The sequence below is a fragment of the Pelophylax lessonae genome (genome assembly GCF_965119305.1).
Source record: "Pelophylax lessonae genome assembly, chromosome: 3".
Classification (NCBI taxonomy): domain Eukaryota; kingdom Metazoa; phylum Chordata; class Amphibia; order Anura; family Ranidae; genus Pelophylax; species Pelophylax lessonae.
In genome coordinates this window covers 456,580,336-456,652,424 of record NC_138770.1, presented here as the reverse complement: position 1 = coordinate 456,652,424, position 72,089 = coordinate 456,580,336, and the positions used below count along the sequence as shown (strand labels likewise).

The window sequence follows — 72,089 nt, the reverse complement described above, 5'->3', positions numbered from 1 at the left end:
CGATACCGGGGAGATGCCTCTAGCTGCAGGCATCACTCCGGTACATGCACTTTCCCCGAAATATCGGTAACCTCCGGGGCCGATTTTGATATATTGGGAAAAGTGCATATATTATATATTAACAATGCTTTCAGAAATAGAAGTTGGGAAAGAAATTGGCTGCACACTTCCGCTGGTCCAAGAGATTTATTGAAACCTGTATAAAACTGCCACCAGGACAAGGACATAGGCCATGGAAAAGTCAAAGCGTTTCTCACTGGCAAAGTGCTTCTTCAAAAATGAAATGGAAGTGTTAATAGTTTTTTAAATAATTAACAAATGAAAAGTAAATAGACGAGAAATCAAATCAATATTTGGTGTGGCCACCCTATGCCTTCAAAACTGCATCAATTCTTCTAGGTACACTTGCACACAGATTTTTTTTTAATGATTGTGTCAAGTAGGTTGTTCCAAACATTTTGAAGAACTAACCACAGATCTTCTGTGGATGTAGAATGCCTCAGATCCTTCTGTATCTTCATGTACTCCCAGACAGACTCGATGGCATGATGTATAAATATCTGCCTGTATTGAAGACACCGTTGATTCTAACCAAATCTCCAACTCTATTTGCAGAAATTCAGCCCCAAACTTGCATTAACCTCCACCATGCTTCCTTGTTTCCTGCAGATACTCGTTCTACAGTTCTCCAGACTGCCTTTTGCTACAGACAAATATTTCAAATTTTGACTCATTGGTTCAGAGCACCTGCTGCCATTTTTTTTATACACCCCAGTTCCCAATTTTTTCATGCATAGTTGAGTTGCCTAGCCTTTTTTTTTTTTTCCATGTCCTATGCATGAAAACAGAAAATGGGTGCAGAAAAATGGCAGCAGGTGCTCTGGACTTAATGAGTCAAATTTTGGTGGAGGTTCCTTCCAAATTGGAGGCTACATTTCTGCAAATGGAGTTGGAGATTTGGACAGAATTAATGGTGTGCTCAATGCAGAGAAATACAGGCATAAACGTATTCATCCATATGCTGTGCAAATAAACACACTTGTTTTTCCAAAGTCACTGCCTCACTAAATCACATTGGCCTCTTTTTTTTTTTCAGTTCTAATTGCACATCAGGATATAGGCTCCTCGCTCTCTCTGGTTCAAACGCACCTTTCTTGTTCTTAATATATTAGGGGTATGTCAAACTGACAGATCTTCTTTCTCCTGCACGCCTCAGGAAGTGCTCCCAAAAATGGACCACTTGAATTTCACTCCATAATCGCCATCAAATTACATTGACATACTTTAAGCTGGCAATACACTAGTAAAGTTTTGTTAAAAAATTTTAGTTTTAAGAATATTCATTTTTGAACACAATGATGTGAAAATTCAAAGAAGCGGAATGAAAACTTTTTCACCAATGAGCGCATTTCTAAAAGTAACTGGTTTTCATTTGAGAATGTCCATTCATTCCAAAATCAAATGTTAAAAGTGCAACTCGCTAAGAGAAATAACGCCTAAAGTGATGCAGACCCTGTCACTTTTCTCATTAGAGCCCTGCAAGTGCAGCAGCTGATTGATAAAATGATTCCCAATACAGATTCACTTAGCCCATGGACACAAACAAACAGCTATTACTTCAAAATAACAAAATATAAGAATCTTAGTTTGTTAAAACCCTTGCAATGTACATAGATTACCCAGAGGGGAATTTTTTTTTTTTCTCTATTGTCCATTGACAGCCCCCATCTTCATTAGCCATTGGGTTATGCTGCCCCCTGCAGGAGTAGTTCTAGGCAGGAAAAAATTAAATCTCCACGCCCACGGGGCTGTCCCCACAGGCATAACCCACACACACTCTGCTCCAGCAAACCAGTTTGTTTCTGCCTAGAGAAGGAGTTGGACCTAGGTTTCCTGCTGGGACTTCGATCTCATTTTTTTAAATTCTTTTCAGAATATTTTGTTTCTCTTTACTCACTTTGCTAGTTAGTGTTCAGGGGGATCCTCCTGGTGATCTGAAAGCAATGCTGGCTGGGGTTTCGCACTGAATAATCTAGATCTTAAAGGTCTCCCCAGTCTGGCCTACGAGCATGAGCAGGTTATATTCCCGCACTAGGCCTCACCACGACGGTGCTCCTTTCTGGATTGGGACGAGCCTGAGAGTGGATGTCTCGCCGGGATGCAATGACCTGGAATGCCCCGAGTCGCAGCATACGCCTTGGCTGGCAGCACCCCCACTTCGGGTGGGAGGCGGTCTGCCTGGAGCAGAGCCCACCCGGTCCATGGTGAATAAATGTGACCCCCCTTGTCCCTCTGTGGTCTTGGGGGGATGTGGGCCCTCTCCTGGGGAAACTAGGACCTGGACTTTCTAAAAGATCCCCCTGGCCTGTCGGGCAGCCGACCCTGTGCCCTGTCTCCCTCTCCCATCCCCACAGGGGGCTATGTAACTGGGGTTCCTGGTCCCAGTGCTGGCCTTGTTACGTCAGAGAGGCATTTCAATTTTGGGATATCTGGATGATCTCCTGTTGTGAGCAGACTCTCATTCGGATCTGTTGGGCAACATCTCAATTACAGTTCAGACCCTTCAGGAATTCGGGTGGGCAATCCATTTCAGGAAATCTGCTGTCACCATCTGTATGGGTCACTTATCTGGGGCTGACTCCCCACTCTGCACTGGCAGGGTTTTTCTCCCCTTGGAAAAGCTACAGAAGTTACAAAGGGTGATCAGGTTGCTGATGGAAACCAATCAGTCCTCCTTGTGGGCTTGCATGAGGGCACTGGGCCTGATGGTATCAACCTTCAAAGCGGTCCTGTTTGCTCAGTCTCACTTGAGGCCTCTGCAGAAAGAGATTCTGGCAAAATAGAACAGGGATCCTCGGTCACTGGACCAGAAGATTTGTTTGCACCATCTCACGAAGTCGGCTCTATCCTGGTGGATCCAGTCACCAGCTTTGTGTCGGGGCAAGTCCTTCCTGCCGCTGTTCTGGACGGTGGTCACCACGGACGCCAGCCTGTTAGGCTGGGGTGGAGTGCTGGGGAAGCTCTGTGCCCAGGGGACTTGGGCGACAGTCTTCCTTGCCAATCAATATTTTGCCTGTTTCACTGGACGAGTCAGCTACGTGGGTCCCCGGTCCGGATACAGGCGGACAATGCTGCGGCTTACATCAATCATCAAGGGGGCACCAAGGAGGTGGCCGAGATTCTTGTTTGGGTAAAAGACAATATTCCCGGTCCGGTCTTTCTACAGTCCACATTCCAGGTGTGGAAAATTGGCAAGCGGATTACCTGAGTCGTCAAGTGCTGGATTAAGGGGAATGGTCCCTTCATCCGGAGGGGCTTTATCTCCTGTGTGTCTGTTGGGGGACTCCGGAGGTGGATCTGTTTGCATCTTGCCTCAACAGGAATGTCCATCGTTGTGGCCAGGTCTCGGGATCCTCTGGCCAACGCCACAGACGCCCTGGTGGCTCCTTGGAGCCAGTATTGGCTGATTTTAAGCCTTCCCTCCCCTCGTATTCCTGCCGAGGTTTCTTCGCCGGGTGACGGTGGAAGGCATTCTGGTTCTGGTGGCACCAGACTGGCCCCGGCGGTCTTTTTACAAAGACCTGGTAAAAATGGTTGTAGATCCTCCATGGAGACGTCCTCTGCAGGAAGATCTTCCGTTTCAAGGACCAATCTTCCATCCTGCTTTACGGTCGCTGGCTTTAACGGCTTGGCTGTTGAAAGCAAGGTAATGAGGGATAGAGTCCTTTCTGACTCAGTGATTCCTACTCTTTTGAAGGCCATGAAATCAATGTCAAGGAAGATCTATCATTGTACGTGGAAATCAACATTTCATGGTGTGAATCGATGCAGCTGCACCCTCGCTTGTTTTCTATAGCTAGGGTTTTGGCCTTTTTACAAAAGGGGGTTGAGCAGCGCTTGGCTTTGGGCACTATCTAGGGCCAAGTGTCGGCCTTGGCTATTTACTTCCAATATCCATTGGCTACTAATAGCTTAATTCACACTTTTATTCAGGGGGTGCATCATGTGGCTCCTCCGAGGAGATCCCCGTTGCCTCCGTGTGATCTCAATCTGGTTTTGTCTGTTCTTCAAAATCCTCCTTTTGAGAATATTAGGGAGATTTCTCTGCTTTCTTTGTCACAGAAGGTTGCCTTCCTAGTGGCTATTACTTCTGCTTGCAGAGTATCTGAGTTGGCGGCGCTGTCCTGTCATTCACCTTATTTGGTGGTTCCGCAGAGATAAAATGGTTCTCCGTCCTTCCTCCCTAAGGTGGTGTCAGATTTTTATCTCAATGAAGACATTGTGTTGCCTTCCTTGTGTCCCAAGTCTAAGAATCCCAAGGAATTTGCCTTGCACTCTTTGGATGTGGTTCGGGCGATAAAGGTTTATCTGACGGTTACTGAGTCTTTTAGGAAAACAGACTCTCTGTCCTTACGGACGGACCTCGAAAAGGTTTGGCTGCATTCGCTGCTACTATTTCGAGATAGATCAGGCAGACGGTTGTTCAGACTTATTCACTTAAGGGGCAGGTTCCTCCTTTCCCAGTGAAGGCGCATTCTTCTAGAGCGCTCAGTGCCTCTTGGGCTTTTCGCCATCAGGCCTCTGTTGTACAAGTTTGTAAGGCAGCGACTTGGTCGTCTGTGCACACTTTTACAAAATTCTACAAGGTGGATTTGTTGGCATCTTCGGATGCCTCTTTTGACAGCAAGGTTTTGCAGGCTGCTGTTTCGTAAGAGAATCTTTTTGTTTCGTTTTTTTTCACCTGGGTGAGCTCCTGTTTTGGTTGAGCTTCATGTTACCCAGTTGGCTACGTTTTTAGCCTTTGGAGTTTACGTTACTATCTGGTTTGCGTTCTTCCCACCCCTCATACCTACACTGCTTTGGGCTGTCACAATGGCTAACGAAGATGTAGGTTGCATCTGTCAATGGATGATAGAGAAAACAAGATTTTTGTAAGATCTTACTGTAAAATCTGTTTCTCTGAAGTCCATTGACAGACACAGCACCCACCTCTCTGATATGGGGATGTTTTTTCCTCTCTTCAATGCTTACAACTAAACTGGTTTGCTGGAGCAGAGGGTGTGTGGGTTATGTGTGGGGACAGGCCGTGGGCGTGGAGATGTACATTTTTCCTATCTAGAACTACTCCTGCAGGGGGCAGCATAACCCAATGGCTAATGAAGATAGAGGCTGCGTCTGTCAATGGACTTCAGAGAAACAGATTTTATGGTAAGATCTTACAAAAATCTTTTTTTTTTTTTTTTTTTTTTTTCTCATCAAAAGTGCTTACTCTTTTTAAAAGCTTTTTTTTTTTTTGCTGCTGATAATTTTTATACAAATGTTTTGTACGAATGTATAGTATGTGGCCAACTTTACTTTTTAGATTCTCTGATGTTTCCAGGAGTTTGTCACCCTGGGCGGGATCTGCATTCAGCAGTCTGTGCACAGATCCCCCTGTCCCCATTTCCACTTTAGTCATAGAGCAGCAATCTGCAAGTAACCAAAGGAAACTCCAAAAAAATAAATACTCCAGTGATCGCTGTACAAGTTTTAGTTAGTGGTAGTTTCATAAATTATTTTGGCTTGCTACTATTTTATGTTTACTCTATATCATATTTTCTTCTTTCTACTGGTGTACTTTGAAGTTTGCTAGTTTTGCATTAGTATTGTCTACAAAAATTATGAGGAACATATGCAATAATTTAGGACAAGACAAGTTGGACTAACATAATTTACTATTACCAACTTTTAGTGAGTTTTTTTCATATAAAATAACTTTTGACCTTGCCTGCACAATCATATAAGCATGATTTCTTCTGCTGCTCCAGCGGGTAGTGCTGCACCCCCAAGCTGAATGACGGCCAGCATCTTTCATCCTATTTTCCTGTGAGCCTTGGCTGTCATTGACACACTCCCTGGGGGTGTGTCATCACGCCAGGCCCGGCTCACAGTATTACTCCACTTAATGCAGCTCACACGGCTTAATAAGGCTTACCTATAGGTACTGTAAATATCTCCAAAAAAAGCACCATTTGGGAGATATTTACATTGCTTGCAGCTGATGTCGTCATTGGCACATGCTCTCTGAAGAAACGGCCGCCCGTGCTGTTCCTTCAGAGCCCTGTGCCGTGACCGGTGGCATGCGCGGGAGTGACGTCACACAGCTCCAGCCAGTAATACAGCCGCAGCCTGCAGACCAAGAAGGAAGATGGGAAAAATGGATGCGGCCGCCAGTGGGGAAAATGCGGGCTTTGTTTGCAGCCAAGTGTCACATAATGTGCTAGTATAGCACATTATATAGTTACATAGGTGAGGTTGAATAAAGACAATAGTCCATCCAGTTCAACCTGTATAGGTGTGTGTCTGTAATCATCTCACATAGCCCTGAATGTTCTGATCCTTGAGATGTACGTCTAAGAGACTTTTGAAAGCCACCATACTTCCTGCAGAAACCACCTCTTGTGGTAGAGAATTCCACAATCTTGTAGCCCTAACAGTAAAGGACCCCCCACGTTGCCTGAGGTTAAAACGCTTCTCCTCTAATCGCATTGTATGCCCTCAAGTCCTCATGCAATCCCTTCGACTGAATAGCTGTTTTTCTATGCCGAGATCCCCATTGAGATATTTATAGATTGCTATCATGTCCCCCCTCAGGCGCCTCTTCTCCAGGGAGAATAAATCAAGCGATTGCAGACGCTCTTCATAATTAAGGTCCTCCAATCCCCTAATCAGTTTAGTTGCCCTTCTCTGGACTCTCTCCAGCTCCAACACATCCCTCCTGAGGACTGGCGACCAGAACTGGACAGAATACTCCAGATGCGGTCGGACCAGAGTTTTATAAAGTGGAAGGATTATAGTCTTATCTCTGGAATACATCCCTTTCTTTATGCATGCTAATATTCTGCTGGCTTTGGCAGCTGCCGCTTGACATTGCATGCTATTGCCTAATCTATCATCAACCAAGACTCCCAGATCTTTCTCCATTTTTGATTCCCCCAAGGGTTCCCCCCCTAACGTGTATTGTGCTTTTATGTTTTTAGTCTCCCAAGTGCAAAACCTTACACTTCTCCACATTAAACCTCATTTGCCATGTCGTTGCCCACTCCGTTATTTTGTCCAGGTCATTCTGTAGGATATCTGCTTCATGCTGTGCAGTTATTGCCCTGGCCAATTTTGTGTCATCTGCAAAAACTGATAACGAACTACTGATCCCGTCCTCAATGCTGTTTATGAATAAATTGAACAAGGTTGGTCCCAGGACTGAGCCTTGGGGGACCCCGCTTACCACCTCAGACCAGTCTGAGTATGCGCTGTTTATTACCACCCTTTGGACACGCCCTTTTAGCCAGTTCCGTATCCAAGAGCAAACCCTGCGGTCGATACCTGCAGACCTTATTTTGTAAATTAAGCGCTTGTGGGGAACTGTATCAAATGCCTTAGCGAAATCAAGGTACACCACATCCACTGGTCTGCCCCTATCTAGCTCCCAGCTCACCTCCTCGTAGAATGTTAAGAGATTGGTTTGACAAGAACGCCCATTTGTAAACCCGTGCTGATTACTGCTGATGATGTTTTTGTCTTTAGCAAACTCTACGATATAGTCCCTTATCATCACCTCCAGAAGTTTACATACTATCGATTGTCAAACTGACTGGCCTATAATTTCCCGGAATATGCCTCTACCCCTTTTTGAATATCGGAATCACGTTAGCTTTCCTCCAATCCCCTGGTACATCTCCTGTCCTAATACTGTCAGCAAAGATCAGGAACAGTGGTCTAGATATAACCTTACTGAATTCCTTGAGTACTCTCGGATGTATGCCATCCGGGCCTGGTGATTTGTTTGTGTTAAGTTTATCCAGCCTTTCCCTGATTTCACCCTCTGTTAGCCATAGTGGCAAGTCCTGTGTATTACTACTAACCATACAGTCATGGTCAGTGTACCCCTCCGTTTCCTGTGTAAAGACTGACGAGAAAAAAGCATTCAGCACGGTTGCTTTTTCAGTATCCTCTGTAACCATCCTCCCATCATTGTTAATTATGTGTGCAATATGCTCTGCCCTAGTTTTTTTGCTGTTGATATATTTAAAGAATTTCTTTGTTTTTTTTTTACTATCCTCTGCTATTTGTCTCTCAAAGTTGATTTTAGCCATCTTGATTTCGTGTTTACTTTTCTTATTTGCCTCCTTGTATTGCTCGAAAGCCGATACTGTGCCCTCTGATTTATATTACTTGAAGGCCATTTTTTTTTCCCCTAATATGTTTTTTAACGCTACGGTTTAGCCAGCCGAGTTTGGCTTTGTCTCTTCTAAATGTATTTCCCATAGGAATGCACTGCAAGATGCATTTGCCTAATATGTTCCTAAAGCATTCCCATTTTTCCTCCGTGGTCAGGGATCCCAGGGTTTGGTCCCAGTTTACCCTTTCCATCAAGGAGTATAATTTTGGAAAGTTTGCCCTTCTGAAGTTTAGGGTTCTTATGTTCCCCACTTGCCTTGTTGTATTGTTATTTATACTAAATGCAATCATCCTGTGATCGCTAGAGCCCAGGTTGTCCTGGACTCCTACCTCCGAGATTATGTCTGGGTCATTAGTGATCAATAGATCCAGGACTGCGTTTTCTCTATCAGGGGAATCCACCAACTGTGACATGTAATTATTCAGTGAATAGACGGGCCTTTTGTGAGTGTGCAGTCCCCTCTTCCCAGTCAATGTCGGGATAATTGAAGTCCCCCAATATGATGACTGATCCCAGTTTTGCCACTCTACCCAATAGTGCTAAAAATTCCAGCTCTACCTCCTCCCTTTCGTTGGGTGGCCTATATATAGCAAACCCCCACAATTACTTTATATGCATTTACTTTGCAGGGGGGGGGGACTTTAAAGTGGTTGTAAACCCTCTCTTGGAAGTTGTACCTATAGGTAAGCCTTATTATAGGCTTACCTATAGGTACTGTAAATATCTCCTAAACTTGCACCATTTAGGAGATATTTACTTCTAATGCACCCGATGATGTCATTGGCGCATGCGCTCTGAAGGAACGGTCACCCGTGCCATTCCTTCAGAGCCCTGTGTCGTGAATGGCGGCTCCCACGCGCGTGGGCAGGAATGATGTAATCGCGCCTCCGGCCAATCAGATGGCCGGAGGATGCGAACCAGGAAGCAGGACGGCTGAACATGTTGGCCGTCCTGTCGCTGAGCGAGCAGCACTGCGGGGCTTCGTTCTAAGGTAAGCATTTCATAATCATTTCAGCGATGCATACTAGCTCATTATGCCATTGCCTTACAGGGTTTTTTTGGGAGGGTTTACTTCCCTTTAACCAGTTGCCGACTGCCTCCTGTATATTTACTGTGGCAGGCTAGCTCGTACAGACAAAGCAACGTAGGGATACGTTGCTAGCCTGGGAGGAGCTAGGGGGTGAGTGTCCGCCCCCACTCGGCAGCGGGGGTGGAGCCTATGCGTGTGTCAGGCGGCTCCGATTGCTGCCTGACACTCTCGATTGTTCCCCGCTGAGAAAGAAGGACGGTCGGCTGTTGTAAACACAGCCGACTGTCCTCCTCCCTGAAATGATTCCAGAGCTCATGTGATCCTGCTATATAGGATTGCATGTCTCTCTGATCATTCCAACCCCCATACAGTTAGAATCACTCCCTTAGGGTCACATTTAACCCCTTGAGCATATTTATAGTACTGATTACTGTAGTAATGTCACTGGTACCCCCAAAAGTGTCAAAAATATCAGTGAGGGTTCCGATCTGTCTGCCGCAATGTCGCAGTCCTGCTAAAAATCACAGATTGCCGCCATTACTAGTAAAAAAAAATTTAAAAAAAAAACACATCTTTCCCGTAGTTAGTAAACGTGATAACTTTTGCGCAAATCAATCAAAATACGCTTATTGGGATTTTTTTTACCAAAAATATGTAGCAGAAAACAAATTGGCCTAAAATGTTAAAAAATTTTGATTTTAAAATGTTTTTTTTTTTTGAGAATGTCATAAAGCAGAATGTGAAAAATATATATATTTTTTTTTTCAAAATTGTCGCTCTTTTTTTGTTTATAGTGCAAAAAATAAAAATCGCACAGGTGATCAAATACCACCAAAAGAAAAAGCTCTAGTTGTGGGATCGCATGACTGCGCTATTGTCAGTTAAAGTAACGCAGTGCCGAATCGTAAAATAGGGCCTGGTCATTAAGGGGTAAAACCTTTCCGGTCTTAAAGTGGTTAACCACTTGCCGACCGCCGCCCGACTATATACGGCGGCGGTCAGCCCCTCACAGGCAAAGTGACGTACCGGTACATCATTAGCCTGTGAGCCAATAGGGGGCGAGCGTGCGCCGCCGGAGGCGTGCTTCCGCCCCCGCTCGTTCCCTAAGCAGCCCGCGTGTGTGACTGGCAAACCCGATGTCCGCCGGTCACTCGTGATCGTCGGGTGGAGAGGGAGAAAGGCAGGCGGCTAATGTAAACACAGCCGCTTGTCATTCTCCCCTGTGTAAAAGCACAGATCATACGGTCCTGCTATGTAGGACCGTTGATCTGTGCTGTAACACACACAGCCACATCCAATCACAGTTAGAAGCACGCCCCTAGGGACACACTTAACCCCTCCCTCTCCAATAAAGTTAACCCCTTCCCTGCCAGTGTCATTTTTACAGTAAGTGCATATGTATAGCACTGATTACTGTAGTAATGTCACTGGTAACCCCAAAAGTTTCAAAAATGTCAGTCAAGGGTCCGATCTGTCCGCTGCAATGTTGCAGTCCTGCAAAAAAATCGCAGATCGCCGCCATTACTCGTTAAAAAAAAAAAAACAATAAAAATGACAAAAATCTTTCCCTTAGTAAACGCAATAACTTTTGCGCAAATCAATCAAAATACCCTTTTTGCGATTTTTTTTTTTTTTTTTTTTTTTTTTTTTTTTTACACCAAACATATGTAGCAGAAAACAAATTGGCCTAAAATGTTAAAAAATTTTGATTTTTAATTATTTTTTTTTTTTTTTGGGGGGGGAATTTCATATAAAAAAAATGTGAAAAATATTATTTTTGCAAAATTGTCGCTATTTCTTTGTTTATAGCGCATGATCAAAAAACCGCACAGGTGATCAAATACCACCAAAAGAAAGCTCTGTTTGTGGGAAAAAAAGGACGTCAATTTCATTTGGGTACAACGTCGCACGACCACGCAATTGTCTGTTAAAGTCACGCGATGCATACTAGCTCATTATGAAATACTTACCTTAGAACAAAGCCCCGCAGCGCCGACCACTCACCTCTCTCACGGGTGACATATTTGGTCACCCTTCTGCCGGGTTTGCGGCATCTGGCTGTCTGATTGGCTGGAGCTGCGATGACGTTGCAGGAGCCGACTGTCACGGCACGGGGCTCTGAAAGCGCATGTGCCAGTGATGTCACTGGCTGCATGCAAAGTAAATATCTCCTAAACGGTACATGTTTAGGAGATATTTACAGTACCTATAGGTAAGTCTTATCATAGGCTTACCTATAGGTACAAGTTGCAGAGGAGGGTTTACTTCCTCTTTATTATCAGGTAAGGTATCAGCTGTTCTAATACTGGCAGTCAGAGGGGGGCGCTGTGCTTCAGAAAGCCGACGTGGATTATCTCCGCATATCGCTGGTCTTCTATGTCACTTCCCTCTCTACGCGAAGTGACGCTAGTTGAACAAACGTAATGACGTTTGAGGGGCGTATCTCGGTTACCCGGTGGATGACAGTGGGACGAACCGGAGCGAGGAAGGGGAACGACATAGCAACATCCGGGATCCTTGCAGGCATTTGGGAGGAATTAGCGGTCAGTGAGAATGCTGCGTGGAGTGGTGGGGGGCAGGCTGAGAAGTCGTACTCAGCACGGATTGGGGCAAACCATTGTCCTAAATAGGGGGGTTGGGAAAAGCTTTGGAGAACTGGGGACCGGGGTAAGCGTAGAAAGTAGATGCTTGCGTCTATATGTGGTTTACTTTAAAGCGGGAAGGGGGCGGAGTACCCCTTCCCCAATACACACACATCCCAGTCCTGTCACCCTTTGTACGGGGTAGTGAGGCGCCTGGCTCATTATAGGACGGCTGTGACACTTTTTCGGCACTCAGCGCGCACGTTCAGGACAAAGAGGCCGGAGCGGCCTGGAGACAGCGTTACGTGGACGTGATGACGACACAGAGGTTCTGTTTGTTTTCCTGCATAGGGAAGCTTTCCCAGGGCTGATGTGCTGCTGCTGGGTGCCGATCACTGCCTGCCTGCTGATATATGGCAGTCAAGTTCAGGAATATTGAACTGCTCTTTATTAACCACTTAAGCCCCGGAAGATTTTACCCCCTTCCTGACCAGGGGGTATTTTGCGATTCGGCACTGCGTGACTTTAACGGACAATTGCGCGGTCGTGCGACGCTGTACCTAAACAAATTTGACGTCCTTTTTTTCCCACAAACAGAGCTTTCTTTTGGTGGTATTTGATCACCTGTGCGATTTTTTGATTATGCGCTATAAACAAAAAAAGAGCGTCAATTTTGCAAAAATAACAATTTTTTTCACATTTTTTTATATGAAATTCCCCCCAAAAAAAAAGTAAAAATCAAAATTTTTTAAAATTTTCGGCCAATTTGTTTTATCCTACATATGTTTGGTAAAAAAAAATCGCAAAAAGCGTATTTTGATTGGTTTGCGCAAAAGTTATCGCGTTTACTAACAAAGGGAAAGATTTTTGTCATTTTTGTTGTTTTTTTTTTTAACGCGTAATGGCGGCGATCTGCGATTTTTTTTTTTTTTTTTTTTTGCGGTACTGCGACATTGGGGCGGACAGATCGGACCCTTGACTGACATTTGTGACACTTTTGGGGGTACCAGTGACATTTCTACAGTAATCAGTGCTATACATATGCACTGTTACTGTAAAAATACACTGGTTGTGAAGGGGTTAACTTTATTTGGAAGGGAGGGGCTGTGTGTATCCCTAGGGGCGTGCTTTCTACTGTGATTGGCTGTGGCTTGAGCTGTAAGGACACTGATCAACGGATCTACATACTAGATCCGTTTTATCAGTGTCTTTACAGCGAGGAGAATGACAGGCAGCTTGTTTACACAAGCTGCCTGACATTCTCCCTCTCCCCCGCCGATCGCCGAGTGACAGGCGGACATCGGGTCCGCTGGTCACACGCGCGGGGGGGTCCGTGACCGCGCGGGAGCGGGAGCGCGCCTCCGGGGGCGCGCGCTCGCTCCCTAGACCCTCACAAGCTAGTGACGTAGCCCTACGTCACTTTGCCTGTGAGGGGCTGACTGCCGACGTAGATCGGCGTTAGGCAGTCGGCAAGTGGTTAAGGACCTACCCTATTTCTGACACGTTGTTTACAAGTTAAAATATATATATATTTTTCTTTTGCTAGTCCATTACTTGGGAGTAAACATAATATCTATTTTTTTTTTAGTAAAGAAAAAAATGTCAGTCGTTGCAATATTTTATGTCACCCGGTATTTACGCAGTGGTCTTCAAAACGCAAAAAAAAAAACACTTCACTGAATAAAAAAAAACTAAACAGTAAAGTTAGCCCAGATTTTTTTGGATATTATGAAAGATGATGTCACGCCGAGTAAATAGATATCTAACCTGTTCCGGTTTAAAATTGCGCACACTCGTGGAATGGTGACAAACTACGATACCTAAAAATCTCCATAGGTGACGCTTTACATTTTTTTTAACAGTTACCTGTTTAGAGTTACGTGGTGGGCTTTTGCTAGAATTATTGCTCTGATGATCACAGCGATACCTCACGTGTGATTTGAACAACGTTTACATTTGTGGGTCACATGCGTTTTCTTTGCTGCACAAGCACACGGGATGCTTTTACATTTTTTTTTATTATTTTCACAGTTTCTTAAAAAAATTGTGACAGTAATAGGCAGTGAGAGATACTCTTTATGGAGGGATCAGGGATCTACACGACCCCAAATTGCACTTAAAAGTATTCAAAACGCCAAAATCTGCATTTTTTAACCACTTACCGTAGGGGTACGTCAGCAAACTTTTCGGTGTTATACCGGGGTGATGCCTCTAGCTAGGGGCACCATCCCAGCACCGTGGTTTAGAGCCGGCGGTCGGCTTTCCATCGGTAATGACCGATGCGGCTTGGGAGCCGCTCAATCGTTACCCGGGTGAGCAGGAGGGTCCCCCCCCGCCTTCCGTGGCTTTGCCCGGGTCTCCTGTCCCACCGGCTGGATGGAGTCCCAATCTAAGCCGGATGCGGCTTCGATCAGGTCTCCGATGACGTAACCCGGAGGCGGCGTCCATGTCGTCACTTCCGGGTTACTCTGCTGCTAAAGGCGGCAGATTAAAAAAACTAGTGTATTCAAAAATGCCATTTTCGGTGTTTTGAATACATGGAAGTGCAGTGGAGGGGTTTGGGGTCTTTTAGACCCTCGATCCCTCCATAAAGAGTACCTGTCACTGCATATTGCTGTCACAAGGGATGTTTACATTGCTTGTGACAGCAATAAAAGTGATCAGATTTTTTTTTTTTTAAAAAAACCTGTGATAAAGTTAAAAAAAAAAATTGAATTAATAGGAAAAAAAAATAAAAATTTTAGCCACCCCCGTCAGCTCGCGCACAAAAGAAAAGGTATATATGGAAGTCGAGCCGCGAATGAAATCACTGTTCAAACCACACATGTGAGGTATCGCCAGAGTGTGGGCAATAATTCAAACTCTAAAACTCTAAACTGGTAACCGTTAAAAATTTTTAAAGCGTCGCCTATTGAGATTTCTATTGACCGTAGTTTGTCACCATTCCACGGGTGTGCGCAATTTTAAACTGTAACATGTTTGGTATCTATTTACTCGGCGTGACATCATCTTTCACAATGATGAAAATGGGCTAACTTTACTGTTTTTTTAAATGCAGTGAAATGTGATTTTCTTTTTTAAACGTTTCCAAAAAAAATGGAAGTTTAAAGACCGCTGCGCAAATACCGTGTGAGAAAAAATATTGCAATGACCGCCATTTTATTCTCCAGAGTCTTTGCTAAAAAATATATATATATAATGTTTGGGGGTTCTAAGTAGTTTTCTAGGAAAAAATACTGATTTTAACTTGTAAACAAAAAGTGTCCGAAATAGGTCTGGGGCTTAAGTGGTTATGGAGGGATCTGGGGTCAAAAATACTTCAGATCTCACATCTACACTAAAAAGCAAAAAAAAAAAAGACCCAAAATCCCTCCATTGCACTTAAAAGTATTCAAAACGCCGAAATCTGCGTTTTTTAATGTCAATTTTTTAAATCGGCGCTATTGGCAGCTGAGTAAACTGGAAGTGACGTCGCTTCCGGGTTACTTCATTGGAGATCCAATCAAAGTCAAATCCAGCTTTGTTTGGGACTCTTACCAGCCGGCAGACGCGCTGGCTGGTCACTCACGTTTCCCAGTGGGACCGGGGCAGAGCGGCAGAAGGCGGAGCAGGGGAGTTGCATCCCCTCCCACTCCTTATAATGGCCGTGAGGCTGCTGACTCGTGTCAGTTGTTATCAGAAAGCCAGACGCCAGCTCTAAAAAACAGTACCTGCAGGCATCAGCCCAGTACAACCACTTCTTCAAGCCGACGTACAGGTACGTCGATTTGCAGGAAATGGTTAAACAGCTGTTAGCATAGTAAAGAAGCTCAACTGTCATTTTCTGTTGTCTTGATGAGTTAACATAGTATTAGGTTGCTGCCAAGTCGGATTTCTATTTTAACCTCGACATTTTTTTTTCCCTTCAACGACCAGGCCATTTTAGCGATATGGCTCTGCGTTACTTTAACTGATAATTGCGTGGTCATGCGACACTGTACCCAAATAAAATTGATGTCCTTTTTTTCCCCACAAATAGAGCTTTTTTTATTTTTTACATTCTGCTATAAACCATACCCAATAAAAAAATGTAGAAAATCAAATTTATTCATCAATTTAGGGCAATATGTATTCTGCTACATGTTTTTGGTAAAAAAAAAAAAAATCCCAATAAGTGTATATTGATTGGTTTGCGCAAAAGTTATAGCATCTACAAACTATGGGATATATTTATGGAATTTTTAATATTGTTTTTACTAGTAGTGCTGGCAATCAGCCATTTTTAGCGGGACTGCAACATTGCAGTGGACAAATCGGACACTTTTGACACTTTTTGGGGACCAGCGACACCAATACAGTGATCAGTGCAAAACAAAATGCACTGTCACTGTACTAATGACACTGGCAGGGAATGGGTTAACATCCGGGGTGATCAAAGAGGTAATGTTCTCCTAGGGAGTGCTTTCTATCTGTGTGAGGGATGCTTTGACTGGGGGAAGACAGAGATCACTGTTCCTGCTTAGCAGGAACACAAGATCTCCATCTTTCCCCCTGACAGAATGGCAGTCTGCCTTGTTTACATAGGCATTCGCCATTCTGCCTCTTCTGAAAAAGATTGCTGGGTGCCAGCGAACATCGGGTCTGCCGGACCCGCTGATTGTCCAATCACATCGCAAACAGGTCGCCGGTGGCGCCCCCCAGACCCAGTGCCCAGAGTCACGTACAGGTACAATATTTCACGCAGGAGGGCCGCCTGCGGCAGTATACCTGCACGGGGCAGTCAGGAAGAGGTTAAACTCCTGCAGTGTGAGCTCACATTAACTGCTCACATTTTACTGCGGTGCAAATAAACCTAATTAAGGAAATTTACTAAAACTTGTCATAGGCTATAATAATCCGATTGTACGGTCTCATTTAGACTAACCAAAAATATGTAATATGAAGACAAACCTAAATGTAACCATCTCCCACCTGGCCGTATCATTACAGTAGGAACTGATATCCTATGTGGATATCGTATTTTGCTGCACCATCTGTGACCTACTGGAGGAGATTGACTAAAACTGGAGCACACAAACTGGTGCAGCTGTGCATGGTGGCCAATCAGCCTCCTTTGTCAGCTTGTTCAGATACGTTTTGACAATAAACCTGGAAGCTGATTGGTTTGTATGCAGAACTGCACCAGATTTCGCACTTTCCAGCTTTATAAATCAACCCCACTCTGTTCACAGGACACAGCAGATCATTGTACTGGACGGCTGTCCCTGGCACTAATGCCCTAAACACACTATCAGATTATCTGAAGACTTTTGTCTGCAGACTTACCAAAACCATATAATATGAGGTCAAACCTAAACACTTTCAATTTGTATGCAATCCGGCAGGCCCTTGCACTACATAAAAAAGGTAAATCTGAAGACAAAAGTCTTCAGATAATCTGATAGTGTGTACAGGGCATAAGTGATCACTGTGGCCAATCACCGCGATCGCTTGTTGATTGTAAACAATATCTTTCATTCATAGCCATTGTGTACTATTGTCATGAGCTCTGTGATCAATCACTGTGATTACATGGTACAGGGCCAATCACAGCGGATCTGTACCATGTGATATCTCTGGCTAATTACTGCTTTCCCAATAGTACACAATGTCACATGAATTGATGCTTTTTAGTGTAAAAAGGATTGCTTATACACTGACCATCACTGTAATAAGCAATAATAGTGTACGAAAACAAAATCCTGATCACCTTCCCAGAGCGATATAGTGTCACTATGGTGACGCTGTACTGCTCTGGTGACAGTTAAAAAAAAAAAAAAAGTTTAAAAAATTGAAAAAAAAATATTTTTTTTACATACTGTCACCAAATAAAATCAAAAATGTTGATAAATGTTAAAATAAAACCAAAATCTTACTTTCAAACCACAAAACTGCTATTATTCAGTGACAAACTTTCTCATGTACAATAAAATAAAACAAAACAAATGTGACCGTCCCAGATGACCATAATTCAATTTGTAGTGCTTTTCTTCTTTCAAATACTTTTCCCCTTTAACTTCCTCCCATCCACGCTATAGCCGAAGTACGGCTGCCAAGCGGACTCACATTTTCGGGAGGCCGTCTTTAAACTGCCTCCCAGACACAGGCTCTCCCCGCGCGCTCCCGCGAGCGCGCATTGGGGAAAATCTGTGTCGGCCGTGTCCCTTGGACACAGCCAATCACAGATCGTGGTGAATGGGCAATCACAGCGGCCATTCACCACGTGATCGGACCGTCCAATGAGAGATGATCTCATATGTAAACATATGGGATCATCTCTCATCGCCAGCGCTCCTTCCTCACACAGAGACTGCATGTGAGGAAGGAGGAGAGCCGATCAGCCGTCAGGGACACAGAAGAATGTAATCAGGGCACTGATCACCTGTGCCCTGATTACACAAGGTACATTAAACACACTAACTGCCCACCATCAGTGCCCATAGTGCTGCCAGTCAGTGCCCATCAGTGCCTGCTCATCTAGGCACTGATGAGCACTGACTGGCAGCACTATGGGCACGGAGTGTGGGCACTGATGATGCTGCCCATCAGTGCCGCTCATCAGTGCCACCCGTCAGTGCTGCCTCTCAGTGCCCAGCAGTGCCGCTTATCAGTGCTCATCAGTGTGGCATATTAGTACCTCCTCATCAGTGCCCATCAGTGCAGCCTATCAGTGCCCATCAGTGCCGCCTCATCAGCGCACATCAATGAAGGAGAAAAATGTATTTATTTTCAAAATTTACTCGCAGAAAATAAGAACTTTTTTTTTTTCAAAATTTTCTGTCATTTTTCTTTTTTTTTTTGTAAAAAATAAAAAACCCAGAGATGCTTAAATACCACCAAAAGAAAGCTCTATTTGTGTTAAAAAAATGATAAAAATTTCATATGGGTACAGTGTAGCATGACCGCGCAATTGTCATTCAAATTGTGAGAGCGCTGAAAGCTAAAAATTGGTCTGGATGGGAAGGGGGTTTAAGTGCACAGAAGGCAAGTGGTTAAATGTACTTCTGATATCCCGCAGTTTTTCCACCTTCACCCTTGTGGATTTCAGTTAATACAATTGCGCAGCGACTCCCACCACCTTTTAACCCTTGCACTCATCTCCTGTTTTGACCTCTTTCCAGGTCGGAAATCGCCTTCCCCTGCTGGGGTTAATTCCAGGTTCCTCAGCTGTTCAATCACCTTCCACTCTCCTCACCAAGCTGTCTTTCCCTGGACTTCTTTCCTCCACGTCCCCTCAGTATGAAAGATACACTCCCATTGTGTAGTATATAAAGGTTTCATGTTTATTGCATAATATCCACTTACATTAAAACTTGAGACAGTGCGCTTTAAAAAAATCCTCAGACAGGGCAGCAGCTCCCCCGTATGCTCTTGTATGTTCCACAAACACAGTCTTCTGTCACCTGACTCCTCCCACGCGTATCCTCACAGTCGCATGACTTCCTCAGGGGTTCTGTCACCAGTCAGCGTCCCTGATCACAGCCACACCAGTCATGTGGTGACATTGTACTGCACTGGTGACAGTATGTAAGAAAAAAAATAAATAGTGAGAAAAAAACTCATTTTATTTAATTTTTTTTAAAAAAATGACAAAAACATGCAGCTTCAAAAAAACTTGCCATGCCTCCTACTAAATACATTGGAATGTCTATTTTTCCAAAAAGGGGATAGCTTGGGGGAAATTTGTACTGTCCTGGCATTTTAGGGCCTCAAGTAATGAGAGAGAGGCCTTTATGCCATAAGGATTGATCAATTTTCAACTGTTTTATAGTTTGTAGATTATAACTGTTACACAGACTAAATACGGTAATAAACACTGATTTGGGTAATTTTAGTAGAGCAATTTAGCAGAATACATTTTGGCCTAAATTTCTGAAGAAAGTTTATTTGCAAAATTTTATTACAGAAACTATGGAGTATGTGTGTATTGTTTTTTTTTTTATTTGAAAGGTTTTTTCTGGGGGGCTCCTGCACACAGTAGGTCTTTTAGCTACATGCATAGAATGCATGAAGGTAGAAAACCTTGTGCCTTTACAACCATTTTAAAGGCTGGGTCTTCTCTCAGGGGTCGGGACCTCCTCTTGTATTGAATTGTATTGGTGTAACTGTTTTGTCACTCTTTATATTGTGAAGTGCTGCACAAACTGATGGTGATTTCTAAATCCTGTGTAATAATAATCAAGTCCACCTTTAAAAAAAAAATACTAAAAGTACCTATTTTTACAGGGAAAAAAAAATGTGCATTTATTTATTTTTTTCCACAGGAGTCCGCAAATTACTGCGCCCACGACCAGTGGATCATGGGTGCATTGCCAGGCACCTGCAAACTCTTCCTCCATCTCTTTGCCTGTAGAGAGGTATGGACTTTCAGTTTGAGCCTGGGTTCACACTGCATGTAATTCACACAGGAATCGCAGCACATTCCTGTGTGAAATACATGCGGTGTCTCTGGGGTGCGATTTGAGCCATGGTTTTGTATGGCTCAAATCACACGGCGTTTGCACCAATCTCGTGCAGGACCCTTTTTTGTCCGCACCACACCCATGCAATCCGATTCTGTAAATTGCACTGCATTTTGAAAACCGATTGCAGGATGTCTTTTACATGCACTGCGCAATTAGTTTGCATGAATGGATTTTGATGCAGTGCAAAATCGGCAGCGAATTCGCACTGCATCTAGTGTGAACCGAGGCGGAGAGCTGGAGGAAATGTCAATGAGCTACAAGCAAGGTGATTACTACACTCATGTTCCATTGAGAACTACAAAGTTGTCTGTCGCAGCCTGAATACGGGTGTAACATGGTGGAAAGATGGCGTTCACCTTTAACTGAACAAGCTGTAGAAGATGGAAGCTGATTGTTGACCATGCACTCCAGTTTCTGTCTGCTCCAATTTTAGTAAATTCACCCAATTTTCTGCAGAGGCAGATTTTTTTTGTTTTTGTTTTTAGTCATTGTCTAAATGTTCATACTTTTCCACAAGGAATCTCAGCTAACTTCTCTTAGTAAACATGCGGGCATTGGGGACCTGAAGACTGGTGAAGCATTAGCCCAGGTGAGGACGGTGCTGGATCCCTGGACAGGTGTCTTTTTATTGAAAGTCAGCAGCTACAGTATTTGTAGCTGCTGACTTTTAATTTTTTTGAGGGGAGACTAAATCCCCCTCTTTATGGATTACTGGTTCACAGCACGTATGCAAGGGATGTCTATACATATGGCTGCGGGATGGGAAATTCCTCAGCTGCCTATTGGCTGTCCACAGTGACAACTTCCTGGTGGGATAACTCATGCAGGTTTGGACTCATACCTCCTTCTCGCCTTTATCCAACACTGCAGTCACCTCTATCTTTACTTATGTTTACTGTGATTTTTGCCCAACTTGCATTTACTGTATTTTCTGGCGTATAAGACTACTTTTGAACCTCAAAAAAAGTTTATAAAAAGTCTTATACGCCGAGTATAATATCTCCAAGGTAACCTAAGTATAAGTATTACCGGTAGATGAAAATTAGGGGGATCGTCTTATACGCCGGAAAATACGGTAGATGTTGAATAACCACAGTGGATGCTACGTAGTAGACCTGATAATCTTGATTGGTATTTTGGAACAATTGCTCTTCAGAATTGTTGAGTATAGCTGTTTCTTTGTAGTTAATACAATTGTATTTTTCTTATCTGGTTTGCTGACACTATGGTTAATATATTTACCAATACAGGTCACAATTCTGTGTATATGTTGGACATAGCTACACACAACTTTACTGAGAAGATAACTTCGCAACCAGCTCTAAGTCTACACTACAAAATCTAGTTGTAATTTTAGCTTTATTTCTGAAAGACGTCACCAACATACATGTGTTTTCATGAAGAGGGTGGAGAAGCCAGAGGGATACAGGCAAATGAGGCCCAAAACATTCCCAGCAAGCACATATACTGGCAATAGTAGACAGATGCTGCTGGAAATCCGCGAAAGCCTCCGTCATCTTCCTAAACCATCAGATGCTGCTAAGGTTGAACAACCACCTGCCAAAACGGAGGATCCAAGGCAAGGAAGGAACCCACCCAAGTTTGTCACGTATCATAAAGCCCTGGCTGAGATTCGCAACTCTCTACAGCCTTTTGCAAATTCCTCTAATTTAACTCAGAGAGGAGGAAATGAAGTCAATAGAAAAATGCTTCATGATCTGCAGACTGCCGGATTTGATGAGGTAGATCTGGTAATTATTGAAATTTAATGTGTAATTTGTCTAAGATGCCAAAGGCCTCATTCAAAGCTATTTATTAAATGTTATTTTTGCCTAAAACAGACAGTTTCATTTTTCATTCTCCTACACTGTGCTGGGGTTTGCTGCTATTAAAAGATGTTTTACCTTAAAGTGGTTGTAAACCCTTACATGTGACCAGTTAAGTGACTGGCCTCAGGTGATACAGAGATGAAATAAATCCTTACATCAGTTGTACCTGTTTATATGCATCCTTCTCTGCAGCCATTTAAAGTCCAGAATTTATAAAGCTTGTGTGAGCTATCAGAAAAAGGGACAGAGAGCTGCCATTACACATTACTGAGCTCAGTGAGGAGAGCTCTGATAGGTGATTGGAGGGAAGGGACACACCCCTTTGCACACAGGAACAGAGCTGAGGCTGTTAATCAGCATGGGCTCTCTTCCCTGTGACTTTTTTTCTCTCGGTGTCAGGAAAAATTGTCAGAAGTGATTCGTGTTGATAGAGGAGGAACAAAGCAGCAGACAGAAATGACACTGAGTTCCGTTTTATATTGGTACGATGCGGGAACCCTGCAAATCCACTGCGGTTTCCCACACCGCGACCGACTCACAGATCAGTTCACACTGCCATATGCAAATTGATGGGAGTGTCAATCTGGGGGTGTTAATGACACCCCCAGATTAGTTTGCATATCTCTGTGTGAACTCTCAATTCCGTCAGGAATCATTGCATAGGTGTGAACACCAATGCGATCCGATTCTGGTGCGAACCAAAAAAAGGGTGCTGCACGGCTTTGGTCCGAATACAATGCGAATTCAGCTATATAGTCTGTATGGCTGAATTTGCATCGCACAGACATCGCAGTGCAAATCAAATGCGATGTCTGACATCTCTATAGTGTGAACCGGCACATAGTGCCTTTAATTGAGACAAAGTATATGCTTTGTTTATGTTTCATGTCTGAGGTTTACAACCACTTTAATGCAGAAAATGCATTAAAAAAAAAAAAAACCTTTTACTTTTAGAACCACTTTAAGGTTTGAGCCTTTTGTCATCCTCCGACTGGCTGGTCTCCCTATCGACTGCCTCCTGGCTCTTTAAGAGTTCTTAATGCCGGGATGCAGGCATTAGGGTCCCGTGACCATTGTGGCTGGCTGTCACCGCAGTTACATGATCAGAAACCTCCCGATCCTTGCTCCCAGCACGGTAAGTTGTTTATACAGGGCCACATATATGCGGCCACTCGGCAATAAGGCCCACCCGCCGAGAGGCCACATATATGCGTCCTGTCCGTGCCAAGGGTCTAACCTAGTGGACCAGTTTTCCCTTAGGTATCGTTTTTCAGGCTGGTAACCCACCCAGTGTTTAATTTTATTGACCCTTCTTTATTTTGGTTTGTTCTAGTTATATTTCTTGACCTGTTGATGATTTTCTGTTGTTGAATCCGTGTACTTCAAGGTAGTCCTTCCATTTGGCAAAATTCTTATCCAGGTCTGAGCATTAGATTCATCCTCACTCGCTTCCCGTGGGTCATTTCACTGTCCTGTAGGTTCAGATGTGGACAATGGTCCTTCTGGTTGTTGTAGACAGTACCTGGTTCTGTCTTAAATCTGTCAGTGGCTCTTACCCGTTGCCCCCTGCTGGATTTCTTTGGATATCCCAACTTTCTGAATTCCTGACTTTGTGTTCCTCAATGCACAAAATGAACATTTTAGCACTTATCATAAAATCTTTCTCTCAAAGTCCATTGAGGTACTACTTGCTCATAAAACTGAGGCATGACTGAGGTGGGTTATACAGGGGCTGGCTGACTTTGAATTACCATAAAGGTCTTGCCTGGGGGGGAAAAATTGAAGTCAGCAGCTACAAATACTGTAGCTGCTGACTTTTAATAGGACACTTGCCTGTCCAGGGAGCCTGCGATGTCGGGATCCAAAGCCAACCCGTCCATCGGCTCCAGGTGCAGGCACCGGCATCCTTGCTAAGGGAACCGGGAAGTGAAGCCTTTGCTGTTTCACAGCCTGTTTGTTACTGCGCATGCACAAGTAGTGTTGCGCTTTCTGAATGGTCCTGCTGTCTTCTGGGACCTGATTGTCTCTCCCAGAAGGCAGCAGGGAGGGGGGGGGTGGAGGAGAGGCTTGAAGTGACGTATGTCGCTGTGGTACCCTTGCACAGATGTGGGAGCAGGTACCAATCTTTGGCTGGTATCCGCTGCCCCCTGAAAGGTGCCAAATGTGGCACCGGAGGGGGGGGGGGGAGCAAATCAGCGGAGCTTCCACTTTTGGGTGGAACTCTGCTTTAAAGTTAGTCATTTGCAGAACATGGAGTTATTAAGACAATTTTTCACTTTGTTCCTTGACCCTATATATTTATATTGGCAAAATGTTTTGGTATTTGTGAAGCATAAAGTGAAAGTGATTTCTTTATAAATCAGCTTCTATATTTCTTTTTTTTTTTTTTAAATAGGATATGGTGATCCGAGCCTTACAGCAAACAAACAGTCGTAGCATTGAAGCTGCAATCGAGTTTATGAGCTATCAAGAGCCCTATCGAGAGCCACAAGTTGCTGCTGCAGCAAGACCCCTGAATGCTGGCATGAAACCTCCAGGTGGATGACTAATGTTCATTTCTTTCTTGTGTCTCTGTGTGCTCTGGACAAATTATCAGCAATACAATAGTTCTTTTGTATCCGCTAAATTACTGCTTTCTCTTTTGTTCATTGATGGACACAGCTCCTGATTCTTCTTAACCATTGGGTTATACTGCCCCCTACAGAAGTGGGACACTAGGCAGGAAAAAACTTGACTACGCCTATGGGCAGTACCAGGGGGTATACGCCCACACTCAGCTATAGGCACTCAGTTCCTTGCTGTGATCTCTGGTCCTGGCAATTTTTTTCCTTTTTAAATGGATTTTTTCCTATCTTTGCTATTTTGTTCCTGTGAGAATCTACCATCAACTGGGCGACGGACTGGATAATTTAGATCCAGAGGGTCCCCCGGTCTGGCCAACAAGCACGCGCAGGCCTCAGCTCCGCGCTAGGTTGGCCACGTCATAGCCCCACTGGACAGGGGCTGGCCTGCGAGTTAAACATCTCACGAGTGCGCATACGGCCTGGCCTCAGCCTAAGTCACAGTGTTCCTCCTGGCCGACAGCCAACCACATCCCAATGGAGCGGTGGTCTGTCAGGATTTATGCCCACCCTGTTCCTTGTATGGTAGGTAGCTGTCGCCCCCCCCCCCCCCCCTCCCGCCCTCCATTTCTCTGATATTCGTTGACAGTTGGCTTTCTTCTGACACTGCTTGTAACAAAACTGAGTGCCTATAGCGGAGTGTTGGTGTATACCCCCTGGGACTGCCCATAGGCGTAGTCAAGCTTTTTCCTGCCTAGTGTCCTACTCCTGTAGGGGGCAGTATAACCCAATGGTTAAGAAGAATTAGGAGCTGTGTCCGTCAATGAACATCAGAGAAATGGATTTTACAGTAAGTCAAAAATCCAATTTTTCATGCGTTAATATTGTGTAGACTTACACCCACTCTTCTCGTGCAATGATGCTATGAACTCAATACTCTAGACATTGTTCTTTTATGGTTCAAACTAATTTACAGAGTTTTGTACCAAAGCCTGGGAGTGCCAGAGGTGGTAGACATTGTGCTGACCAGTGGTGCTGGTTGTAGGGATGTCACTGTAATGCTGGCTATACTCTATCCAGTGTGTCATTAGAGTAACCTAGAGCAAGTGCACAGATGAGTTTAGACTTTTCAGATTTTCCTGGCTACATGTGTGGTTTTATCTCCCAACTTGGAACATTGTGGAAATGTCTTCCTCAAGAAGGCATGCTTATGCCACCACATGTCAAGAGGGGATCGTAAATGACAAAATGTAGTCTATAGTCATAGGATTATTCAATGTATAGGCAAAATGTGATTTTGCATTTTAAATATGGAATTTTATGATATCACAAATAATATGGGATTTCAATGCCACCAGCTGCTGTAATGTGGATTTAAAGAACAGTATTTTGCCCACAGGGTCTTAACGTATAAGTTCCCCCTTTTTTAAAAAATAATAAATGGCCATATTTTTGCAGTGAAAGCATGTGTGTTATAGGAGCCTGCAGAGTATTGCACCCACGATCAGTGGATTGCAGGTGCAATGTCAGGCTCCTGCACACATTGCCTGCAGCTCTGATGTCAGTACCTCTATATGGGCTTTCTATTACAGAGCTGTAGGAAATGTGAATGGACTATGAGCATGCTGATAAGCACGCATGCAGTCCATTGAGAACTACAAGTCACTAACTTGTAGTTTCCCAAGTCATCCTCCCGGACTGTAAGCTCATGTGGTCGTCCTGGAGGATTCTTGGAAAAGGAGTTATCAGATAATGACGTGTTTTCCCAAGTCATCCTCAGAATGTTCATATGAGCTCACCTTCCTGGAGGATTCCTGGAGATGGAGTTTTCAGGTAATGGCTCATGTTTTTCTCATTCACAGATTCCTTGAAATGAATAACGTGGCTGTGCTGGCAAAGCCCCGAACAGCCGTAGTGTTTTTTTACTTTCAGTAGATTTTTTTTGTATTTTTGATGACAAAACATAGCGGAAAAGGACATTTCTCTAGCGCTCATTGACAGACGTAGTCCTCGGTGATACACCACCTTCGGGTTATGTTGCCTCCACAGGAGCAGGACTAGACAGGAAATTAAAAAGCTCTGGCCACACCCTAGGGGCAGTCCCAGAGGGTATATCCTCTCTCTCTCTGCCTCAGCAAATCAGTTATTTTCTGTCTAGTTAGGAGTAAGGACCTAGATACCTTGCTGGGATCTTAGGTCCTGACAAGAATTTTTTCTTAAAGGATTTTTTAGACAGCTTTTTTTCTCCAGTGTTCCTGTGAGATCTTCAAGCAAGAAAGCTGAACTGGGCGACGGGCTGGATGTTGAGATCCGGTGGTCACTCCAGTTCAGCCTACGAGCGCGTGCAGGCCATAGCTCCGCGCTGGGTCGGCCGCGACAAAGTCCCATTAAAGGACTGACCCCGCGAGTTAAACGTCTCGCTGAAACGCCAAAGACCATGAGTCACGGCGTCCGTATCGGTCGACAGCCCTCCCGCCCCGGTGGAGAGGGGTACTGTCAGGAGTTGGTGCCCGCCTGGTTCCGGTATGGTGAGTAGTATGTTCCCCCTTTTCCCCTGACGGGTCTTGTGGTGAACGCGGGCCCCTCTCTGTATGGTAAGATAGAGTCCCTCTCTATCCTATAACATGACACAGATCCTCCTACTTTGAGTGTGATTTTATGTGCAAAAAGCCAGGAGACTTGGTTTGGGAGCTAACAATCTAATTGTATACATGTTAAAAAGATGTAATCTGTGGCATTCTGGGAATCTTACGGTGATAAGAATAAGCTACCTACCAGTCAGAAGCCACGGACATGTAGACTGCCTTCCTAATCAGATCTCCAGCTATTAGCAGGCCTCCTGAATGGCCATGCGGTCCGCCAGGGCCGGTACCGCCAACCACGCCATATCCCCAGAGATTGTTGTGTGCCCTGCAGCACACCGCTATTCAGTACAGGCCGCCGCCATTTTTTTTGCTGGATCGCACGAGCCGCCATTTTGGCGTAGCCTCGTGTCTCCAGCATGGGGGCGGCCATGTTTGAGGTGATCCAAACACCTCGTGGAGCTTGGGGGAGGCGCCGGAAGGCGTGCAGAGGGGCGGAGCCGCCTCCTTTCTTCCTGGGCAGCCAGCCAAAAGACTTCCTGTTTGTCAAGACAGCGCTGTAACCTGTTGCAGTTAAACTCTGAGCATCAAGTGGTGAGCCTGGGGGTCTATCTCTATCTCTCTCTCGATCGATAGGGATCCCTAGCAGGTAACACTAAGGGGCTTTTGTGGCGCTGGGGGTCTGAAAAAAAAAAAAAAAAAGTTTTTTATTTTTGAATTATATTATCCAGGAAGTGACTGGAATTATCATGGACCCTGCCACACATATTCCCCCACCTGTTTCCCTCGAGGGGGCCACGGGACCCGCCGGTGCACAGAGTATAGAGTCATTTACAGCAATTTTGGAGTCTATGGTGGCTCGGGTGGAGGCGGCCTGTCAGGGACGGGGGTCAAGGAAGCGACCCCCGCCTACCCCTATACTATCTGACACCTCTGACTCAGATTCAGAGATGGTCACTGCAGTTGCAGGTTCCTCTGCAAGGGCTGTTATCCCAGGTAAAGCCCCCTCAGACAGTGAGGAGGACGTTTCTTCTCCCGCTATAATTCAGGAAGAAGCATTGGTGGACGCACTAGTTGTGGCAGTGCAGGAAACCTTAAAACTTGAGGCTTTACCGGCAGAGGCAACTGAAACAGAGATTCCTTTTGGTACTAATAAGCCCATCAAAACGGTGAAGGTTTTTCCTGTACCCAAATGTTTCGGTAATCAGATTAAAGGAGAATGGGAGCATTCTAAACGTACCTTTACTATTTCCAAGCGTATTGCTAGACGCTATCCGTTTGAGGAATCCATCATTAAGAAATGGACGGTACCACCAGTGGTGGATCCACCTATTTCCAGGCTGAATAAAGCCACGGTTATCCCAGTGGAGGACACTTCGTCCTTTAAGGATCCGGTGGATCGAAAGATGGAAGCAGAGTCCCGCACCATCTTCTCTCTGATAGGGTCAGCATTTAGACCAGTAATTGTTATTGGTCTAGTTTCCCAGACACTTACGGAATGGGCGAAAATGGTACGCCAAGACCTTAGGGGAAAAGATATTCCCCAGGAGACATCTGATTTGATGGAACAGATTATACAAGGGCTACAGTTTATCTGTGACGCAGCCTTGGACACTACTCCCTTATTAGGGCATGCATCTATGTCAGCGGTGATCCTCAGACGTGTGCTGTGGTTAAAATGCTGGTCAGCTGACCTAGGTTCCAAGAAGACCTTGACAAATCTCCCCTTTCAGGGGAATCGTCTATTTGGGGCCAACCTAGATGAAATCCTTAAGGATGCCACTGGGGGCAAGAGCACTTTTTTGCCACAGGCTGCTAAAGCTAAGGGACCTCGCAACAAGCGAGGACCTTTCTTTACCGCCCATAAAGGGCGCCCGGCTGGTACTAGCGGGAAAGGCAAGACTCCTCCAGGAGGGTTCAAGAAGGGCTGGTCGGACAAGCAGAGGACCAACCCAGCCAAACCCGAAGCTAGGAGTACACAGCCTGAAGGTGCGCCCCCACCCGGTTTCAGGGTGGGGGGACGTTTTCACCAGTATTCAGGACATTAGATCGAGCATCAACCACTACTACCGGTGCGATTCTTCCCTTCCAACATTTTAGTACTACAGGAAGCGGTAGTTACCGTTCCCTGAATAGATCTTTTCCTTTACCTTTTCCTAAGATTAGTCCCTATACCTCACAAGAATCGGATCTGGTTGACCAGATAGGCCAAGTAGCCTCTAGTCGGGTGACTTCGGTCCCTGAGGTTCAACCAGAAAAGATCACCCTTCCTGATAACAATCAGGTATCTGATAAATGTGTGGGAACAGAAAACGACCAGACTTTCTCGGATGGTCGGGGCCAGATACCTCTAGGGACGCCTGGTTCAGATTCTATCAGCGCCAGTGGTCCTAGAAATTCTAGGCTGGTCTCCTCAAGCCGGCCTGGCCGACTTGAACATGCTAGTCGCAGACGTTCCGTGGGAACTTCGTCTCAGGGAGTGTCTGTGGTCTCAAGGACCAATTTACCATCATGCTTTACAGTCGCTGGGTTTAATGGCTTGGCCATTGAGACCCAAGTACTGAAGGACAGAGGTTTGTCAGCTTCAGTCATTCCTACCCTTATTAAAGCAAGGAAAGCGACTTCCAGCAAAGTCTATTATCACACATGGAAGACTTATATTGCGTGGTGCGAATCTTTAGGATTTCCTCCACGTACCTATTCGGTGACTCGAATATTGGCCTTTTTGCAACAAGGGGTTGAGCAGAAGCTAGCCTTGAGCACCATCAAGGGTCAAGTTTCAGCATTAGCAATCTTCTTTCAGAAACCTTTAGCTACCAAGTCCTTGGTGCGGAATTTCATCCAGGGGGTGCGGCACCTGGCTCCTCCAGTCCGCGCGCCCTTACCGCCCTGGGATCTTAATTTGGTTTTGTCGGTTCTACAGAAACCTCCCTTTGAAAACATCAGGGAGATTCCCTTGCTTACTTTATCCCAGAAGGTGGCCTTCCTGGTGGCTATTACTTCTGCTCGCAGGGTGTCAGAACTGGCTGCATTATCATGCCAGTCCCCATACCTAGTGATTCATAGGGATAAGGTAGTACTTCATCCTAAGCCAGCCTTTCTTCCTAAGGTGGTTTCAGATTTTCATCTGAATGAAGATATTGTACTACCTTCCTTGTGTCCTCAGCCCAAGCATCATCGGGAACATGCGTTGCATTCCTTAGATGTGGTTCGGGCAATCAGGGTATACCTGAAAGCTACGGAATCATTCCGTAAGACGGATTCACTTTTTGTGATCACGGATGGCCCCAGAAAGGGTTTGCCTGCATCTGCCGCGACCATTGCCAAATGGATTAGACAGACGGTGGTACAGGCTTATTCTATTAAGGGTCAGAGTCCTCCGTTCCCTGTTAGGGCGCACTTCACTCGAGCGCTCAGTACTTCCTGGGCCTTTCGCCATCAGGCGTCAGTGGTCCAGGTATGTAAGGCGGCCACCTGGTCGTCGGTACATACCTTTACAAAATTCTATAAAATTGATGTGACGGCATCGGCGGATGCCTCATTTGGCCGCAAGGTTTTGCAGGCCGCAATTTGAGGAGACCGGTGGTCTACCTCGAGGGTTTTTTTCTGTTTGAAAAAAAAAAAAAAATTTTTTTCTCTTTTTTGTTGAGTCTCATCATTAAGGATGAGCATTGTAAACTTCTAGTTGGCACCGGTTGGGCCTTCTAGATTGGGATTTGATTTCATTTTCCCACCCCTCAGTTGTGATACTGCTCTGGGATGTCCCGAAGGTGGTGTATCACCGAGGACTACGTCTGTCAATGAGCGCTAGAGAAAAATGGATTTTTGTAAGATCTTACCGTAAAATCCTTTTCTCTTAGCTCATTGACAGACGTAGTCCCCGCCCCTCTGTTTTTTGAGTTGGGTTGGGTTAAATCTCTAAAGACTGCTTTTTCACATAACTGATTTGCTGAGGCAGAGAGAGAGAGGATATACCCTCTGGGACTGCCCCTAGGGTGTGGCCAGAGCTTTTTAATTTCCTGTCTAGTCCTGCTCCTGTGGAGGCAACATAACCCGAAGGTGGTGTATCACCGAGGACTACGTCTGTCAATGAGCTAAGAGAAAAGGATTTTACGGTAAGATCTTACAAAAATCCATTTTTTGCAATTGCCAAAAAGGTATTTGCTGGAATGTAGCTGCTGAGAATGTAAGAAAACCCAACAGTATAAATAGCATATTAATAAAGAAAATTTGTTGCCTGCAAGTTAGAGTAGGTATTAAGAAGCAGATTAAAACATCCAGCTGCTCTGTTTTCAAAATGTGACAGGGGATGCTGGGATAGGATCCCAGTGAGGATACAGTCGGAAGTATCCGCTTCCTGGGACACAGCGAGAGAAACGGATGTTGTTGCTCCCACTGCCTGATATCAGAAGCAGTGAGGATTTCGTCACTTAAGATTTCGGTATCGTAAACGGCTTGTGAGCACATCGGATAAAACCAATCTCAGTTTAGTTAGATGCTTTGGAGCCAGAGGAAAGATCTGGGTCTTATAGACCCCGATCTCTCCAAAAAGTCACGACCCATGATCATATTTTATGATGGCAATAAAGGTGATCCAGAAAAAGATAAAGCAGAATAAATAAAATATTGTTAAAGAGCCATGTCCCCATGTGCTCACATGCAAATTCGAACGCTCGTAGGTCCCACAGTTTGGTGCCGTTCCACAGGTGTACAATATTGTAAAGCGTGACATGTTACTGAACATGTAAAGTGCGACATGTTATTTACTTGGCGTAATATCCGCTTTTATATTTTACCAAACAATTGGGTATTATGTTCTGTTTTTGTGCATTAAAATTCGTTAAAGTTAATTTTTTCCCAAAAATTTGCCTTTGAAAAATTATATATTTTTTTTTAACAGATGCCCTAGAGAATAAAATTATTATTATTATATAGGATTTATATAAAGCTTACAGTTTACGCAGCGCTTTACAACTTGAGGGTAGACAGTACAAATACAATACACTTTAATACAGTAGGAATCAGAGGGCCCTCTGATATGTCACACAATATTTGCGCATCGATTTTCTCAAACTCAATTTTTTGGGGGCAATAAGACTATTTACATATGACTGTGCAAGCTACTTATGTGTTTACATTTGCGAACAAGCCTTAGGGGATAGGGGTGCTTTAGAAACATTTTTGTTTGATTTTATTTAAAAAAATCTACACTGTATATTTTTTATCTTTTGTTGATATCGAAAGGGATAAACAACATCCCTTGTGATAGCATACTCAGTGACAGGTCCTCTTTATGGAGAGTATATGACACAAAAGATGGCCCAGTGGAAAGCCATTGGGACCACGTGCTCCATAAAGCAGCCCCTGAATGGTTAAGCAAAAATAAAATGGTAAAACCAAATAACTAATGTGTGATCTCAATGTGACATACCACAAATCACTATATAGTTAATACACAAATGGAATCTGTTTAGTTGGTAGCCAACACCTTTCAAAAAAATGCTACCCTGACATGTCAGTGCTCCAGCCCACAAATCAGGAGGGGGTACTCCATCCAGGATGCACACAGTGAGAGAACAAACAAAGGCAAGAGCAGCTACAGTGTAGTATTAAAGATAAACACTTTTGGTCCGACACTGAGACTGTCTCCTACATGCTCTTGTAAATGCAACTTACAGTTTTTCAAGAAAGTATTTGTTTTTAATACTACACTATGGTGGCCCTTGCACCTGCTTGCTCTTTCCCCTATTTATGAAAAGATCTGGAGTCTATTAAATCCCAGATCTCTCCTCTGCCCTCCAAAGTATCTGATCAAACCAAGATCGGTTTGATCAGAAGCTTGTTCAAGCTGGTAACTGCTTGTTTACATGAAACCAAAACCAGAAGTGCCAAAATCCTCATCACTTCCAGTTTCTGATGTCACACAGTGGGAGGAGCAACATCAGTTCCTCTCACTGTGTCCCAGGAACTGGATGCTGTCGCTATCTTTTCTAGGCTCCCCCATCGCAGGGGAGAGCCTGGTAAAGACGAGGGGGGTGGGACCCCCTTCTGCTGTCTGTAAAAGTAATCCATCAGCTTTTTAGCCATTAGGATTACTTTTTACATTGAAGGTAATCACAGGCCCTAAAAAAATGATAGCTCGATCATTACTGCAGCAATGACTGAGATATCGCCCTTCTAATCCAGCAACAACGTAACGTAAGTGGTTAAACTTTAAATTTATATTTTTAAACTGTACTTCAGACACACAAATGTTTATCCGTCAATAGAAACAAATGATATAGTGTACTATGTGTTCACCAAATTCCAAACCCATATATTTCCAGAACCTTGGGAAGGTAGCAGTGATCTCATTGTGCTTAAAGCCTGAGCAGATAACAGAGTTTTGGGTAAAGTGCATGAGTTTTATGCTGGAACACTGCACAGATCTAAAATAAATAAACAAAAGGAAATAAAGATTGTACAGGGTTCTTGTATTTTTACAATATTCTTTTCTCTATCGCTCATTGACAGACGTAGTCCTCGTTGATTCAACACACTCGGGTTATGCTGCCCTCCACAGGAGTAGGACTAGACAGGAAAGAAAATACTCTGGCCACACCCTAGGGGCAGTCCCCAAGGGTATATCCTCTCTCTCTGCTACAGCAAATCAGTTTTTTTCTGTCTAGTCAGGAGTAAGGACCTAGATACCTTGCTGGGATCTTCGGTCCTGGCAGGATTTTTTTCTTAGAAAGATTTTTAGACAGCTTTTTTCTCCAGTGTTCCTGTGAGATCTTCAAGCAAGAAAGCTGAACTGGGCGACGGGCTGGATGTTGAGATCCAGTGGTCACCCCAGTTCAGCCTGCGAGCGCGTGCAGGCCATAGCTCCGCGCTGGGTCGGCCGCGACATAGTCCCACTGGACGGGGACTGACCCTGCGAGTTAAACGTCTCGCTGAAACGCCAAAGACCATGAGTCACGGCGTCCGTATTGGTCGACAGCCCTCCCACCTCGGTGGAGAGGGGTACTGTCAGGAGTTGGCGCCCGCCTGGTTCCGGTATGGTGAGTAGTATGTTCCCCCCTTTCCCCTGACGGGTCTTGTGGTGAACGCGGGCCCCTCTCTGTATGGTAAGGATGGGTTCCCCTCTATCCTAGAACATGGCACAGATTCTCCTATTTGAGTGTGATTTTTGTGTATAAAAAGCCAGGAGGCTTGGCTTGGGAGCTGACAATCTAATTGCAAGTATGTTTAAATGATTGTAATCAGTGGCAGTACTAGAATCTTACTGTGATAGATATGGTATCCTACCTGTCAGAAGCCACAGGACATGTATACTGCTTTCCAGGTCATTCCTCCAGCAAAAGCACGCCTCCCGACGGCCACGCGGTCCGCCAGGGTCCGGTACCGCCGGCCACGCGGATCTCCATGTAGAGAGAGGTCTATTGATGCCGAGATACTCTGTAGTCACGCCGCTATTCTGTAAGAGGCCGCCGCCATTCTCTGGTAGATCGCACGAGGCCGCCATTTTGGCGTAGCCTCGTGTCTCCAGCATGGGGGCGGCCATGTTTGAGGTGACTCAAACACCTCGTGGAGCTAGGGGAGGCACCGGAAAGCTTACAGAGGGGCGGAGCCGCCTCCTTTCTCCCGGGCAGCCAGCCAAGAGACTTCCTGTCTGTTCTAGACAGTGCTGAGACAAGTTGCAGTAAACTCTGAGCATCAAGTGGTGAGCCTGGGGGTCTATCTCTCTCTCTCTCGCTCGATAGGGGTCCCTAAGCAGGTAACATTGAGGGGCTTTGTGGCGCTGGGGGTCTGGGAAAAAAAAAGTTTTATTTTGTTTTGGATTGATTTTTTTCCGGGTAGTAACTGGAATTATCATGGACCCTGCCACACAGGTAACCCCACCTGTTTCCCTCGAGGGGGCTGCGTGACCCGCCGGTGCACAGAGTATAGATGCATTTACAGCAGTTTTGGAGTCTTTGGTGGCTCGGGTGGAGACGGCCTGTCAGGAACGGGGGTCAAGAAAGCGACCCCCGCCTACCCCTATATCATCTGACACTTCAGACTCAGATTCTAAGATGGTCATTGCAGCTGCAGGTCCCTCTGCAAGGGCTGTTGTCTCAGGTAAAGTTCCTTCAGACAGTGAGGAGGACGTTCATGCTTCCGCCATAATTCGGGAAGAAGCATTGGTGGACGCACTAGTTGTGGCGGTTCGGGAAACCTTAAGACTTGAGGTTTTACCGGCAGAGGCAACTGAAACAGAGATTCCCTTTGGTACTAACAAACCCACCAAAACGGTGAAGGTTTTTCCTGTACCCAAGTGTTTTGGTAATAAAATTAAAGAAGAATGGGAGCATTCTAAGCGTACCTTTACTATTTCCAAGTGTATTGCTAGACGCTATCCGTTTGAGGAATCCCTCATTAAGAAATGGACGGTACCACCAGTGGTGGATCCACCTATTTCCAGACTGAATAAAGCCACGGTTATTCCAGTGGAGGACACTTCGTCCTTTAAGGACCCGGTGGATCGGAAGGTAGAAGCGGAGTCCCGCACTATCTTTTCCCTGATAGGGTCAGCCTTTAGACCAGTAATTGTCATTGGTCTAGTTTCCCAGACACTAACGGAATGGGCGAGATTGGTGCGCCAGGACCTGAAGGGGAAAGATATCCACCAGGCAACATCTGAATTGATGGAACAGATCATACAAGGACTACAGTTCGTCTGTGACGCAGCCTTGGATGCTACCCCCCTATTAGGGCATGCATCTATGTCAGCGGTAATCCTCAGACGCGTGCTGTGGTTAAAATGCTGGTCAGCGGACCTAGGTTCCAAAAAGACCTTAACGAATCTCCCCTTTCAGGGGAATCGCCTATTTGGGGCCACCCTAGATGAGATCATTAAGGATGCCACTGGGGGCAAGAGCACTTTCTTGCCACAGGCTGCTAAAGCTAAAGGACCTCGTAACAAGCGATGACCTTTCTTTACCGCCCATAAAGGGTTTGTGCACCCGACTGGAACAACCGGGAAAGGCAAGGCTCCTCCAGGAGGGTTCAAGAAGGGCTGGTCGGACAGACAAAAGACCGACTCAGCCAAACCTGAAGCAAAGGATTACACAGCCTGAAGGTGCGCCCCCACCCGGCTTGAGGGTGGGGGGACGTTTTCACCGGTATTCAGGGCATTAGATCGAGCATCGACCACTGCTACCGGTGCAATTCTTCCCTGCCAACATTTAAGTACTACAGGGAGCGGTAGTTACCATTCCCTGAACAGATCTTTTTCTTTACCTTTTCCAAAGATTAGTCTCAGTTCCCCACAAGAATCGGATCCGGTTGAACAGACAGACCAAGAAGCCTCTAGCCGGGTGACTTCGGTCCCTGAGGTTCAACCAGGAGAGATCACCGTTCCTGATAGGAATCAGGTGTCTGATAAATGTGTGGGAACGGAGAACGATCAGACTTTGTCGGATGGTCGGGGCCAGATAGCTCTAGGGCCGCCTGGTTCAAATCCAGTCAGCGCCAGTGGTCCTAGAAATTCTAGGCTGGCCTCGTCAAGCCGATCTACCCGACTTGGACATGCGAGTCGCGGACGTTCCTTGGGAACTTCATCTCAGGGTGTGTCTGCGGTCTCAAGGACCAATCTTCCATCGTGCTTTACAGTCGCTGGTTTAATGGCCTGGCCATTGAGACCCAGGTACTGAAGGACAGAGGGTTGTCAGCTTCAGTTATTCCTACCCTTATTAAAGCAAGGAAAGCGACTTCCAGCAAGGTCTATTATCGCACATGGAAGACGTATATCGCGTGGTGCGAATCTTTAGGGATTCCTCCACGTACCTATTCGGTGACTCGAATATTGGCCTTTCTGCAAAAAGGGGTTGAGCAGAAACTAGCCTTGAGCACCATCAAGGGTCAAGTTTCAGCATTAGCAATCTTCTTTCAGAAACCTTTAGCTACTAAGTCCTTGGTGCGGAATTTCATCCAGGGGGTGCGGCACCTGGCTCCACCAGTCCGCGCGCCCTTACCGCCCTGGGATCTTAATTTGGTTTTGTCGGTTCTACAGAAACCTCCTTTTGAAAACTTCAGGGAGATTCCCTTGCTTACTTTATCCCAGAAGGTAGCCTTCTTGGTGGCTATCACTTCTGCACGCAGGGTGTCAGAACTGGCTGCATTATCATGCCAGTCCCCATACTTAGTGATTCATAGGGATAAGGTAGTGCTTCATCCTAAGCCATCCTTTCTTCCAAAGGTGGTTTCAGATTTTCATCTGAATGAAGATATTGTACTACCTTCCTTGTGTCCTCAGCCCAATCATCATCGGGAACATGCGTTGCATTCCTTGGATGTGGTTCGGGCAATCAGGGTATACCTGAAGGCGACGGAATCGTTCCGTAAGACGGATTCACTTTTTGTGATCACGGATGGCCCCAGAAAGGGGTTGCCTGCATCTGCCGCGACTATCGCCAAATGGATTAGACAGACGGTGGTACAGGCTTATTCTATTAAGGGTCGGAATCCTCCGTTCCCTGTTAGGGCGCACTCCACTCGAGCGCTCAGTACTTCCTGGGCCTATCGCCATCAGGCGTCAGTGGTCCAGGTATGTAAGGCGGCCACCTGGTCGTCGGTACATACCTTTTACCAAATTTTATAAGATTGATGTGATGGCATCGGCGGATGCCTCATTTGGCCGCAAGGTTTTGCAGGCCGCAATTTGAGGAGACCGGTGGTCTACCTCAAGGGTTTTTTTCTGTTGGAAAATTTCTGTTGAGTCTCATCATTGAGGATGAGTATTGTAAACTTCTAGTTGGCACCGGTTGGGCCTTCTAGATTGGATTTGATTTCCATTTTCCCACCCCTCATTTGTGGTACTGCTTTGGGACGTCCCGAGTGTGTTGAATCAACGAGGACTACGTCTGTCAATGAGCGACAGAGAAAAACGGATTTTTGTAAAATCTTACCGTAAAATCCTTTTCTTTTAGCTCATTGACAGACGTAGTACCCGCCCCTCTGTTTTTGAGTTGGGTTGGGTTAAATTCTCTAAACACTGCTTTGTGACATAACTGATTTGCTGTAGCAGAGAGAGAGAGGATATACCCTCGGGGACTGCCCCTAGGGTGTGGCCAGAGTATTTTCTTTCCTGTATAGTCCTACTCCTGTGGAGGGCAGCATAACCCGAGTGTGTTGAATCAACGAGGACTACGTCTGTCAATGAGCTAAGAGAAAAGGATTTTACGGTAAGATTTTACAAAAATCCGTTTTTAGCCCCAGTTTCAGCTGTAAAATATATAACTGTAATAAATGTCCCATAATTTGTTGACCGTTTCTGGCGTGTTTTTATTTATTTATTTATTTTTTTTTTTTTTATTTTTTTTTTAGCTTAAACCTACTTGCTGTTGCCTCTTAAAAACACACTGACTTCTATAATGTAATCTGTTGGGCTTTTAATTTAAAATATTTTAATGTCATATAAAAGAAAAAAAACACAAACAATTCAACATGTTCACTTGTTGCTTGTATGTGCAGAGTACAGGTTGATTTCAAGGATTTTAGTCCCTTGCTGCTTCCAAAATTGTGCCAATGCATATGGCAGAGGCATCCATACACATTAGTAAATAGAAAAAGCAGTGTTCGCAGCAAGGAAAGAAGATAAATTCCTGCTCAAAGTGCTGAACTTACTGCTTTTGCGCATATAATTATTACATAATTTTATAAAATCTCATTGCTCCTTGAAAATCAGTTGATGGCATTGCAATTTCATAGGGTTTTGTCTGAATGTGCTTTTTTTTTTTTTTAACCTTTTTCTAAAAATTTGTTTCTACAGGCAACATCCAGCATTCTGTGAATCGCAGACAGAGCTGGAAGGGTTCAAAGGAGTCCCTTGTTCCACAGAGACACATTTCACCCTTGTCTGATAGTGTTATATATGGCGGTTCAGAAATGCCTGGACCCCAGTCAGAGATGGGAAGGCCATTATCTGGATCAGGCCTTCCAGCCTTTGCTCAACAAATACCAGTCAATGGCCAGAGAGTGAACCCACCACCTCCACCACAAGTAAGGAGTGTTACCCCACCACCACAACCTCCTCCTAGAGGAACTACTCCAACACCACAGTCTTGGGAGCCCAACTCACAAACAAAGCGTTACTCTGGTAATATGGAGTTCCTAGTTTCCCGAATTTCCCCAATCCCACCTGGAGGTTGGCAAGAGGGATATCCATCTTCTAATATTAACTCTGCACAAATGATGAACCCTCAGCCTCAGCCACAGAGAACTATGAATGCTGTTCCTGTTGGAAGACAACCGATCATCATGCAAACCTCTGGCAGCAGCAAGTTTTTTTCAGGGAGAGGTGGCATTCAGAATGGTAATGGACAAACTGAATATATAACACATCAAGTGGGTAACGGTGTTGGAAGACCACAACCTCCACCTTATCCTATGTCAAATGGTCCAAATAATACTGCAATGCAGATGCAAGGCAATAATGTACCAATGTCCCCTTCTGCTTATAATAATGGCAATTTGCCACAGTCTGTACTAGTTCCAAATAGAAATAGCCACAACATGGAGCTATATAATATGAGTATTCCAAATCACCCAACGTCCTGGTCTCAGTCCACCTCTACCCAGTCACCTCCTGGGAATCATGAGATGCCATCATGGCAGAATAATATTCCTGTTAGGTCCAACTCTTTCAATAACCCAATGGCAGTTCGCCAAGTGCATTCTACTAATTCACAAGCTTCTGCTACAACTGTGACTGCAATAACTCCTGCCCCCATACAGCAACCTGTAAAGAGCATGAGGGTTTTAAAGCCAGAACTTCAGACTGCACTGGCACCAGCACATCCATCATGGGTAACCCAAAACGTACAAGGAGGGCTTTATTCAGAAGGAATGTCTCACAACAATCCTTTGATGCCTACACAAACAGAAGCACCAAACTACCAAGGGCCACCACCACCATACCCAAAGCACTTGCTCCAGCAAAATTCTCCCAGTTATGAAACTGGTCAAAAATCTAACAAGGAGGATCTGTCTCCAGGAACTTCTAATCAGGAAGAAGGCGAAAAGGCATCTGAATCAACTGTGGAAACCACTGAGAAAGAGAAGAAACAAATAACTACATCCCCTGTGCCAGTCAGGAAGAACAAGAGAGATGAAGAGAGAAGGGAGTCTCGCATCCAGAGCTACTCACCACAGGCTTTTAAGTTCTTCATGGAGCAACATGTTGAAAATATTCTAAAATCTCACCATCAAAGATTGCACCGCAAGAAGCAGCTGGAAAGCGAGATGATGCGAGTAAGAATGCCATTTTTTTTTTATGTCCTAAAGATTTTTTTTTTCTTTCATTTATAGTTGTAGGAAGCCAAAGTGTATTCTAGTCCATTGATAACCTACTCCTTTTTATATGCACAAAATCATGAATGTATCTCAGGCTTTAAGTGCATAGGTTTCCAGTGACACGTTCCTTATGGGATGGCATTAAAGTAGAACTATAGGGAAGAAAAAAATAATAATTTTGTATAGAGTAAGGGATGGTTATAACTAGGGTTGCACTGATACTGGTATGATACATTTTGCAGTGCTATTTGAGCCCATGGAAAATGAATAGTCTCAAATCGCTCTGCAAAGAATCACATGCGATTTGAACAGGAATGCTGTGCTATACACGGGATACATGACCTTCAGCAGATCTTATTCAGTGGTTATATTTGAGACTGACCAGACATCTTTATGCAATTTGAATGATTGTGTGAATGCAGAGGGCAACACATGTTTGCTTTTCCAATCCCGGTCCTTTTATTCATAACAACGTTGTTTATTTTTAATCTGTGAGGTGGTGGTCGTATTTTCTTGTATTATTGGTGTTATTTAATTTTTTCAATAAAGCCTTTCTACCATTACCTGTGTGTCCCCTTGTGACAGTCTTAGAGTTCGGGTCTCCCCCTCCTCTTTTTGTATTCCATTTCCTCTGTCACTGGACTGCATCAAACCTTCCGCTTTGATGATAAGGTATATTAAGGCGATAGGAGTACCATGGGTACCATGTAATCTCCAATAATCTCCATTCAACAATGTGGTTTTGATCCAGTGGAGACCCCCCCCCCCAGTTTCTTACATGCTGTGCTATTCCTGTCCGAATTGCATGCGGTTTCCCCCACCGATTCTGTATGAAGCAGTGGTGGAACTACCAGGGTTGCAAAGGTCATACTTGTGACCAGGCCCTGGAGTTCCGCCACCTTGGTGGGGGGGGGGGGGGGCGGCAAGACAGCAGGAAGGGGGCCGCTGCGGGATAGACCATGGAGCACAGCGTACATTTATGCTGCACGATCGACGGGTCTCTAACCAAACACCGCATACAGCAGGGAATTTCATGTGAGACAGCTCCCCCAGCTGGAAGGGATCATGAGACGCTCTCCCTGGGTTCCACTCTGCACTGATTTGCCAGCAGCAATGTGTCAGTGCGATGAACCGGGAGTGTGAACTAGGGAGGTGTCTGCTCCACTTCCTGGTCCCTTTGCAACAAGTATGAGCTCACCGACAGTCGCTCTGTGTGTGTTAGCCTATGGGTGTCCCAGCTTCCAGGACATGTCCCTAGCACTCAGCAATGCCTGTCTTCCCACTGTGAGGCTCTCTTCTCCAGTTTGATGGGAATGTAGTAAGAATCTCCAATATGAAGAGAATGTGTACACTTCACTGCTCCAGACACAACTGCCCGTGTCCCCTGTCTGAAATATACCAACAATTCAGACTGTGGTCACTCCAAACCAGGGATCAATGCACTACTGTCACCTGCTGCTTCACCTCCCTTTCTCTTTTTCTTTCTTTCTGCTCTCGCTCTGTATGGCCTCTTTCACACAGGGCAGAGACAGCCAGGAGTCTACTTGCTCAGTGGGGAATCTCTCCCCTGAGCAGATAGAGGACTGATCCATCTCCCCTCCCCATGTTCTTCCCCCACTGCTATTAGATGTACCAATCAGGAAGCAGGATATGGAATCCCCAATAATGTACTGTTTTCAGGCTTGTGTTCATATTTACAGATGCACCCGTCATTATTATGACTTCTCTGTTACATGTGCTGCTATGTTTGTGCTTATGTACTTACTACTTCAAGGGGAATAGCCCCCCTACCAGAACACTCGGGTCAGCCCTCTCAGCCATTGGCTGAGAGGGCTGATCGGAGGCAGTCGGCTGTTGGTTTTCCAGCATGCACGTCCAACAGAAGCCAGCCGAACCAGCTGCCATACACTTGGGCCAATAAAAACTGGCCAATGTTGCCCGACATCCGGCCCGTGTGTACTAGGCTTAACTGTCTCTGCCTGCTCAGTTGATCCAGATAGACCTCTATGGAGATGTTTAGGAGACAGCCCCTGTTTGCAAAGTCGTAGATGCATTTATTTCTTGACTAGCAATTGCACTGACCTGTATTTTTTTGTGTTAGTGTCTTGTTGGTGTCACAAAAAGACAAACTTGTTATATCAGTAATGTAACAGGTGATTATCAAAAATAAGATCACTTGACTGATCTTTAAGGGAAAAAGTATTTTCACTTTCTTTTGTCTAGTTTGCTACTGGCTGCACCATATAGTGCCTATATATAGCTCATCTCGTGTTACTTCTATGGAGATACAACTTTTCATGAAATTAAAGTTAACTGGGAAGGTATTCTGCAGTGGTGGTAGATTTGTATGTATATTAGAGTTGTACGATTAATCATTAGAAATCTCAATTCACTCCCCCCCCCCCCTTCCCTCACAATCTTATTAACCCCCCTTTCCCTCACGATCTTAAAACTGCATTTCCTTAAATTAAAGCAGTTGTATACTTAGTAAAAAAAACAAAAAACCTGCAGGACAAAGGCATAATAAGCTAGTATGCATCGCATACTAGCTCATTATGAAATACCTTAAAACGAATCCACGACACGGTCGCCTGGACAACGCTAAGGGCACTGTCATGTTCCCTCGGTGTCTCTTCCTGGTTCTGCGGCTCCGGCACTGTGAGTGGCCAGAGCCGCAATGACGTCACGCGCGGGAGCTTCACTTTCCGGCAAGGAGCTCTGGACCTTCAGAGCGCATGCGCCGCTGAAGTCAGCGGCTGCATGCAGGACGAATATCTCCAAAACCGTGCCGGTTTAGGAGATATTAATTGTACCTACAGGTAAGCCTTATTATAGGCTTACCTGTAGGTAAAAGTCAAATAGCGGAGTATACTACCGCTTTAATACAGTGCAGAGCTGTTCTCTGCTCACTCAAAGCTGTCAAAAAAAAGAAAAGAGCCTCAGGCAAATGTTTATCAACATTGTTAAAGGCTGTGAGATAACTAAATACACTGTTTTACAATATATCATTTTGTTCTTTTAGATGAAAGGAATACACTTCCATCTGTAAAGGAGGGCAGTTTAACTCTTAAAGACTAAGCCTTTGTCTTACAAGTTAAAATCAGTATTTTTTGCTAGAAAAATACTTAGAACCCCTAAACACACTATATATATATAAATAATATCTTTTTTTTTTAAGCAGAGACCCTGTATTTGCACAGTGGTCTTTCAAACGCAGTTTTTTGGGGGAAAAAAATACACTTTAATGAATGTTCACACCTATGTGATCGGATTTCAGTGCGAGGAAAAAAAGCACCTTTTTTGAGCAAATCCAATGTGAGTTCAGCCATAAAACTGTATGCAGGAATTTGCATTTGCACAGACATCACATGTGATCTGCACAGCAATGCGGTGCGAATAACATGTGATGTCTGACATTGCATACATGTGAACCCAGGCTTAATTTGCCTCGGTCTCACTGCAATCTCTTTCCCCCAGCTGCCCGATGTGTTCCTGGGCGTTGGTAAGCACGGGAGAGCCTGGAAACCACAGGAGGGGGAAAGACACCGTGCTGCCGGCTGTGTGAAAGTGATCGTCCGCTATAAAGGTGCCGCATCACTTTCACTTTGAAGCCGATCCCCGGCTGAATAAAACACACACAGGCTGATGGCTGCTATTTGCCCCAGTCTCACCGCACTTCCGTGCCTCACGGCGATCGCAGGCGTGCTGTGCCACTGGGACACGGCGCAACCCTGATCTCGGTAAAGAGCCGATGACTCGGCTCTTTACCCATTGGATCAACTGCATCTAATCACAGCGGATCACATGTAGGCAAGGAAATGGCATTGTAATTGTTGTAGTTTGGCAGCAATTACAACTGAGACCTTAAGAATCTAAGAGAATATTGAATATCTTTAAAAATATGCAATGGCAATACAATAACCCTTTAATGCCTCTGTCAGGCTCAAACTATTTTCCACCAGTTAAAGAGAATAAATTCTTTCTGAAATGGACCCTCTAAGACTGTCTTAAGAGTGAAGGACGTCCTGGAAGGGAACGTCCTCTGTACTCTATTAGAACTTCGAAAAAGGTATGGTGCGTCACCATGGGATGTTTGGAGTTATAGACAATTCCAACATTTTGTGGAGGCCCTCCCTAATTCCTTCTATTCGTGAGCTCCGTCCATGGGAAGAGACTTGTGGACTGGGGGGGAATTAGCAGACAAAGGATCTCTAGTATATACAGGATGTTGATTTTCCAATTTGACCCTGGTTCAACGAGTCTTCTGGGGGGCTGGGAACACATTGTTCCCAATCTCTACCAGAGGAACTGAAGTATAAGGTTATAGATTTGGTGCACTCTAGCTCAATGGATATGAGGATAAAAGAGATGAACTATAAGCTATTAACAAGGTTGTATTATGTTCCATCAAAATTACATAGGATTGATCCAAATGTATCCTCCTTGTGTTGGAGGGAATGTGGAGGTGAGGGAACCCACGCTCAGATATACTGTAGGTGGTGGTGTTCCTTGATCCAGCCATATTGGGAAGAAGTGTTAAATGTAATTGGGAAAATTAGCAATGTAGATATTAGACAAGATCCATGGCAATGTTTGTTCCATGCCACAGTTGAATCAAAAAGAAAATACAGGGTTGCCATTATTCCAAATTGGTTAAATACAGCGAAAATACTGATCCCGAAATATTGGAAATAAAATACCGACAATCCAGGAATGGGTTAGGGAAGTGGATAGAACTAGGTTTTTGCAAGAATTAATATGTTTGCAAAATGATTCCGGAGTGAGATTCTATGGGACTTTGGGGAAGTTGGCTCGAGTTTAAACAGTCTTTAATATATATGAGTTATATGGGTAAAGAGAACCCCTCTCAGAGGACAGGAACCTTTTGAGGATGTGGTTATTTAGGTGAAAAATGTGAGATTAAATATTGCCCTCTCTTTTCCTTGGTTCCTACCCCCCCCCCCCTTCTTTCTTTTTTTTTATTATAAACGGGGAGTTGGTTTTGGGAAAAATAATAAAAAGTAAGCAAGGAAATGCCGTTTTATCGGCTTTTCTGGCCTCACACTTGTAAGGAGAGGAGACCCGATCAGCAGCATCTCCTCCCTCCGGAGACCTGTACAGTGCCCCGATGATCATTGTAGCCCCAATAGTGTCCAGCAGTGCTGCATACTAGTGCCTCCTCATCAGTGCAGCCTCATCAGCCCACATCAGTGCACATCAGTGAAGGAGAAAAATTACTTATTTACAAAGTTTTCTGACAGAAACTTGCACACATATTTTTTTTATTTTTTTTTTTTTTTCAAAATTTTGAAAAAGAAAAAAAAAAAAAATATATATATATATATATATATATATATATATATATATATATATATATATATATATATATATATATATATCTTAGTAAACTGACCTTTTTACACTCAGGCTTAAAGGTGACCATACACTGGTAGAATTTTGTTCAAGCATTTTCCTTTTAAGAACGTTTGACTCTTTAGTCATTGGTTGGGGTCACATCAACATTAGATTTTGACAGCAGTAACAAGAAATTTTGAAGGAGCAGGATAGGAATGGGTTTTTCTTTTTTTTTTTTTCGAATGAATTTCGAACAGTGAATATGGTTTTCGTTCAGGAAAAGTCCATTCATTCCAAAATCATTTAAAATGTTAATTTTTAAGTACTCTCAAACAGCATTTATCATGCCATTTTTTGTACTGAGAGCGCTTTCTCATGACTGTATGAAAATCTTCTATTGCATTGGCAGCTTTAGGTTTGCTTTACTTTTACCCTTGAGTAAACATGGCATGTTGGCATTAAATGTCTTGATGCTAGGTATTTCAGAAAGTTTTGGCATATGCTGTAGTTTATCTAGGATTAATTAATACTGGGGCCAACCTTGGGATACTGAAAGCAGAAATAAGGAACAGTCTTTGAAATTGCTGTCTTATTATTCAGTGTGAGGAGGTCACCTTTGCCATATACTGCATAATATGAAGTGCATTCAATGTGTGTGTGTTTTCTTAGGACCGGTTCACACCATTAATCTCTCAGGAAAATGCTATGGGTTCCTTCACATGTGATCTGGGTGCAATATGATTTCAGCCCATTTATTTGAGTGGGCTGAAATTGTGCAGGACCACAACAAAAGTAGTGCATGCGCTACTTTACAAAACGCAGAGGAACTGGATTGCAACCAAACTTGCTTTTAAAGTGCTGTTAGAATTGCGCTGACATCTGCTGCATAGTTACATAGTTAGTGAGGCTGAAAAAAGACACAAGTCCATCCAGTTCAACCTATGATGTGTGTGTGTGTTTGCTTTTAACCGTACATTGTATACCCCTGTATGTTGGGGTCTTTAAGGTGTCCATCCAATAGTTTTTTGAAACTATCAATGCTCCCCGCTGATACGACTGCTTGTGGAAGAGAATTCCACATCCTTACCGCTCTTACAGTGAAGAACCCCTTACGCACTTTAAGGTTAAACCGCCTTTCCTCAAGTTTTAGTGAGTGGCCACGTGTCTTATTGTATCTCCTTTCTCTGAATAGTTTGTTCCTTATGCTAGGGTCACCAGTACAGTATTTGTACATTGATATCATATCCCCCCTCAATCGTCTCTTCTCCAGAGAGAATAGGTTCAGTGCTTGTAGTCTTTCCTCATAGCTGATGTCCTCCATTCCCCTAATTATTTTTGTTGCCCTTCTCTGGACTTTCTCCAGTTCCAGCACATCCTTCCTGAGGACCGGTGCCCAGAACTGGACAGCATACTCCAGATGTGGCCGGACCAGAGTCTTGTAGAGTGGAAGAATAATCTCTTTATTTCTGGAGTGAATCACCTTTTTTATACAACCCAGTATTCTGTTGGCTTTGCTTGCGGCGGCTTGGCATTGCATGCCACTGCCAAGCCTGTTGTCTACCAGTACCCCCAGGTCCCTTTCCATCCTAGACTCACCCAGAGGTTCCCCCCCCCTAGTGAGTAGCTTGCTTTCTGGTTTCTGGCCCTCAAGTGCATTACTTTACATTTTTCTACATTAAATCTCATCTGCCATGTAGTTGCCCACCCCGTTATTTTGTTCAGGTCTGCTTGCAAGATTTCCACATCCTGCATAGAAGATATTGGCATGCCTAATTTAGTATCATCTGCAAATACTGAGATTGTACTAGATATCCCCTCCTCTAGATCATTTATGAATAAATTAAACAGGATTGGTCCCAGGACAGAACCCTGGGGGACCCCACTTTCCACACCCACCCAATCAGAGTACTCCCCATTAATCACCACCCTCTGTACTCTCCCCTGGAGCCAGTTCTCTATCCAGGTACTCACCTTATGGTCCATACCTACCTATGGTGCATATCACAAGGGCATTTTAAATGCGGTGCAGGAAACTCAAATGGAACCTGGAACTGCGTTCTGGTGTGAGCTGGCCCTTAGATCATACCTTACAGCACACAGGATTAGGTATTCTGGAACCATTATGTTATACTGAAACCTTCAGGAGAATTTGACACTAGCAAGCAAACTTGTAAGGACAGCCCAAGATAAACCCTCCTGCTCTCAGCATGCCTCGGGTTTTTTTTTTTGTTGCTAGTGTTCTTAGGAGAATGGACATCTTCTTTTGGCTTTGAGGGAGGTGAATCCTGTTCACTTTTGAACAGGTCAATTTTTTCTTTTTTTTTTTTTTTAAGATCTAGTTGCTGCACAGCCACTTGATGTTTGCAGCCTCCAATTTGGTTTTACTTTTCGACGCTGCCCTGGTTGATCATGCCCCATCATGAAAAGATGCCGGGCCAACCTGATGGATCATAGATGGGGGGGGGGGGGGGTAGGGCAGAACTGGGGATACTTCTGGCTCATTTATGGCTAACAACGCAGGGGGGAAATTGCATTGTTTTTCCTGAGGGCCTTGGCAATGTCAGTCTTGACCACAGCCCACCTCAGGGGCTTACGTAACCTGTTTTGGGGGAGACCACTCTCCTTCTACCTCTCCCCCAGAGTCTCTGAACCTTTAGTACCAGCGGCTGTTTCCCATTCGTAGATTGAAGCTGGTGCTTTGTCTGAATGCAGACAGATCTCCAATGTTTAAAGATACAATTTTGGTCCTTATTAATTCGGTGTGTATGTGCCTTGAGTAAGATCTGCCTGCATTGGCCTTTCCAAAGTTCACCAGCCCGGGCCTTTTTTTTTTTTTTTTTTTTTTTTTTTTTTGATAGAAGATACCTGCTTAAGTCTTTCCTGTATGGTGACTGGCCTCAGCCTGAAACTGCTCCCTCCAGTTTTGCTCACCAGAGATAGATAAGCAGAGAGCTGGTCTATTCACAGTACAGCACTGCATGTAACTTTTTCTCTCTGGCTATGTGGAGTGGGGGTGTGTGCCTTTCCTCCAATCAGATCACACACAGTGTATGTCCAGACTCCACACCCACCCCTATGTGCTGCTGAAACAGGAAGAAAGATTAACACAATGTGCGCTTTCCAAAGAGTGTAGAAAGGGAAAGACAGCAGATATACTGGAGCGCTGGCGGGGGGACCATGAACAGGAGGATCAGAGCTGCTGTGTGTATGGCATATTTGTTTAAGAAAAAAAAATGAATATCACTTGAACTGTCCCTGTTGGGGATATCATGGTGTTCAAGGATCTCATAGATAAACATTTAGAAGCCCTTTTATAAAGCTCTGTTCGCCCTGCCATGAAACCTGCTTTTGCAACCGTTTCCATCCGCTAACCTGCCTAGTCCAAAGATCATATCTTGGGGTCCTGGTTCTTTACCCGTGGCTTCTTCTGTCCTCCAACATTTTGACCTTCTTGCTGTTGCCCTGTTCTTTTGTGTAATGGGCTGTCAGATACAGTCTGCAGTATTTTCAGAATGGGCCTCCTTTCGGGAACATATGCAGGGGACCCTTTTGGCCTAAATTTTGTTCTGTGAAGCTTCAGTGCAAGTAGCATCTCTTGAGGATCAATCAATGGGGAACATCTTTTCAGTGACTCTCTTGACATGTTTATCAAGGAAAATACAATGGGAACAGTACCCTTTTGCTCCAGAAAAAGTCTACAAAATCTCCAGCTCCTTGGGCCCCTGCTGCTGAAACTAAAAAGGGTTCATTGTTTCAGACTTCCAAGGCCAAGCCTAGAACCCAGCTCTGCTGTAAGCCCTGGATCCCTAAAGTCCAGTGGCAAGTCCTGTTCACAACAAGGAGGCTCCTGCACGTGTCCAAGTGGGGGAATGTATTTTGGCCTTCACGGCCATCTTATCCAATGACATTTCAGATGCTTGAGTCTGAAAAATTGCGCCCAGGGGCCATAAACTAGAATTTTGCTCCCTGCCTTCACCTCACTTCATGTTGCAAAACTTGCCAACAAGTTTTAAAAGATTGGACATCCATGCTACTCTGAATCAGCTCCTCTCCCAAGAGGTCATAACTATGATGCCAGAGGGAGAAAGGCTTCAGGGTTTTATTTCCATCCTGTTCTCTGTGTCCCCAAAGCAAAAGGAGGCATCCACCCCATACTGGATATGAAAAATCTCAACTGATTTCTTCAGGTTCAAAATCTGTTTAGTCCATGTTTTCCTTCCCCTGGAAGATTTTCTGGCCTCTGTGTACTTACCCATCCCTTCTTCCTGGTGCGTCAACTCTGCGTGCAGTTTTTGCTGTGGGCGTACTACATTAGCAATTTGTGTCCCTTTCCTTTTGGCCAGTTTACTGCACCAAGATTTGGGACTATCTGGGTGACGCTATTCTTAGGAAACAGTCAGCAAAAGCATTATTTGCAAATGTCTTTTGCCTAGACCCTACTGAGGTTCAGGTGGATCCTAAATCTCGAGAAATCAATGCTGGATCCACCTCATTCCATAGGTAAAATCCCACACTCTGCACTCCATGCTTAGACAGTACAGGAGCAAACCAAACCTGCACTTTTGCATGAGGGTTTTGGCCTGATGGTGGTCTCCTTGGAGGCAGTCCTATATACCCAGTATGATTCCAGACCTTTGCAGCAACATTCTGGCCACATGGGACAGGTTCTCAGGATTGAATACCAGCCTGTTGCGTTGAGGGAGGAGTCCTCAATACTCCATCTGTACAAGGGACTTGGTCACCAGAAGAAGCCTATCTCCCAATCAATGTTCAAGAGCTCAGAACAATTTAGTTCTCCCTTCAATGCTGGACCTCTTGTCTCCAGGGTCATCTGACCAGAACTGAGCCAAACGCCATGGCAGCGACTAACAGAAGCCATCAGGTAGGAACCATAGGTCTTGAGGTTCAAAAAAAAAAAAAGAAAATTTGATTTTCGCATGGATGGAAAGTCATGTGCCAGCCTTGTCCGCCGTGCACATTCTGAACATGGAAACGTTTAGGCAGACTTCCTCAGTGGTCAATGTCTGGACTCCCGAGAGTGGTCTTTTTGCCTCAAGATGTTTTTGTACCTTGTTGAAAGTGGGGGATATCAGATGTGGGCTTTCTGGTTTCAGGTCCAGGAATCCTCTGGTCTTTGCGGTGTATGCCCTGATCACTCTGATCAAACTGATGTATGCCTTCCTTCCCCTAAAACTCTTGCCTTGCTCTGCTTTGTACTTAGACCTTGTCAGACTTCTGGTTGACACTATAAAGGCCCTCTCAGATCATTTGAATCTTCTGTCCCATGGACCGGGTAAGCACCCTGCTTCTTGGTCGCTGGCTTTAATGGCTTTCGAAGGCCAGGTCCTTAGCATCAGGAGCCTACCTGATTTACTTAAGACTATCAAGTCCACTTCTTGCAAAGTCCATCTGGAAAGTGTATTTCTCATGGTGTGAGGCAAGAAAAAAAATCAATCCTGTCTTTTCTCCAGTCTGGTCTTGATCAACATTTGGCCTTGAATACCATCAAGTGCAAGTTCAGTCCTATCCATTTCACTTTCAGAGACTGCTTTATCCTCACTCCCTTGTGAATGCCTTTGTGCAGTGTGTTGGTGACATTGTTCTTCCTGTTCACTCCCCAGTGACTTTTGTGGGATATCAACCTATGTCTGTCAGCTGTTCAAACCTATATTCCTCTGTATATCCTTACTCTCAAGTTAGTCTTTCTTGTTGCCACCAGTTCTGCGAGGTGGTTGAGTTGGTGGTCTAAACCTTTAAACAGTATAAACAAAAAGTCCTGGCGCTGTGGTTGCGGTGGTCCGACGATGGGGCTGGGATAATGGGGTCGGACAGTGTCCCAAGGGGGTCCACCTTAAATGTCACGTCCAAGACCGGGCTGCTGCCTACCCTAACCCAGATCCCAACTGGGTAGAGAAAATAGCAACACAAAAAACAGGGTATGATGGCGCTCCCGGACAAAATGCCATAAAAAGAAAGAAAGAACTTGGATGCTGCTCGGGATCTGGATGATAAGCTTGTTTATTATAATCAATAAAATAAGCTCCTGGTCAGGGGAAAATCCATGGTGTGCCAAGGATGTAGTACTAGGCATGTAGACATGGTACCAGAGGAGATAACTCAAAAAGCAAGGAGGACCCAGAGGCAGGAAAACAACGCCTTACCACCTGTAAGGTCTGGACGGTGTGTCACCTGTTGATGGACTGACAGCCTCGATCGAATCGGGAACCTTCGCTGCGGGTGAGTCTCCGGATGGGGCGATGCCTGGGGTGAGAAGAGGGCTTGGCTCGAAACATGTCCTTTCCCTCCAATTGTGGCATTCCCCAATAGCTCCGCCAGGTGATCCTTTGGTCGTGTAAGAGCCGGGCCGTTGGTGAGCTACCTCCACACTTCCGGCTACATCGTTGGTTCAGCCCCTGGTGCGCACGTCGGCGCTAGGCACCTGGTGACGTCATCTCCCGGCGCCGCGTCAGCAGGGACTGACGAGCAGCGGCCGCTGCCACCTCGGGCACGCACCGCCACCGGAGCTGTAGGTCGGGGTTTGAGTATTCTACTCTCCCATCCCATAGGCTTTACCATGTTCAGGCCTCAACTGATGCTAGTTTTGGTCTTTAAAATAGAAGTATGAACAAAGCTTTTTGTTCATATTTCTCTTCTGGCTCACAGGAATGCTTTTATTTTTATACTCCTGTGACCCAGAATCAGCCAACAGGCCCACTCCAGGCTTTGGAAGGATTCTAGCCATAATATTGGAATCCAACCAGATACCTGATCAGAAGCTGGCTCAGCCTCTTAGCATGAGGTTGAGAGTCGGAGCCATCTGTTCCTGCTACTTCCCATCCCGGCACTCTATTGAGTGCGGAAGGGGCAGAGATCTATGTTTCGGGAAGACCGAGAACTTAGCAATCAGCATTCATGTGATTGATCCGTTCTTGGGCTTGGAGTATGCGGATGACAACTGCAGCATCAGGCCAATTCTGCAGCATGAAGGTGAGTATAGATGTAGGTTTGTTTCAATTCCCATACTTCTCCCTTAAGGTTTTCTAGGTGGTCCTATAGGCTCCCCTGTTAATCTGTTTATTTGTTCCTTGTAGCCCTGTTTGCATTTCATTTTCTGTTGACCACTCCTCAGTTGGACTGCTGTTGGATATACTGTTCATTCCAAAATATTTTATCCTGTGTCCTGTAATGTACATTTTAAGAAAATAGGATTTTTGTTTTACCCGTAAAATCATTTTCTTGGAGTTCATTTACAAGACACAGTTCCCCTTCCTCTGTTCTTCTGAACCACGCCTATCAAGGTATACTGAGTGCAGTTTATGCTGCTTTGCGTGCCAGCATCCCAAGTCCTTATTCTGTGTCCTGTAATGTACTTCAAGAAAAGGATTTTACAGGTAAGACAAAATACATTTCAGTGGTCAGATTCATTCTTATGATCATTTAATGTTCCTTGCGTTTTATGAGCCAAAATTTTGTGATGCAAATATACTTTTAGCAAATCATTGGGTAAATGTTTTAAAGTAATCTTAGCCGTTATATTTTATTTGCTGTTTTCACTACATTTCCTCCTCAGTCTATTTCTTCTCTTAGCTTTTCTATCTTTCTCCCTTTTTCCCTACTCACTAACAGATTTAAACAATTAAGGTTGGAGCTTGGCTGAGCTCTTCAAACCTCCATTACTGGGTAGGCAAGTAAATGTCAGCGCTATGGTGCTGTGTTAACAATAGCATGATCTTGTTAGGCCACTGCATGTGATTAAAAAGTAAGCATGAGGTTTTCACGAAATCCTGCACAATTCACTAACAGATTGAAGGCTTGATATATCTTTAAGCTCGTGAGTACACATTGTTTTTGCAATACTGTGTACTTATTTTTACATTGTGCATCTGTAAAATGTATATAATGTGTTTTTTTGTTTTTTTTATATTCACCTATTCCCATTTCAGTTTGTTCAGAATGTTTATATAATATGACTAAGCTATGCTTGACATTTTTTCTGAAAGCTGGGCAACATGTGGTCTATCATGAGGTCAAGTATGTTTGTTACAGAAACCTTTATTATCTTCTCAAAAATAAATAATGAAAGAATCTTAATGAACATCTCATAAATTCACGTAGCACAGCAAATATTAATATTTGCATGTACAATGTAAAATGGCTTAATAGAATTGTTTTGTAGTGGCTCCCTTGCGACTATCGGCTATTTTACCTTTGGTCCAATGTCCGTGGGCTTCAGTGGGTAAATACGGCTGCTTTGTGTTTCTAAAGACTTGGATAGGGAGCAGTTGTAAGCCAGTTGACAATGGCCTTTCAACGGGTAACCACAGTAAAAAAAAAAAAAAAGTTATAATATTGAAAAGTAGTTTGACTTTAATACTGACTTTCATAATGATTTCTGTGACAAGCATGCTCTGCATCATCACTGTTACCAAATATCCAGTGCTAAAATCATGTAGTGGCATGGGCATATTCATTTGAACATATGTCCAGACCTAATTAAACCTAGGAAGGTTTTCCTGGAATGTGTTATCTTACAACATTGCTTTCCATTAGGTGGGACTGTCAGCAGATGCTCAAGACCAAATGAGAAAGATGCTATGTCAGAAGGAATCTAACTACATACGACTTAAGAGAGCTAAAATGGATAAATCCATGTTTGTAAAGATCAAGACTCTTGGTATCGGTGCCTTCGGAGAAGTGTGTCTAGCCAAAAAAATTGATACCAATGCTTTATATGCAATGAAAACCTTAAGGAAGAAAGATGTCCTATTGCGCAACCAGGTAGCCCATGTCAAGGCTGAAAGAGACATCTTGGCGGAAGCAGACAATGAGTGGGTAGTACGACTGTACTATTCATTCCAAGACAGAGACAACTTGTACTTTGTTATGGATTACATTCCAGGGGGAGATATGATGAGCCTTCTGATTCGTAAGGAAGTCTTTCCTGAGGATTTGGCCCAATTCTACATAGCAGAGCTCACATGTGCAGTTGAGAGTGTTCATAAGATGGGCTTTATTCATCGGGACATCAAGCCTGACAACATCCTTATTGATCGAGATGGCCACATAAAACTCACTGATTTTGGTTTATGTACTGGTTTTCGATGGACCCATGATTCAAAATATTATCAAAGTGGTAAGCATTGATATAAATTTTTCTTTTTAACCTTAAGCTAACCTTTGCTACGTTATTAAGTGAAAGGGAAGATGGAGTACTCCATAAAATAAGAGCACAAGCAGCTAGTAATATAGTTCTCTTCATACTACTGTATTGATAAGTTACTAAAAGCAAAAAAAAAAAAAAGTTATTGGAAGACATGCTGGATTAAAATTATTAAATAGAAAGCATAAAATAGTAATGAGAGGCTTAACGGAACTAAAAAAAAAACTTTTTTTTTTTTTTTTTTTTTCATTTTGGTTAGAGAAAGTAAATTATAACACCTGTCAGCTTTTTTTTTTTTTTTTTTTTTTTTTTATAACCCTTTTGTGCCCTATTGGGTAGATCCCTTCATTTCCTGTCCTATAGCCAAAACAGGAAGTGAGAGAAAAAAAAATGTAGGCAGAAGTCATAGTCAAGTTTAACTGGTGCTGTCAAATTTAGTATGATCTCTGATCATTGAATAAACACTGAAAAAGAAGTGCTTGTCCAGGTCCTTACATAGTCTTTGCTAAGAAAGGAAATTGAGGTATGATGGACGGATTAACATGATAGAGTAGAGGTACCATGGGGAGAATTTTAATTCAAGATGAGTTGTCCAATCTCTAATGCCACAGTAATCAAGCTAGGGTTGCCAATTGTTGCTCTTAAAGAGGTTTAACTGCATTGAATGAGGAAAATGAATCAAGTGATCGGTGGCATAGATTGTGTCTTAAAATGTAAATTTTTAAGCTTTCCATTACAGTAACTTATTTTTTTTTTTTTTTACCATTCAGGTCTTTTCAAGCTAAAGTTAGCATGCTTACAGTAAAAGTTATAATTCAGTGTACTTTGATTTTTTTGCTCAGGTGACCATCTACGACAAGACAGCATGGATTTTAGTAATGAATGGGGAGATCTAGCAAATTGTCATTGTGGTGACCGGCCGAAACCTCTTGAGTGGCGTGCAGCAAGACAGCATCAGCGCTGCTTAGCTCATTCTCTTGTTGGAACCCCAAATTACATTGCACCAGAGGTTTTATTGCGTACAGGTATAGAATTTTTACACTTATTGTCTTGTTGCTCAGTAAAGTAGAAACCTAACCTGCGTTTCTGTGAAAAACTATATCTATAACTGAAATTAGTAGCTGTTTCAAAATTGCGTTTAGCCTTCTATCCCTCACCTTTTTCTTTCTTCATCCAGTAACAGATACTTTTTCGTTTTTATATATAGCAGCAGTTTTCATTGTGTTAATGTGTAAATTTAACGCCTTTCTAGGATTGCAGCTCCAACCAAAGTCTGGAACTCAATGGTTATTTCTTTCTTATTGTAGGATATACACAGCTTTGTGATTGGTGGAGCGTGGGAGTTATACTTTATGAAATGCTTGTTGGAAAAGCTCCTTTTCATGCAAGCTCACCACTGGAAACACAAATGAAAGTAGGTTGAAATACATTTTTTTTCTCAGTCTTTTCCATTAAAAAAAATAAATGATTTAGTAATAAGAAATTTAACCTAAAATGTCAGTTTCCAGTTCACTTTAAATCCACTGGTTGAAAAAATTAAAGGAACATTTTGAAAACACATCAGATCTCAATGGGGAAAATATCATGCTGGATATCTATACTGATATGGACTGTGTAATGTGTTAGGAAGGAAAGGATGCCGCATCTTTTGATGGAAATGAAAATCATCAACCTACAGAGGGCTGAATTCAAAGACACCCCGGAAATCACAGTGAAAAAATGATGCAGCAGGCTAGTCCATTTTGCTGAAATTTCATTGCAGTAAGTCAAAATGGTACTCTGTAGTCTGTATTGCCCCCACATGCTTGTATGCATGCCTGACAATGCCGGGGCATGCTTCGAATGAGAAAACGGGTGGTGTCCAGGGGTATTTCCTCTCAGATCTGGACCAGGGCATCACTGAGCTCCTGAACAGACTGAGGCGCAACCTGGTGGCGTCAGATGGACAGAAACATAATGTCCCAGAGGTGTTCTATTGGATTTAGGTCAGGTGAGCATGGGGCCATTTATTGGTATCAATTTCTTCATCCTCCAGGAACTGGCTGCATACTCTCACCACATGAAGTTGGGCATTGTCGTGCTCCAGGAGGAGCCCAGGACCCACTGCACCAGCGTAGGGTCTGACAGTGGGTCCAAGGATTTTATCCTGATGCCTAATGGTAGTCAGGGTGCCATTGTCTAGCCTGTAGAGGTCTGTGCGTCCCTCCATTAATATGCCCCCCCAGATCATTACTTACCCACCATCAAACCGGTCATGCTGAACGATGTTACAGGCAGAATAATGTTCTCCACGGCTTCTCCAGACCCTTTCACGTCTGTCACATGTGCTCAGGGTGAACCTGCTCTCATCTGTGAAAAGCACAGGGTGCCAGTGGCAGACCTGGCAATTCTGGTATTCACTGGCAAATGCCAATCGAGCTCCACGGTGAGGGGCAATAAGTGCAGGGCCCACTAGAGGACGTCGGGCCCTCAGGCCACCTTCATGAAGTCTGTTTCTGATTGTTTGGTCAGAGACATTCACACCATTGTTCTGCTGGAGGTCATTTTGTAGGGTTCTGGCGGTGCTCATCCTGTTCCTCCTTGCACAAAGGAGCAAGATACCGGTCCTTCTGATGGGTTAAGGACCTACTACAGCCCTGTCCAGCTTACCAAGAGTTAACTGCCTGTCTCCTGGAATCTACCCCATGCTCTTAAGACTGTGCTTGGAGACACTGGCAATGGCACGAATTGATGTGCCATCCGGGAGGAGTTGGACTGCCTGTGTAACCTCTATAGGGTCCAGGTATCGCCTCATGCTACCAGTAGTGACACTGACCCTAGCCAAATGCAAAACTAGTGAAAAACAGTCAGAAACAATGAGTAGGGGAAAAAAAATTCAGTGGCCTCCACCTGTAAAACCATTCCTGTTTTTGAAGGTCTGCTACTTAACTGACCAGATCAATATCTCAGGAGCTTAATTGACTTGATGCTAATAGTGTTCCTTTTAATTTATTGAGCAGTTTCGTTTGTTTCGGCTAAGCTGCCCAAACAAACTATTTCCATTACACACTGTACTGTAGTAGCATTAGCTACTTACAGTAAGCAGTGCTGTGTTCCGGCAGCAGTACGGACGGGCATCTTTCCCTGTCTAAAACAAAGACAGACAGAGGCGCCTCTAAGTGTAGACTTTATGCAACAGGTTTAATGAATAAAATTATGCACTCACGTTAGTAAGAATATATTCATGCCCATAAAACAAGGTTCCAGTGTGGAGAAGTGTACATCATCCGGTCATGGACTAACGTCCTGCTGGAGCCGAAATCCTTTCGACCGTGGCCGGCTTGTACAGCAAGGTTAGAACCAGGAAGTAGGCTCGGTGTATTTGCTTGACAGCAAGGCTTGGTGGATAGTCGAACCTGGATGATGTCATCTGCATGCATGTACAAGCCGGCCACGGCGAAAGGATTTCGGCACTCCAGCAGGACGGATGTCCATGACCGGATGATGTACACTTCTCCACACTGGAACCTTGTTTTATGGGCATGAATATATGTTTACTAACGTGAGTGCATAATTTTATTCATTAAACCTGTTGCATAAAGTCTACACTTAGAGGCGCCTCTGTCTGTCTTTGTTTTAGCCTTGTGGAACCCCTGGCTTTTGGTTTCTGGATGGCTGCCCTACATGGTGGACTTTTTCTCCCCCTGTGCCATTAATGACTTTAAACTCCATGGACTTTTGGTTCGATATGTGATCAAGCGCCTGTTAACATTGCTTATTTATCTTTCCCTGTCTGCTGCTGGAACTAAATAGATGGCATGAGTGCTTCTCCACCCTTCAGGAGAAGCCTTGTATTTTTTTTTATCAATGAATACAAGGCTTCTTCTGATTGGCCAATGAGAGGAAGCCTTGTATTTATTGGTGACACAGAAGCTCATTCAATCCAGAAGAGGCCCTACACTGGATCAGTGAGCATTTTAGTTGGTAGGGGCAGCATCAGAGAAACAGCGAGTATTGTAACTAGTGCTGCTTTTTATTTTTAACTCAGGGTGGCCAATTGAATTTTTCTTTCATTCCAAGCTTTAGCTGAGTTTTAAAGTGTCATGTAGTTCACAAAGTTCAGAGATACAGTAATACCTCGGTTCACGAACTTAATTCGTGAACTGACTCTGGTCGCGAACCGAGGCACATTTTCCCATAGGGTTCAATGTAAATCCAGTTAATCCGTTCTGACCTTTTTTTTTTTTTTTTTTTTTTTTTTTTTTTTTTGGTTTTTGAAGCACAAAAATATGAAACAAATTACAATACACATTAGTACAGTATAGTAATGTATAAAGAGAGAACACTAACCTTGCTTGAGATGACTTCTGGCATGGAGGAAGGCAGGTGGGAGGCTGTGAGGCTGTGAAATACAATACAGAAGTAATAAAAAGAAAAGAGAAGGCGCCTGGCCCTTTAAATAAAAGATTGTTGAACCTGCTGCCCTTTTAATTGTAATAAAACAATAAATAGGTATATATCATAGGTAAAAAGGCGCTGGTAATCTTAATATATCACGTGTTATAAAAATTAATAAGTGGTGAGCGAGGGTAGACGTGCCGGACCGGAGCTCTCTGTTCATCCTGCAACTTACCTCCGTTTTCGGTGTGCGGTGGGGCTGCTCTCCTATACCATCTTGTGGGGGAAGCTCTCAGGTCTCCAGCGATGCCATCCTCGACCCCAAAACCCGCCCGGCAGCCGCCACAGGACCAGCGCCAGACCCGCTCCGTCAAGAGCCAGGGCTCGGGCTCCGCCTCCGCCATCTTGGCGCCAACGTCTTCCCGGAAGAGCGGTGGTACGGGTGCAGGCATGGAGTCTCAGAAGCCTACGGACCCCGTGCTCTCCGGCACTTCTCGGGAACAGGCTCAGGAGGTGGTCGCGGACCAGCGGGCGATCACGGCCCCCATCCTGGAAGCCATAGATGCTTGCAAAGCGGCATTGATGGTGCGCATAGATCACCTGGCATCGGAGTGCACGCTCATCCGCCATGACCTGGATAAATTCAGGGGGAGACTCACTGCTGCAGAGGATCGCATCTCGGAGGTGGAGGACAGCTCACACTCCCATGGCGCTCAGCTGGCTGAACTCCAGAACATTGTGAAATCCTTGCAACACCGAGCTGACGATGCGGAGGATAGACAGCGCCGGAATAATGTAAGGGTGGTGGGGCTTCCTGAGGGGCTGGAGGGGAAAAAGCCTGCTACATTTGCGGAGCAGTTCTTCAAACAACTGCTCTCTCTGGAGAATTTACCCCCCACGTATGTGGTAGAAAGGGCTCATAGAGTGCCAACTGGGGCCAGACTCCCTGGAGCCCCCCCCCCGTCCGTTCCTGGTGAAGTTCCTCAATTACAGGGACAGAGACATGCTCCTCTCGGAGGCGCGGAAACACCCTGAACTTCGCTTTGAGAACGCGCGTGTCATGCTATTCCCCGATTTCTCGGCGGAGACACAACGCCGCAGGCGTTCCTTTACGGATGTCAGGAAGCGCCTAAGGGCCAAGGAACTTATCTATAGCATGCAATATCCTAGCAGGCTCAGAGTGCAGTACAAGGGCTCGGTGAAATTCTTTGACACTCCTCAAGAGGCTTCGGACTGGCTGGATGGCGTGTGATGAATCCTGACTGCCAGTGCTCTCGGCTGGCTCCCCTTTGGATGTGGTCCGTTTTTTCTTTTTACTTTTTTTTTTTTTTTTTTTTTTTCCTGTTGTACGCTGCCCTGCTGTCTTTCTCCTCCTGTACCATTTTTTCTGGATATCTACGGCTTGTTGATGGTTTAGGAATGTCTACTTTTGGGGTTCCCTATCTTGCTATCTGGAGACTGGTTATTGGAGGAGGGGTGTGTCGTGGCGCCCTCCTTGCACACCGGGTGATCCGGTCTCAGAGACTCCATCGGAACTGTAAGAACATCTTCTTTACCGGACTGTTGCTCACATTGGAAAACTGACGTGCGTCACTGTTTTTTTTTGGGCAGTTTGGGACTGAAGCCGCATACCAGACTACGTTTTTCACGTTTTGGGAAAGCTCGTTTTTGTTCAACTTTCCCTTTTTCTTTGTTTGTTGGGGGGGTTGTTCTGGTATAATGGCATGGGGAGTTCTGCACCAGCACCTGTTTTTGTTTGCTCATGGATATTTTGAGGGGGTTATTTATGGGTCCCTTTTTTTTCTCATCCTGCCCATAGCCCTTACCTGGGCTCTGTGTAATTTTTTTCTAGATTCCCATGGCTGACAATATAAAACTTCTCTCATGGAATGTGAGGGGCCTGAACAATAAGTTCAAACGTGCCAGTGTCTTTCAGTATTTAAAGCTCATTAAGCCACATGTCATCCTCCTGCAGGAGACCCACCTTGACGGGAACCTGATTTTGGCTCTCCGTAGGCCGTGGATACAAAGGGCGTTTCATGCCACGTACTCCACCTATGCTAGAGGGGTCTCCATCCTCATTAGTAAATCTATCCCATGTTCGATCCAGCGGGTGATCTCTGATCCAGGGGGCAGATATGTGGCTGTGCTTTTGGATATGTACTCTGTTACCATGCTGTTGGTCGCTGTTTATGTGCCTCCACCTTTTCAGATACAACTGCTATATGATTTAACTGATAAGTTGGCTGAATATTTGCATTTACCTGTACTGTTCATGGGTGATTTTAATGCCATCCTGGATGCTACCTTGGATACTTCCAACCCCAATAGACCGCCCTCGGTGGATCTGCTCACCTGGGCTTCCACGGTGGGCTTGACTGAACTTTGGAGATGGAAGCATCCGCTCTTGAGGGAATACTCTCACCTGTCCACCGCTCATCGTTCCTCTGCTCGCATAGATCTGGCGTTTGGTACTGCCCGAATGCAATCCCTTTTGACTGCCTCGGAATACAGGGCCGGGGGAGTGTCTGATCACAACCCGCTACTCTTGACAGTGAACCTCCAATTGGGGGCTGGAGTGCGGGGTTGGCGCCTGGCTGCGGGCTGGCTCCAACAGGATCAGGTCGCTTCCCACCTTGAAAAGTCGATCCAGTCATATTGGCCGGAAAATGTGGACTCAGCTGATCAGAGAGTGGTGTGGGAGGCATTTAAGTCAGTGGCGAGGGGAGAGTGTATATCGGCCATTAAATCCGCTAGGAAAGATCACAATGAGGAGGTGAGGATGTTACAGGAGATGGAGCGGAGATGTGCGGAGGGGAACGCGGCCTTGCCGTCTGATTCCAGCTATGCTGCATTGCTGGAGGCGAGACGCCTTCTCTCTCTTCACGTCTCTGATCTTGCTCATACAGAAGCTAACAACCTACGGGCTTCTATATTCGCACAGGGCGATAAGAATGGCAAGTTCCTGGCACTGCTGGTGGCTGACCAGCAGCCGCCAGTTAATATCCCGCTTATCAGGGCCGCTGGGGGTGTGCTCAGGTCGGATCCTCGTGACATTTTGGAGACATTTACTGACTATTTTGAGGCCCTGTACGCCCCGCTACCGGATAGTGACTCTGTGCACGCGGATGCCCTCCTGGAGGGAGTTGACTTGCCATCCTTGTCGGCGGAGGATAGCGCCCTCATGGATGCTCCGATAACAACTTTAGAGGTGGCAAGAGCCATTGCGGCCTTCCCACCACATAAGGCCCCGGGTCCTGACGGTTTCCCTGCTGACTTTTACAAACAATATTCCGAACATTTAGCGCCTAGACTTAGCTCTCTGTTGCAGCACTGTTTGGAGGTGGAGGAACTTCCTCCCTCTATGATGGATGCCTATATGGTGCTGCTTCAGAAACCGGGTAAGGACCCCCTGGACTGCTCCTCGTATCGCCCTATCGCCCTTTTAAATATGGACCTTAAAATCCTGACGAAGGTCCTGGCCACTCGTTTGGCTGGGGTTATTCACTCATTGATAGACCCGGATCAGACGGGCTTTATGCCGGGTAAATCTGTGGACACTAACATTCGGCGATTGTTCACCCATCTTCAAATTCCTGGGGAGGCGTCGGGGCAGCGGGTGGTGGTCTCAATCGACTTTGAGAAGGCCTTTGATTCGGTCGACTGGGCCTTTATGCACAAGACGCTGGATCGTATGGGGTTCGGACCCAAATTCAAGACCTGGATCCGACTCCTTTACGCAAGCCCTAGAACAGCCATAAGATTGGGCTATCTCACTTCTCCATATTTCCGGGTGGGGAGGGGGACGAGGCAGGGGTGCCCCCTTTCCCCATTCCTGTTTGCCCTTACCCTTGAACCCATCGCGACTGCACTGCGCAGCTCCCCGGCCGTGGGGTCGATTAAAGTCGGCTCTATTAAAGAATGTCTGGCGTTATATGCCGATGACATGCTGTTGTTCCTGGAGGATCCGGGTCCCTCCTTGAGGGCGGCCCTGTCCATCCTGAATGATTTTGGCAGGTGCTCAGGGCTTCGCGTTAACTGGAGTAAGTCCTCCATTTTGCCTCTCGATGACGGTGCTCGACCTGCTGCGGCCGGGGACCTGCCCCTTCGTTGGGTGGATGGCTTCACCTACTTGGGGATCAAGATAACTAGGCGTCCCCAGGATTATTTCTCGTTGAATTTGGCTCCTCTATTGCCTAAACTCCAACAAAATATCCAAGCTTGGAAGCGTCTACAACTTTCCTTATTAGGTCGTATTAGTGTCCTTAAGATGAAATTTCTGCCTGTAGTCTTATATTTCCTCCGCAATTCTCCGCTATGGGTACCACTGACCTTTTTCCGGAAGTTGGACAGCCTCGTCTGTTCATTCCTCTGGTCGCCCGGGGTTCCCAGGATTGGCCTTCGGGCCCTCCAGGAACCGTGGGGTAATGGAGGCCTGGCACTGCCCGATTGGCGCAAGTATTATTTGGCAGGGCAGATGGTGTTTGCGCGGCGCTGGCTGCGGGCGGACGGGGAGGATTCGGCAACAATCTTGGAGGCAGCCCACCTGGGCTCCTTCGAAACCCTTAGGTTGGCGCTGTTTAGGGGTCTGGGCTCAGATCTCCCTTTAACGCTCTCCATGAGGGCGACTGTTAGGGCTTGGGCCCAGTCATTGAAGTTGACATGCCCCAGTTATGTTGGATCCTCCCCGTCCGAGCCGTTGTGGATGAACCCTACCTTTCCTCATTTTCGTCACTTACCTGATTTGATGTTGTGGGCGACGCGGGGTATAAAAACCTTGGGTGATATAACAGCGGCGGGGGCTCTCTTGCCGTTTGACCGATTGCGGGAGAAATTTGACTTGCCTAGCGGCTTTATATTCAGATACCTCCAATTGCGGCATGCCTTTCAGGCCCAATTTGCCTCATCCTCTGTTGAGCTGTCTCCTTCGGACTTAGAATGCGTGTTGACATGTGATACCACACTCAAAACTCTCTCCACTGTGTACAAGGATATGTTCCGACTTACACCCCCTGGCATAGTTAGATGTAGGGAAAAATGGACGGCTGAGGTGCCGGACCTACAGGGGGAGGACTGGGATGATGTATGGACGGAGCCTTTCAAATATTTAGTGGCTGCTAGGGACAAACTAATTCAATTTAAATTCCTCCACAGGATTTACTATACTCCGGCCCGTCTGGCCAGAATCTTCCCGACTTCGTCTGCGGAGTGTTGGCGTTGTTCCGCTTCCCCCGCAGATGCAACTCACATTTTTTGGGGCTGTGGCCAAATTCAGCAGTTTTGGACTGCGGTGACGTCCTGTCTCGCCGAGGTGCTGCTGACTCCGATTCCGCGAACCCAGCGAGTCTGTTTGCTGGGTTTGGTGGAGGAGGTGGTCCCCTCGGTGGCCCACAGGACTTTGCTGAGTGTTCTTCTATTCTATGCCAAAAAGGCTATTTTACTACATTGGAAGAAGGTTTCCCCGCCATCCTTACTGTTCTGGAAAGGCCTAGTGAATGCAATGCTACCCCTATACAAAGCCACCTATGTCTCACGAGGTTGCCCGAAAAAATTTGACAAGGTTTGGAGGGCGTGGGTGGACTCCTCAGACACTGTGGGCTGAACTGCATATGGTGTAACTGTTATGAAGCTGGTGGATTGAACGTTCTATAGAAGTGTACTTATGCTATCTTGTATTTTAGCTTTGTAGTCCTGCAAGAACAGCCAGATACTGGGTCTCTTTAATGTTGAATTGACATGTGTTGATCCCGGGTAGGGGGGAGATATGGGATGTTGTTTATGAGAAGGGACCGAAGGTTGTTTACTCCGGAGGCCGGTGGTAGGTCGTGCTGTCCTTGGACGGTGGCCTGCGCTGACCCCCTGACCTCGACGCTCCTGGTCTTCTCGGGGTGCTGGTGGTCGTTTTTGGGTGGGTGGGGGGGGGGGGGGGGGGAGGTTGTTGTTGGGTTATTGTGTGCCTTTTTTTTTGGCTGCTGTGTGTGTCTGTTTGTGTTACTCTGTTCTTTCTTTAAAAATCAATAAAAAGAATTTTTCAAAAAAAAAAAAAAAAAATTAATAAGTGATTTAAAGTGTAATATATGTGATTAAAAATTGCTACAAATATATATATGATCTACTATTGGTGCAATTAGCAAAGAAAAGTGCATACCAGTGCAATTTCAATTCAGAAGTGTTTGTGCTTCTCAAAGTAAATTAATCCACAAAGGTGTGGATCAGTGAACCAATAAATAGATATATAAAGAATTCCATACAAAAATCACATAAGAATATATAAAAATATAAATATATAAATGTGCTCCAAGTAGTGTTTAAAAGTCCAGGCAATAGCATGCAATCAAAATTGTGCTTGGTGAATTCTTATTAATCCATTCACAGTGCTTCAGGTGCTGGGATGTGACAACCGTCAATTAAGAAGTGCTTGTGCTTCTCAAAGTAAATTAATCCACAAAGGTGTGGATCAGTGAACCAATAAATAAATATATAAAGAATTCCATACAAAAATCACATAAGAATATATAAAAAAATCACATAAGAATATATAAAAAAGTATAAATATATAAATGTGCTCCAAGTAGTGTTTAAAAGTCCAAGCAATAGCATGCAATCAAAATTGTGCTTGGTGAATTCTTATTAATCCATTCACAGTGCTCCAGGTGCTGGGATGTGACAACCGTGGCCTCTTACCAGCTAGCAGCAGGTCACAAGGACCCCCAACGCCTGTGATCCCTTTATTGGGTGGATCAAACCTCTCCTCGATTGCTTGGATCTCTGGCTCCTATATTACTCGAGTTGGACCATGTAGTCCCCCCATACACATAAAGATATAGAAGAACAAATAGCCTCCAATAGTGAAATACTGTTTTATTCTCCAAAAAACATACACTATAAGGTGACAATTAGCCTCTTACTATTTGTTGTGCCCTCCTGGCACTGGGCAATTCGGCAGTACAAAATCGTTTTTTTGGGTCTTAGGAAGATATTCTCCGGGGATCTGCAGCACCCTGTATCTCCTTTCCCCCTTCTTTGTATTACGGCGGTGGATGTGTATCCCAGCCTCTGTTCCGAATGCCTCTGTGTGTTACTTCCGGGTTAGCCATGACCACAATGCATTTCGCTTAACGAGACTGCCTGAGGACGCTCGTTAAGCGAAATGCATTGTGGTCAATGCTAACCCGGAAGTAACACACAGAGGCATTCGGAACAGAGGCTGGGATACACATCCACCGCCGTAATACAAAGAAGGGGGAAAGGAGATACAGGGTGCTGCAGATCCCCGGAGAATATCTTCCTAAGACCCAAAAAAACGATTTTGTACTGCCGAATTGCCCAGTGCCAGGAGGGCACAACAAATAGTAAGAGGCTAATTGTCACCTTATAGTGTATGTTTTTTGGAGAATAAAACAGTATTTCACTATTGGAGGCTATTTGTTCTTCTATATCTTTATGTGTATGGGGGGACTACATGGTCCAACTCGAGTAATATAGGAGCCAGAGATCCAAGCAATCGAGGAGAGGTTTGATCCACCCAATAAAGGGATCACAGGCGTTGGGGGTCCTTGTGACCTGCTGCTAGCTGGTAAGAGGCCACGGTTGTCACATCCCAGCACCTGGAGCACTGTGAATGGATTAATAAGAATTCACCAAGCACAATTTTGATTGCATGCTATTGCTTGGACTTTTAAACACTACTTGGAGCACATTTATATATTTATACTTTTTTATATATTCTTATGTGATTTTTTTATATATTCTTATGTGATTTTTGTATGGAATTCTTTATATATTTATTTATTGGTTCACTGATCCACACCTTTGTGGATTAATTTACTTTGAGAAGCACAAGCACTTCTTAATTGACGGTTGTCACATCCCAGCACCTGGAGCACTGTGAAGGGATTAATAAGAATCCACCAAGCACAATTTTGATTGCATGCTATTGCCTGGACTTTTAAACACTACTTGGAGCACATTTATATATTTATATTTTTATATATTCTTATGTGATTTTTGTATGGAATTCTTTATATATCTATTTATTGGTTCACTGATCCACACCTTTGTGGATTAATTTACTTTGAGAAGCACAAACACTTCTGAATTGAAATTGCACTGGTATGCACTTTTCTTTGCTAATTGCACCAATAGTAGATCATATATATATTTGTAGCAATTTTTAATCACGTATATTACACTTTAAATCACTTATTAATTTTTATAACACGTGATATATTAAGATTACCAGCGCCTTTTTACCTATGATATATACAATACAGAAGTACTGTACAGTATTGTACAGTACAGTACTGTATGTGCTAAAAAGCACACCAAAAAGCAAAAAGTGTCTTCACAGTACTTCTTTCTGTGTCTCTTCTTCTCTCCACGATCTTCCTACAGGAAGTCACGACCATGTGACAGCCTGGAAATAGCATTAAAATGGCCACAGCTCCTGTTCGTGAACCGAAGCAGAGTTCGTGAACCGGAGCATATTTTTATGAACTTTTCTGTTCGTGAACAGAAGCGTTCGTGAACCGAGGTATCACTGTATTTAAATTATATAACTTTGCTCTTTTTGTTTTGGCATGCATGGTCTAGAACAGTGGTCTCTAAACTGCGGCCCAGAGGACAGATGCAGCCTTTTGCTTGCTTTTATCTGGCCCTTGGGGCACTATTTCATCCACTGATACAAACAAAGGGGCATAATTCCAACTGACACTAATGGAGGCACATTTTCTTCAAATGACACCAACAGTGGGGCACAGTTCCTCTCAGTGACACAAACAATGGGGCCCATTGACCTCATTGATGGGGCACAATTCCTCCCACTTACACCAATAATGAAACACAGTTACTCTTAATGAAACAATGGGGCATTATTTTTTCCCATGGACGCTGGGACCTTTTCTACTTCTACTTCCACTGGCCACAGTCCAAACGTCCTAAAGTCTGAAGGACAGTTAATTGGCCCTTTTGCTTAGAACATTTGGTCTAGAAGAAAACGGTAATGGCAATGTGCTTATCCTGTGGCATATCTGGCACCCGGGGCTGATCACACAGGAGAAGTTTGGCCAAAAAAAAGCTTTGGCCAGATTTCTCCTTTTAGAGGATTGATTGTTAGCGTCTCAATTATGTACGTTTTACTGGTGGTGTTTTTCTTTTTTGATTTTGACATTATTCTTACTGCAGTTCCTATTAAAGCACACCATAAACTAGTAGCACAGGTGAGTCAAGCACCGATTTACTGTGCTTTTTTGGAACCCTTCAGAGATAGAAATACAGAAGCTGCTAACTTCTTTCTAAAATTCTAAGTGTTCAACTGTGCCAAGTCTTCAATGCTTTGAGTTACTGACTTGGAGCAAGTATGCATATTAAAAAGTTCAGAATACAGACCTCTTGATCTGCCTAATTGGTTTGTGGTACTAAAACCAATGTCGGCATAGTACAGTATAGTTATTTTTAAGCACAGCGTATTCCATGTCTTTTCCCTAATGCATAATTTTTGTTTTTTAGGTAATCAAGTGGCAGACAGCATTACACATTCCCCCTCAAGCTAATTTATCACCAGAAGCTTCTGATCTAATTGTCAAACTGTGCCGAGGCCCTGAAGATCGTTTAGGCAAGAATGGGGTTGATGAGATTAAAGCTCATCCATTTTTCAAGACTATAGACTTTTCTAGTGACTTGCGTCAGCAGCCTGCTTTGTATATTCCCACCATTACACACTCTACGGACACTTCCAACTTTGACCCAGTAGATCCAGACAAGCTCTGGAATGATGAAGACAAAGATGGAAATAAAAATGATACCCTAAATGGCTGGTACAAAAATGGCAAACATCCTGAACATGCATTCTACGAGTTTACTTTCAGGAGGTTTTTTGATGATAACGGACACCCATACAACTACCCCAAACCTTTTGAAAATGATTATGATGACACAAAGGACGATGGCTACAAGCAAACTGATACTGAACAGAGTAACAATATTGGGAAGAGGCCACCAAATAGGGATTTAGTTTATGTATAGAGTCAAAACGCATTTATAAAGTCTTTCAAATCCTGTGGTTTGTTTTGAAAGCCCTGTATAAGTAGCTGGATTCTGCTACATTGGAAGCCTCCAAAAAACAAATCTGTGTATTGAGCGCAGCCGCTGGTGGGGAAGTCAAACTTCAGCGAGATATATAAATAAGCAGTAGTTGTCATTGCTCATTACTGAAAACCAATGCTGAGGTTTGTGGCCACTGATCTAAAAACTAGAGGAGGACTTTTTTCTTGTCAGAGCACCTTGTTTTTACTTTTTTTTTTTTTTTTTTGTGATTTCAGATGACTTTTTTTTTTTTTTTTTTTTTCTTTTATTGGGCACACAGTAGAGTTATTAATGGACTTGGAAGTCTAACTTAATTTTAAGCTGCAAAGGTACACATTTGCAAGACAATGATGGACATTTATGTAAAAAAAAGTTACATTAAGCCTCTTAACAGCTATATATCAATCCTATTTATGTAATTGCAATATTTATAAAGCATTGTAAAGAATATTTGAATTGATATATTTGATGTGGTTCTTCTAAGAACATTGGAAGATGGGGCAGTAAGATTCGCAGGTCATTATGGCTAAACACAACACTAATTTCAACCAACAGATTCGATTAGATGTAGATAAATTCAAGGTCCACCCAAGACTGATCTTTGGGCTTTTGGCACCCTATGTATCTACAACTAGAGTAAACTAATTCTTGTGGTCTAAATCCTATCAAGATGGCAGTGGCTTTAAAGCATAAGTTCACCTTTAGCTCAGCTACTGAAACTTAAAAAGGAGCACAGTTTGAATGGGCTGCAGTGGCTGCTATGGGGTGCACAATTGTAGCCCCCAGCCTGTCCTGCAACTCACACGACAGAGAGGCATTGAGGGGGCCAGTGGTTTCTGCGGAGAGGCCCCTTTTATGGCTCCATTTGTAATTGCCAGCAGGAGCAACATTTGAAAATAAGAAGCACTGGTATGTACTATAAAGGGGAACTGGAACTGCATAGGGGCTTTTTATAAAATGTTGCTAAAGGTGAACTTGCACTTTAATGAAGGTAGAAAGCAGAAGCTTAATTTATGGGGAACTTGCTCCATTGGACCAGGAATGATATCAGTAGCTAGCAGCTGTTTCAGTCTACTGGCATTCACCCAGTACTGAATTCTAACTTTTAGGTAGATTTTAGCCTAGAACAGATTTATACAAAATACTTTGGACATAAAAAAAATTATTTTTATACTATGACACGAAAAGTGAAAAAAAAAATCTTACTGCATGAAATGAACACCTTCCAGTATGGATGTATACCATAGTGTAGTATGTTTTTCTATACTACGCTGAATTTGTATTATATAACAATTGATAGTTTATTTTAAATTATGTCCCGGTCCTCTGAATCAGCTGAAGAAAAACTAATTCAATAAAACTTTTACTGTTTTAGAAAGATGTGTTGTATATGTATACTTTGTTTAGTATAGTTTAACAGAGAAATGAAATAATACACCAGAATTCTTGGTACATATTAAGTGCCCAAAGCTTTTAGCCAATTTCTTCTCAAGCTTCAGCAATGCTCTTTTTTATGGTAGAGTAACTAAGACAGATGAGGGCTTTTCCCTAACCGGCAATGAGCAATTGTTTTGTTGGTAAATTTATTTAACTTGGGAAAGACTCTTTGCTGCTTCTCTTTTCAGTTATGTTACAGCCTTATTCCAAAATAGATTAAATTCATTATTTTCCTCAAAACTCTACAAACTATACCGCATAATGACAACGTGAAAGAAGCTTGTTTGAAATCTTTGCAAATTTATTAAAAATGAAAAAAAAAAAAAAAAAATCACATATACATAAGTATTTACAGCCTTTGCCATGACACTAATTGAGTTCAGGTGCATTCTGTTTCCACTGATTATCCTTGAGACTTTTCTACAACTGGATTGCAGTCCACCTGTGGTAAATTCAGTTGATTGGACATGATTTGTAATGGCACACACCTGTCTATATAAGGTCCCACAGTTAACAGTGCATGTCAGAGCACAAACCAAGCCATGAAGTCCAAGGATAGTCTGTAGATCTCTAAGACAGGATTGTATCGAGGCACAGATCTAGGGAAAGGTACAGAAAATTTTTTGCAACATTGAAGGTCCCAATGTGCACAGTGGCCTCCATCATCCGTAAATGGAAGAGGTTTGGAACCACCAGGACTCTTCCGAGACTGGCTTATGGATGCTGAGAAGAAATTGAGAACTACTCCACACGGCTGACATACAGATCTCACTCTCTGCCGAATTTCAATAAGGCTGTATGAGTTGGAGCAGGCAGGACTCTCAAGGACTATGCATTGATCACTGCAGCGATAGAACACAGTACTCAGGAGATTATGAGAAGACTGGGTAAGCGAGGCTCGCTCCTGACAACACTGTGTTAACATACTAGCAGGGATAGTATTGATTCTGTGAACTTTTCAAACCCTATTGGGCTGCTAATTTTTGTAGCCAATTCTGCTACTATAGCTTGACCACACTGACAATGAGGATATGAACTTGCTACACAACTCACTTACCATCCCTTGAATGTCGGATCA

The 72,089-nt window shown here is 44.3% G+C and overlaps 1 protein-coding gene across 1 annotated transcript; it reads left to right on the top strand.

The window, feature by feature from the left end:
* The first annotated feature begins 11,781 nt into the window (after positions 1-11,781).
* Positions 11,782-69,752, top strand: LATS1 (large tumor suppressor kinase 1). Its single transcript, XM_082251593.1, has 8 exons — positions 11,782-11,791; positions 21,564-22,064; positions 24,538-24,679; positions 39,077-40,557; positions 54,505-55,087; positions 55,957-56,139; positions 56,422-56,528; positions 68,999-69,752. Exons 2-8 carry the CDS (start codon positions 21,711-21,713, stop codon positions 69,512-69,514), a joined length of 3,366 nt encoding a protein of 1,121 aa, XP_082107719.1. The 5' UTR covers positions 11,782-11,791; positions 21,564-21,710; the 3' UTR covers positions 69,515-69,752.
* Positions 69,753-72,089: the final 2,337 nt, after the last annotated feature.

Bases quoted from the DNA above. Each gene is read 5' to 3' on its own strand.
- LATS1 (XM_082251593.1), top strand. From the start codon at position 21,711: ATGAAGAGGGTGGAGAAGCCAGAGGGATACAGGCAAATGAGGCCCAAA. The intron at 24,680-39,076 runs GTGGATGACTAA...TTGTTTCTACAG, and splicing joins TGCTGGCATGAAACCTCCAG to GCAACATCCAGCATTCTGTG. The intron at 40,558-54,504 runs GTAAGAATGCCA...GCTTTCCATTAG, and splicing joins TGGAAAGCGAGATGATGCGA to GTGGGACTGTCAGCAGATGC.